At 35.7% G+C, this 72,089-nt stretch overlaps 2 protein-coding genes across 2 annotated transcripts in view; both read left to right on the top strand.

The window, feature by feature from the left end:
• Positions 1–3,472, top strand: part of LOC148950830 (putative gustatory receptor 28b) — a 51,637-nt gene extending 48,165 nt beyond the window's left edge. Inside the window, exon 3 of the mRNA XM_089090031.1 lies at positions 3,333–3,472. Within this exon, the coding sequence (XP_088946157.1) occupies positions 3,333–3,392 (60 nt within the window). The 3' untranslated portion in view covers positions 3,393–3,472. The remainder of the gene's footprint in view (positions 1–3,332) is intronic.
• Positions 3,473–11,859: 8,387 nt separating this feature from the next.
• Positions 11,860–53,567, top strand: LOC148950829 (uncharacterized). Its single transcript, XM_089090030.1, has 3 exons — positions 11,860–12,774; positions 20,032–20,190; positions 53,186–53,567. Exons 1-3 carry the CDS (start codon positions 12,010–12,012, stop codon positions 53,336–53,338), a joined length of 1,077 nt encoding a protein of 358 aa, XP_088946156.1. The 5' UTR covers positions 11,860–12,009; the 3' UTR covers positions 53,339–53,567.
• Positions 53,568–72,089: the final 18,522 nt, after the last annotated feature.

Below are 72,089 nucleotides of genomic sequence, written 5' to 3'. Positions count from 1 at the left end.
AAGTTTCTGATTGGTGGTAGAGTTTCTAAAACCCTACATAAATATTCATTCGGTTTACAGTGTGAAAGCGGACTGGTCCATAATAGTGATACTGGTTGGTTACATTTCTAAGTAACTTTGAGACGTGTGGACCATGTCTACAATCCTGACGTTGGTACGCAGCTGCTCATGGCTGCCTAAAATGGGATACATCTCCTCGCCTGAAACACATCTCAAATGGCTGCATATCAATCTGAAGCCATCTAATTGTAAGGACTGTTTCTTCAAAGCCATCATTTTGTTCCTTCAAGTTGAGGTTCAAAAGATGTATCATACCTGGTGATTTATTGAGTTAGCCCTAATGAACATGTTGCAAGAAAGCTCTGCAAAAATGAGCCTTGTATGTCTTCCATAGTTAGAATAGAGATAATGCCACTTTCTATTTGTTAGTTGTTTTAAATTATTTTCTTTAAAGGTTCTTTTTTTTATTTTAATATAGCTGTTCTCATTGACTCTAAGCAGCAAAGCGTTGTTCTAATTTCTAATGGAAAAAAATATTAAAACTGATAAGCCAATCCATCTACTTTATTTTTTTGTTGACATTCATGTTTTTCCGATTGAGATTCATCAATTGTTTACTAATAAACGATTTAAATCGAACTAGATGATCTAATTACCTTTATTTTGATGAATAAGCTAAACTAGGTTAACCATGCTAGGTTGCAGGGTAAGTCAAGCTCTAATAGAATTTGGTGCAACAAAGTGATGTCACAACACGAATTCGGTCTGACGCATAGGGTTGAAAGAAAAAATTTCTGATTACTTAGCTTCAAGAAGATAAGACTTCTTTGAGCACCCCTTTAAATAGAGATATATTCTATATATATATATATATATATATATATATATATATATATATATATATATATATATATATATATATATATATATATATATACAAGGGCTATTCAGAAACTAGGGAACGTTTCCGTCTGACACCGCTAGACACGCGGCGATCACGTATGTTTTGGTATGCGCGTGCTCGTAGCTTCAGTCGGCATCCAGTCGTGAGAACGAGAACATCTCCGCGCTGCCCGTTTGCCCCATATTCCAATTTAAAAGGTACGCTGCAATTTCAAATCCCGCCTGTTGTGAAGTGCGGTCCGTAATAGGGTTTTTGTTAGCAAAAACCGATAGAAATTCATCTACAACTGTGCGAAGTGTATGCCAATGACGTAGTGAATGAAAGTTCAATGCGAAAATGGTGTATCCGGTTTAAAAATGGCCGAACCAACGTGCATGATGAAGAGAGGAGTGGACGCCCGAGCACTGTGACAGACGATCTTCTCGCCGAAGTTGATGAGAGGATTCGTGAGACTCATTCAAATGGGAGATTTTCCCACATCCACCCTACAGTCCGGACCTAGCACCGAGTGATTTTCACTTGTTCCCGAAGATGAAGAACTGGCTAGCGACACAGCGTTTTGAGGACGACGACGAGCTCCGGTGGCTCCACTGAGTGGCTGAGATCACAGGCGGTGGATTTCTATGAGGAAGGAATTTCGAAGCCTGTACACCACAACGATAAGTTCCTTAATTTGTTTGGTGACTATGTAGAAAAGTAGCATTTTAGTCACTCTTTCAGATGTATATAATAAAATATTTTTCCTGTACCCAGTTTTGTTTTATAACAAAACGTTCCCTAGTTTCTGAATAGCCCTCGTATATATATATATATATATATATATATATATATATATATATATATATATATATATATATATATATATATATATATATATATATATATATATATATATATATATATATATATATATATATATATATATATATATATATATATATATATATATATATATATATATATATATATATATATATATATATATATATATTCAATTTGCACAGATATAGGAAGCTAAGAATATTTTAAACGAGATTAATTTTATTTAGTTTCCCCGGTCGGTGAAGCTTATTTTTGTTTTTGATTCAAAACAGATGCGAACCAAATTTTCACCCTATGGAAACGGTTCTCACTAAAATTGAACTTTCAGTGCCCTGGGTAGCAAGGCCGTAGCCTACCCTCGATTATTTTTCTGGGGGGTGGGGGGGGGGCGGCTACACAAAAAAAACGCATAAAAAATTTGTTTGTATCCATTTTGTTACGTTTTTACAATACAGACAAACATTTTTTGGGGGGAGGGAGGAGGGGGTACGGCCTTGCTGGCTAGTGACGTTTGGAATCCATGATCGAGGTAGCTATTTGCTCATATCAAGATAAAAGAACATCTTAAGCATGAATAATAGGGGGCTAATGTCGGTACCATACTAAAGCTAACAACTAAAACAGGGAATAGTAGCATCTTTCTGAATATAAAGAGATAATAAGCTCCAAGTGCTCCTTAGAAACTGTCTCAGCTAAGTGATTTTGCATCTCCAGCAGGTTTTTTTATTCGATGCCAGGGAACGGGAGAAATATTTCCTGTTTCGTTTGTTTTTTTTTTTGTTTTTTTTTAATTATAACAACCAAGGACACACAAACAAAAATTTTTTTCATTTTTTATTAATTTGTTTTATTTTCTTGGAGGGCAAGGGTGCAGCTAGAATACCATGAAATATTTTTTCCAATGTTTCTTCCATCTAGATTCTGAAGCTTTCCTATTACACCGGGCTTAGCAAGTAATGGCTCCACCAGGGGCGAATCTCCGGCATTTTTATTGGGGGTTGGCAAGAGGGGTCTATATCTAGATGGTCAAAGGCCATGGGATGTATAATATTTTTTTTTCACATTATTGGGGGGCAACTGCCCCCCCCCCTTGTCACCCCGAAACGACGCCCCTGGGCTCCACTACTACCCTTTCCATGTGTATGTAATATGTTGCTACCTAAATAATTCTGTTGACGTCCTTGGGCTCTGAAATTATTAATCAGCATCTCTAACTTTTTTATACCTTTAAATTTCTTGGGTTTCGAAATTAGTAGGTCGCTGCCCTCACTTTATCAAAAAGTCCGTGGTACTGAACTTTAAATACAGAGGGACGTTGCTCAATAGTAACCGAAACTCAAGCGTGATGACCGAAGTTTTGAGGGGGAAGGTGAACCCCCTTCATATACGTAATAATTAGTGTTCATATTAAGTTTTAATGTTCCTTCTCACTTTCAGTTGATTTTTTTTGTAATTAATATAAAGAAAGACAACCCGTGCAACGAATAACTGCCTTTAGTTGTGCCGTATGTGGACACTCCTTTGCTGTCGTAACATCTGGCCCTTGACGTGAAATTTACTCTTGTCATAACCCAGCTTTAGCTCAGATATGCATATTTTTTTTCAGGTTGCATCAATCCTTGCCACCTATGTCATCGTGCTGATGCAATTCAAGAACAGCGACTAGCACTGCAAAACAGACAGTTAAAATATGTTTGATGTGTGGTGCTTATTGTAATAATACAATATGACTATAAATATTATGTCTTTAAACAACCAATAAGTGTGTATACTTGACTTAACTTAAGTTCGTCCGTCCTTGAAGGTCGTCTTTGGGCCTCTTTCTTCGTAATGGCTTCTGTATGCCTCGCGGTCTTCTGCTAGGCAAAGAAGGTCTGAGAGGCGGTGAGGTCTGAAGTTTTCCTTCCGCCTCTTTGGGGAACGACCAGTGGACAAGAGCCGTGAATTTGGCATTCGAAGATCATTTTCGGGAGACGGGATTGACTCATCCGTTGTACGTGACCGAGCCATTGAAGCTGCTGGAGTTTGACTTTCTCACCATTTATCTTTTTTAAACAACAAAAAAACTTTAGCGTAAAGAGCGAGGCGCTGAGGAGGGGACAGCCCCTTTCATATACGGAATAATTTCTGTTCGTTTTCAGTTTTAACATTGTTCCTTACTTTCAGTTAAAAAAACTTGTTTTGTTTTTTTATTATTTAATCATGAAAAGATCTAAAGTATTTAAGGTAGTGTATGAATTTTTTTTTTTGCAAAAAAAAAAAATTAAAATCCAATTACTAACAATAAGTCACTACACCATCAAGCCACCTGAGGTCGAAACTGCTACGTTTTATTAAGAAAATATCTGAAAATGCTTAAAGTATTTATGAGTGGCTTTAAAATAATAATACTATTACTGCAAAAGCTTGATAGCTAGAGTTGAAAGATATTTTTGGCTTACAATGGAACTCTTATTGGAGAATATAACATGCAACATTCAAAACCCTAGTATCTGCTGATACTACTACCATTAGTACTAGCAACTCACTGTACCATCAAGCCACTTGAGGTCGACACATCTACATGTTATAATGAACGTATTGAAAGTGTTTAAGGTATTTTATGAATGCTTGGCAAAAAAAAACCCATAAGAATACAAATACTACTAGCAAGTCACTGCACCATCAAGTCGCCTGAGGTCAAAACTGCTATGTTTTTTCAAGAAAATGCTTAAAGTATTGTATGTGTGGCTTGCAAACAAAAAAAAAACTCGAAAATATTATTACTACAAAAGCTTAATAGCTAGTATCCTAGGGATAGATGGTATCCTAGCCTAGGTAAATTTGGTGTAGGAAAAGAAAACAGTAATGGCTAGAGACTGTTGCAATTTTGTAGGCATAACAGTTTAGTTATGACCAATGTGGTCTTTGGTCATAAAATGGCCCGTAAGCTAACATGGTATTCACGTGACTGTAAGACATCAAACCTCATTGATTATGCTATTGTAAACCGGACTGACAGAATCAATACAGGATACTAGGGTATATACTATGGTGCTATGGTATGTAGGTACTATGGTCTATCCGATACTATGGAACAAGATACTATGGTATATAGCTGTTAATGATGCTAAAAGTAAAGATCATCATCTGGTAGTGTCTAGGAATAATTTAAAGCTGAAATTTTGGAAGGGTAACTACCTCCCGGGAAGTTATGAAGTTGGTAGACTCCTGGATGAGAATTTGAGAGAAACTTTCCAGGAACAGTTAAAAACTAAACTGAAGAGTTTAAAATCTGACAACATGGAAGACGAATGGAATAATTTTAGGAAAACAATTTGTTGAAGTCGGTGAAGGTGTCTTAGGGAAGAAAGGTGATAAGAGTGAGTGTGTTAATACTACTACTACTACTACTAGTAACTCACCGCAGCACCAAGCTGCCTGAGGCCAACACAGCTACGCACGCTCCTCCTCCACCCCAATCTATTCAAAGCCTCCCTTTTTACACCCGCCCACGAAGTTCCCATTTCCTTTAAATCTTTCTTTATGACGTCCTCCCACCCCAGAAACATACTAATTCTAGAAAATTGTCCATTTATCAGACTCCCATTCAAATGTTTTATGGTTTACGAGCCTATGTCTTCAAGGGTCACCAATTCTCGAACAGGACTAGAGCTTACCACAATATCTCCAGCCTGCAGGTGCACCGAAAAGGTTAAGGCAACTTTTTGCAGAGGCCGTTGTTAATAGATCTGGATCTTACGCCCTGCCACAGGTGTCCTCCTATAGAGGATCCTCCCGCGATGGTGTTCTACATCACCATGCAATTTAACCCATTACTGGGAGAAGGTTTGTAACTCATGGGACTTGCGGACAAACCAGTGGACCCTTTTGAGTGTTCATTTGAGGGGCCTTCTTCCTCCTCCGCCTGTATTTATGACCCCAGGCGAGGGTGCCCCAGTTTCAATTATTGACCTCCAGGGACAAGGTCCCCCCCCCTTTGTCCGTGCCTCCTATGGAGGTACCCTACATATCTGTAGAGCGTTCCCCTATCGCCACCTGGGGACACGCTGAATGCCCTGGGGGAGGCCAGGAACATAAAAATGAAATTAATTAAAAATATTATGGTTCCTTTAAACATGGAAAATGGTATAGTATTCTGTATGACTTTTTAAATATCAAATTATTATAGGGAAGTATGAACAAAGTTATACAGAAGACTTTTTGGTTTTCTTATTTAGTATAACTCAACATTAGATTGTAAAACTAACGTCTAGGCAAATTTATTGATTTACTTTATCATTAGCCTGTAAAACTAATGTAAAAACTAATGTAAAACTAATGTGTAGCCTGTTTTATTTATTTACTTCAACATTAGCTTGTATAACTAATGTAAAAAACTAATGTTAAACTAATGTAAAACTAATATAAAGCTAATATCTAGCCTAATTTATTTATTTACTTCAACATTAGCTTGTAAAACTAATGTAGAGCCTAATTTATTGATTTACTTCAACATTGAGGGGCCTTCTTCCTCCTCCGCCTGTATTTATGACCCCGGGCAAGGGTACCCCAGTTTCTATTATGGACCCCCAGGGACAAGGTCCCCCTTGAAGGGGGACAAGGTGCCTCCTATGAAGGTACCCTACATATCTGTAGGGCGTTCACCTATAGCCACCTGGGGACACGCTGACTGGCCAAGGGGGAGGCCAGGAACATAAAAATGAAATTAATTAAAAATGTTAGGTTTCCTTTAAACATGGAAAATGATATAGTCTTCTGTATGACTTTTTAAACATCAAATTATTATAGGGAAGTATGAACAAAGCTATACAGAAGATTTTTGGTTTTCTTATTTAAAATAACTCAACATTAGCTTGTAAAACTAACGTCTAGCCGAACTGGTATCTCTCTAGGTAGCAAATTAATCAGTAATATGATACTTTTTAGACTGAGAGATGATGTAGACAAAGTTTTAAGAGAAGAGCAGTGCGGTTTTAGAAAAGGTAGAGGGTGTGTCGACCATATTTTCATTCTAATTGAGAAGTGCCTAAGTTATCAAACACCTTTGATCCTCAGTTTTATAGATTATGAGTAAGCGCTGGATTATGTTGGTAGAAGAGCTTTAGCAAAGGTCTTATCCTTGTATAGTATACCAGACAAATACATTAAGTGATCTGTGTTATGTACGAAACTAACATTGCTGCGGTTAAGGTAGGACCTGAGGTCAGCAGCTGGTTTCGTATCAAATCAGGATATAAGCAGGGTTGTGTTCTATCCCCTTTTATATGGATCATTTTGATGGGTTTTGTCTTAAGAAGCACAGGAATGGCAATGGGAGACCACGGAATCAAATGGGGAGGGAAAACTGTTCTGGACGTTTAACATCTTAATGCTTCTATATTGTAAATCTAAGTCGTAAATAGGGAGAAACAAGATTTATTCCATATATAAAGCAAAAAAAAACATTCTTATAAGAGTCATCAGAGAGACATTTACTATAAATTGATAAATTGGGGATCTTCCAGAACAATATTTATTTTTTATACGAATCTTCTCTGTCATTTCTCGATGAATGTTAAGAATTTCTTAATCTTAATCGGCTTTTCTTAATCTTTTATTTTGCTCTTCGTGAAGCCTAGAAATAGCGTTCTTTTCAAATAATTTTGTTCTGTTTTGAACTTTCTTTGGGGGGTGGGGGTGGCCTTTCTTCCTTTAGTGTCTTACTTGCCCAATTTAAAACTCTGCTTCCCTCCATTCTCAGTGTTTGTAATGAATTTAGTCCATCTCACACTTACCCCTAATTTATTGGAGAATGTCTGCATTCCCTCTATAATTCACAAGTTCAAAATCTACTGAGACAGTATCTTCAGAATCAGTCGCGTTATGATTATAGACCATTACGGAGGGTAAAATCACAGTAAAAAGATATTTCAATTTCAATATTTTTATCCATTATAGGTTACTTTGAGATTGGCATTGCAATGCCCTGAAACACAAGGACCGTTTAGGAGCCATACAACTTTAAACAACTATAGGCTCTTGCAGGGTGATTTTTTTTTTTTTTTCAAGAAGGTCATAAGATGGTATCCATGGAAAGTTCAGAAAAGAAGCTTTTAATAGGACTTTTTGTTTTGAATTTCGATTTTTTGCATCATATTTATAGAAAATTCTAAGTAAAACACGTTTCTATGATTCAAACATGTGCCACACAGTCATGGATGCCTAGTCTTGGTTAAAAACGGCTGTCCCCATGAAAAGTTCTAAACGGTGCCACGGCCAGCCACATAGTTCCACTATCTTCCCCATTTCATTTGTTTATAGATAAGGCAGTGAGTTCGCCGCCTGTTAGTCCAACCAAATTCAGTCCCAGATTTTGCGCACAAGTCCAGTGGACATTGTCCGTCACGCGACAACCCAAAATCAATGCAATCTTTCATCCCTTAATTCTATGACTATCTACCTTAGTTCTGCCATAGGAATGACCCATGGATGGATGATAGATAGACTTATCAATCAACAAATGAAATTATATCATTTTTATACAATCCTAAAAAGGGCTTATCCCAGTTTTGCCTCTCAATTACTCGGACTATCTGTCTCGGCTTTTTTCTACAATTAACCATGTCTTGATGCCTACTACAAAATACTTGATTTTAATTCAATTGAATTAAAATACTTAATAGCATTATGTATTCAGTTTAATCAGTTTATCAGTTAAAATCAGTTTATACTTAATAGCATTAGCCGATAGTGAGACATTGTACATGCGCCCTTTTTACAACAGGAATGCACATATTTATATTTTGATGAAGTTCAACATGCACGTCAATGTCCTCTTAAAGTTTCAACTTAATACCCTTATTTGTTCCAGAGATATTGCAGACATGCTATTCCGACAACCAGAATGCATATGGTGTCTTTTGATTTAGTTCAACATCCTGGTTGATATTTCTATTGTAGTCACGCCCATTAACAACTGGGATGCACATCAATCCTTTAACTTCAACATCCCCCTCAATATTCTTTGAGTGTTTCAACTTGATATCCATCCCCAACTGTTCTTCAAACATCGAAGATGTGCCGTTTTGACAATCTGGATGCATATAATGTCTTTTAATTTAGTGAAACACCCGCCTCAATATTCCTTTAAATTATCAACTTAACAACTTTAGCCTTCGTGAGATATTATAACTAAGCCCTTTTGATAGCCTGAATGAACTATGCCATTTTGACAAGTAGGATACAGTTAAACTTTTTCAGTTTAGCTTTACAGTTCTACGCATAATAGCCGAAGCTGCCGTTGTATTTGCAGTCGCATTCACAGTCACAGCAGCAGTAGCAGTGCTAATAGTAATAGTCACAGTCACAAGTAGTAGCAGTTGTAGTTACGAGGTGTCGACACCGTAGTCTAAGTTGTTGTACTCACAGTCACAAATAGTCACAGTCACTGATACCAGTAGGCCGCATTACCAGTCGAGTTACACTTTTATATGCGGTCGTGAGCAACTGCCGTTACAGTATTAAGTTGTTGTAGTTTAAATTATTTGCAGTTGCAGGTATTCGCCATCTTAGGAAGCAGCTAGATTCACTGTAGTAGCAGTGAATTTAGCGGGTAGTCATATTCTAAATCAAAAGTAGTCACAGTCGCATTCGAAACCAGTGCAGTTGCCGCCACAGTAGTAGTAGTAGTAGTATTGTCCCCTAAAGTTTCAAATTAATAAACTTATTTTAGAGGCAGACTTGCAGGTAGTCACAAATAGTCATAGTCACTGTCGCAAGTAGTCGTAGTTACAGTCGCAGTAATATTGGCAACAGTGGTTATGAAAGATTCAAGCTCATTCCCTCAGTCGTCCTTAAAATATTGTAAATTCCGCTTTTTGCAAGTACAGATGCACATAGTATACTGTAATACTGCATGAAAACAATGGCAGATTGCATAATTTAAAACCTTTTTCTCGGGTGCTGTTGTGGGCTCTGCGTCCCCAGAGGCCTAGTTTTTAGAACTTTGAACTATTTTGAACAAAATATTTTTTTCAAATTGTGATGAATTTTGAGAGGGAGCATATAAATAGGTCAAATGGGGAAGGGGTTGGCTGCCCTCCAATCGCTTTCGAACATACTTTTAGCATGCTCTGAATACTTTTGACATCCCCCTCAACATTACCTGAAGGTAGTCTCAAGTTGCAAGTAGTCATAGTAACGAATCGTCGCAATCATATGTAATCACAGCTGCAACTAGTTCCAATTCCATTCAAAGTAGTAGCAGCAGCAGTAGTGCCCCCAAAAACTTCAAGTTAATACCCTCAGCCGTCCATAAGGCATTTCAGATACGCCCTATTTCTAGTCTGGGTGCAAAGAGTTCTTTTGATTTAGTCCAGCATCTCTCTCAACATTCTCTGAAGTTTTACCTCAATATCCTTAGTCTCTTTGGAAACAGTCAGAATCAAACATCCCTCCTTGCTGCGGGAGCTGGGGGGGGGGTTATAGTATTTCCGGAGGTATAACTATTAAACCTTTTCACTATTTTGAACAAAATAGCTTAAAAATTTTCTATTAGTGTTGAGGAGGCTATCTAAAAGGATAAGGGGGGGGGGGGCTGTTGCCCTCTGATCACTCTTAAATATTCCCCTCAAAATGCCATGAAAGTTTCAAGTTAATGCCCTCAGCCATGCTTAAGATATTGCAGATACATCTTTTTGATAAATTGTTAAACCTTTTGACAACTTTTCGGGGGTGTTTCCCCCTTTTTCGAAAATCGGTGGTTTTTTTTTCTTTTTTAAATATCAGACGAATTTTCTGAGACTTGTTGTTTTTGGCTAGAGTACCCCCATTCAATGAAGAATGACAGACTGCCAAAGATTGTTCTTTTCGGCCACCAATCTAGGCAAAATGAAAAGTAGGTTGTCCCCAAACGAGGTAAAAGGATGCTGTAAAAAAAATATTTATGGGAAATTGGAACTTCTTGGGAGGGTGTAAAGAGGGAGACTTTGAATACATTGAGATGGAGGAGTAGTGCACTTTGCTTTGGCCTCAAGTGGCTTGGTGCTGCAGTGAGTTGTCAGTAGTGGTAGCAGTAGTTGCTGTTTTTTATGAGAACTTTAAAATCGATTGCTTTTATATTTTTGGAATCAGCATTAAAAGAAGTCAGTTTTTAAATATATTTATGCTCCTTTTTAATAGTATTGATTAGTATTAACCAGTGTCTCTTGCTCTTTATAGCTTGTTACCACGAATTGTTTCATGGTATTCGACTTTTGCTGGGTGGTATGTCCTATTACTAGTTTATGATATGCTGTGGAGGCTTCCAAATATTTGCTTTCCTATGGAGTGAGTTGTGAACAAGAATAGAAGGGTTCACATAGCCGGGCTAAGTACATACAAATGATTTCTGATGGTCATTTGAAGCTAAGAGAAAACGTTCTGGGAACTAAGTTGCTCCTAGCATTAAATTACTCAGAAAGAAATTATAGGTTCTATGTTTAAAGGCCAAGTAACATAGCATTAGCTTGTAAACATGTTTTTTTTTCGAAAGTGACAACAGTAATTCAATGTCAAGAAATTCCTACACCACTTTTGTTGGACAAGCCAACCAAAGGCTGCTGTAACACTTTTGCCCGGGTAGCTTAAATTTAGTACTCTTTAATTTTAGTGCTGAAGAGCATAAGGGCTGCTTCAATCAAAAGCTTTTAAGAAATCTAAAAGAAATCACTGTTATTTTAAAAAAGAAAAGTATCTCATTTTGATTTCAGTTTCAGTTTTTCAGTGACTCTAAACAACTTCCCTAACGAAGCTAAAGGTATATTTGGGTCGAGACATCATTGGGTGTCTATACGAAATTACTCTTCAACAAGAAAGCAGAAAAAAATGTGTAAATAGACATTGTTTTGAAACTACGAATTCGGCAGATGTTCACTAGCTCTTATTTCCTTTTGATAAATATTGTCAATATTGAACTTTTTAGAAATGCCTGCCTGGAAAAAAACGGAAAGAAAACAAAAGAAAAAGTGCGACTAAAAGCTTTCTATTGTATTCTTGTTTCCATTAGAAATAATCAGTGATTTTCCCCTCTAAGAATAAAAAATCAAACGCAATACACCTACTCTAAATTAAGGCGTTGCTGCGATATGACTCAACACCAATGTAACTATACAGCTATCTTTCCACTTGTCTTTTTATGCCGTTGTCTAGGTATTTTAACCATTTCTCATGATGTAGATGGGGATAAGTGCAAAATCTGTGTTAAATATCAAGATATTCGTTTCTGGGGTGTACTTCTTACATTGGTGATTGTAATTGGTATTATGACATTTGCCTCCATATGCCTCTATGCAGAGATACAAACACTACATGATGATATTTACAGATCAGTGCTGATGCTGTTATTTATTGTGAGTTGTTTTGATTTTATCTCCACAGTTGGTACTTCCGTAGTAAATTCCAATCGGATCCATTTATTATTTGAGCAGTTGGATGAAATTGACACTCTGCTGAATAAGGCTATTGATCGTAAGCAGAAGTACCTTAAGGATGTGAATAGAGGTGTGATGCTGGGATGCAGTATTGGTGTGGGTTTTGTTATTGCATCAATTTTCATTGACTTTCCAATACAAGCAATTCTTGAGAGACCTTTAGAGAAAATAGCTGTTTGGTACTTTTTTAAAGTCATCTGGTTTATTGTATCTGACTTAAGGTTGAAGATGTTCTGTGCCTTTTCGGTTCTCATAATGTTGAGGTACAGGATGTTAAATGAAATTATAGATACAGATTTTAAGAATGCGGGTAAGAGGTACAATTTTGAAGAAGTAAGAAGAATTCACTCTGCCATTACGAGCACTCTCCAATCCTTGGACAGAATATTTAATCCTGACATTCTTACTTCCTTGATAGCTGCTATTGTACATACAGTGGTCTTACTATTTTTGTCCTCATCCATGAAAAAAGATAATTTTCAAGAGGCTCATCACCTCGACTGGTTTTTCTGTAAGCTGACATTTACTACACTGGGATCCATAATCCTGTTGAGAACAATTGGTGCTGCCTATGTTGGGGATCAAGTTTCAAAAGCGGTAAGTTTCTCTAAAGGAATATGAATAGTATTTTTCTCGTTAAAAAACAAAATTAAAAATCTGGCCACACTAAATTGGATAATAAATCTCTTTAAAAAGCTAGATTTGGTCAAGTAAAAAACATCTTTTCACTTACTTAAATAAATAGATAAATTATGGGGTAACCTGATAATCCGTTTGCACCATAGGGTCCCCAAAACTCTATGCGATATTGAGTCAAAATTTCAAAATTAATATATTTTCAAAGACAAAATGTGCCTCTAAATAACCAACCTCTACCTCTAATACCTAACCTGTGCCTCCAAAGCCCTGTTAAATTTCTTACCACTAATCTTCAATTTAATTGGCTGAAAACTTGTCTTAGTTGCTGGTGAATTGATGAACTACTATTACGCTTAGAATTGAGACTCTGAGACCCGTGTGAACCGGTAGTTTTTTCCAGGTCTTAGTCGTAGTAGCGACTACGACACTGAATAAGCCCCGCGTCAATGGCCACTTATTTGTATAAAGAAAAACAAATACTAAAACCGTTCTCTTTTTAAAATAACGCTCGTCTTTCGTATTTACAGATTAATTAAGAAGAAAGTTTTGATTGTTTTAATCACCTATATGAAAAATTTAGAAAAATAGTTTGAATCTCTAGATACTTCCAAAATAATAAAAAAAAATCTGCTTGTTAATAAGATGTTTTTTTCCAATATTTATATTTTATGCTGATGGAACTATCACAAAACAAATGTTTAAAAATAATTCTTCTGTTTAGATGAAATGTCCACTAGGGTTTACTTTATACTGCTATAAAACAAAATGGGTAGATCTATCTTTTTCTTTGTTTTTGCTGAGATTTATTAGACAGTTGCATGAGGGTTGAGCTGCACAAGAGTTCAGTTACACGAGGGTTGAGCTGCATGGGGGTTCAGTTAAACGGGGGTTCAGTTGCCCCTAGGGTCAGATACATGGCCTCCAGTTACACGAGGGTTCAGTTCGAATGGAACTCCAAGAAGCTCAAGAAGGGCTAAAGAGATTAAGTTAAAACTTTTAGAAAATGGGGAGGTGAATGTTGAACTACATCCAAACTCACTATATACTTCCAGGTTGTCCAAGAGGGTTATGTGTGATATCTCAGGTCGGACTAAAGGTATCAAATTGAAATTTTCATGAAATGTTGGGGGAACCAAACAGGCGTATGACCAAAACCAAAAGATATTATATGCATCAGAGTTGTCAAAAAGGGCTTATCTACGAAATATCTTATCTTATCTACGATATATCAATATCTCAGAAATATCTAAGGTAATATGTTGGAATTTTCAGGGGAATCTGAACTTAACCAAAAGACACTATGTGCATCATGGTTTTCAAAAAAGTTTAGCTTATGTATCTCAGGTTAAAACTTTCAGAGAATATTGAAGGAGATGTTTAAGTAAATTAAAAGACACTAACTGCATTAAGGTTGTCAAAGGGAAGATCTTTAATATCCAGGAAATATGTACTGGTATCAAGTTGGAACTTTCAAGGTCATGTTGAGAGGGATGTTGAACTGAATCAAAAGTCAGTGTCTAGATGTTCAAGAGGGCGTGCCTGTTATGTCTCACGAAGGACTTAGGGCATTAACCTGAAATTTTCGAGGAATGTCAAAAAGGGATCTTGAATTAAAGCAAAAAACACTATGTGTATCCGGATCGGCAAACTGGCGTATCTGCGAAATCCCAGGAACTGATCAGAATTTTTAGCTGAAACTTTTAGGCTATGTTGAAGGGGATGTTTGATTAAATCAAAACTCAACATGTGCATTCAGGGTGTCAAAGGGGACAATCTGGAATATCTCAGGAATGACTAGGAGTATTAAGTTCAAACTTTTTGGGATTTTTGAAACTAATGTTGAATTAAATAAAAACAATGTGCGTTTCCGTTTTGCCAAAAGGGTATATCTGCAATATCTTGGTATGACTAAGGTTATAATTTAATTTTTTTAGATTCCAATAAGATAATTTTTTACAATGAACTTATACTATTAAGATGAATTGAAGTATATTTACTATTACGGAATCAGTTTCAAGCGGCAATTTTTCTTAAAGACTTTTTTTCTAAACATTATTTTAAACTGTGAGTTACTGTTGTCTGTGGCTGGCTCTTTAGTAGATTAATTAAAAAAAACTTATTCCACAAAATAATTTTTTCAAAAAAAAAGTAAAGAACTCCATTAAACCAAAAATGAGCAAACATAAAAATCAAATAATCAACCAAGCGTGAAACTACCACAAATCAGCTTCGATAAATAAATGAAACCCAAAACGAACAGAAATTACAATAAATAACCCAGTCAAACTCAAAACGAGCAGAAATTAACATAAAAAAACATATGTTTTTACTTTTATAAAAAAAAACATAAAAAATATAAATGTTTTTACTTTTATAACTTTAATAAATCAAATTATATTAACATTTTGATTAATAAATATCAGTATATGCATATTAAACTGACAATGAAATTCATTTGTATTTTTTTCAGTAAAGGGCAAGTTATGTTCTGACTTTGGGAAGGCATAGGGGTTTTGAGCCCTACTCATGATAATTTCTGCTCATTTTGAGTTTGACTCGGCTATTTATTGTAATTTCTGTTCGTTTTGGGTTTCATTTATTTATCGATGCTGATTTGTGGTAGTTTCACGCTTGGTAGATAATTTGATTTTATTTTTGCTAATTCTTGGTTTAATGGAGTTCTTTACTTTTTTTGCAAAACTTATTTTCTGGAAAAAGTTTTTTTTAATTAATTTTTGTTCGTTGTATATTGACATAGTCTTTTCAGGGAAAAAGAAAATAATAGTTTAGATCTTTTCGTTTTTTTAAGACTATAGTTTGGCCTGCTATTTATATGCTGGAGAAAATATTTCAGCAATTTTGAACAACATACACCCTTTTAAAAATCTGGACACAAATTGTAGTGTTTAATTTAGTTTCATACCTCCTATAGTTGACCAAAAATAGAAAACTTGATAACATTCGCAAAAAAATCTGTTTATTTTCTTTGATAGCTTGGATACACTTGCGTTATTTTAATTTGGTTAAATTTTAAGAGCAGAAGTAGCCCCGAAAGTTTGAACATAATACCCTCAGTTGTTCTTGGGATACTGCTGAGAGGCCTTATTGCGAATTAGCAATAATACAGTGCATTTTTTATTTAATCTTAAGGCAACACTTAGTTTTTAAACGTAATGAGCAAATGAGAGGGTGGGCGTTGGAGGGGGATTAGTTGCCCTCCAATCACTTCCAACTATTAAAAACGGCACTAGCCTTTTCTATTTTCAAACGAATAAACCCTTATTGAAGTTCCTACGACAACTCCTTCAATACGAAGTGCCGTGGTCTAAAGAAAAAAAAATAATACATTGTACCCACATCGCTCATTACTATAAAAATGTCAAGCCTTCCAATCACTTTCGACTATTAAAAAAGGCAATAGCCGTTTCAATTTCCAATCGAATGAACCTTTTTTTAATTTCTACGTCAACGCTTTCTATAAATACCTTATATGCCCTCAGGGCATAAATTACAACCCTTGCCCTGACGGCTGTGAGGGGGTTGTAATCCTCAAAGACCTAATTTCCTGAACTTTCAACTACGTTGAACAAAATGGTTATCTCAAAGTTTGATCGGATGTGTTTAGGGAAAGGGTGGGCGTGAGCAGGGTGTTAGTTGCTCTCCAGTCACTTTCAACTATTAAAAAAGGCACTAGCCCTTTCAATTTCCAATCGAATGAGCCCTTTTGAAGTTTCTACGACAACACTTTCTATAAAAACCTTATATGTCCCCAGGGCATAACCTACAACCCTTGCCTTGAGGGCTGGAGAGTGGGGTTATAATCCTCAATGACCTAATTTCCACAACTTTCAACTAAGTTGACCAAAATTCTTATCTCCAAATTTTTTATTGGATGTGTTCGGGGAAATGGTAAGCGTGAGAGGGGGGTTAGTTGCCTTCCAATCACTTTCGAGTATGAAAAAGGGCATTCCTTTCAATTTCGTATCGAATGAGCCTTTTTTGAAGTTTCTATGACAATGCTTTCTATTAAAAAAACCTCATATACCCCCAGGGCATAACTTACAACCCTTGCCCTGACGGGTATGGGGGGAGTGTCATCCCCAAAACATAATTTTCGTACATTTTAACTACTTCGAACAAAATGGCTATCTCAAAATTTTGATTGGATGTGTTTGGGGAAACGATGGATGTGAGATGGGTGTTAGTTATCCTCCAATCACTTTCGACTATTAAAAATGGCATAAGCCCTTCTAATTTCCAATCGAATGAGCCCTTCTTGAAGTTTCTAAAACATCACTATCTATAAAAGCCTTATATTTCCCCAGGGCACCGACCCATAATGATCGAAATCTACATTTCTCTTCATATCACCCTCCTTCTGTGAAAAGAGGAGTAATAATCTTTTTAGTTGACAGAGTTTTAAAAATCTGTTCTCGTAATCATATAAATTCTGAATTAAACTATATCAAAGATATTCTATTCTGCAATGGTTACCAAATAAAACTTATAAAAAATATCATTTGTTACAATCAATGTAAACAAACGTACGATAGATACTAATATAAATAAATAAATTATTCTTAAAACGAGTGAAACTTCAATTGAATATGCAAATCAAGTTTGAAACAAACAAAATCACTACAAACAAGAGTTTGGGTATAGCCTCATTCTTTGACTGTAAAAGTCCAAAACCTACTGTGTCATTGGGGCTTTACAGAAAACGAATTGTATTACAAATATTTTCTTTTGTACTTAATATTGAAAATAAATATTAAAATAACAGTAAAATTTTGAACTGATGAGCTTTCAGCAATTAATATCATTATACATCAAATATTCAGCTTAATTTATTAGTTCTCTCTAGGGATGTTCAATACGAATATAGTTTCACTACAAAAAAAGAGTTTGGATGCTGCCCCCCTTCATTAACTGTAGAAAAATTAGGGCCGACTAAGTCATTGGTGCTTAACTGAATGCGGATTACATTACAAATAATTTCTTTTCCAGTTCTTACAGCATTGAAAATGAGAATAAAATTACAGTGAAATAAAATCTTGAACTGATGGATCCTTCAATAATTAATATCATTAACCATCAAATATTCGATTTGATTTTGTTTATGCTGTCCAATACTGTTCAAAACACATATAGTTTACAGTAAAGCGCCAATGAAGCAGTAGGTTTTAGACTTTTACAGTGAGAGAAGGAGGCTATACCCAAACTCTTGTTTATAGTGATTTTCGTTAGTTTCAAGCTTGATTTGCATATTCAATTTGAGTTTCACTCATTTTAAGATTTATTTATTCATTTATATTAGTATCTATCGTATGTTTGTTTACATTGATTGTTTAATTAATTTATGTTCGTTTTTGGTTTCGTTTATACTTCAATAGCAAAATATTTTTTCTGTTTTAAGCTTAATTTGCATATTTAATTTAAGCATTACTCACTTTAAGATTTATTTATTCATTTATATTATTACTTGTTTTATGTTTTTTTATGATTTTTTATTTAATTTCTGTTCGTTTTGGGTTTCATTTATTCTTTAATAGTAATTTCTGGTAGTTTTGAGTTTGAATCTTAGCAGGTATTTGTATCTACTGATCTTAAGTTTAAAATGGCCTCTACTTTTCTTTGAACAACTTCTTTTTCAGAAAGTTTTTTTTTAAATTAATTTTTGTTCGTTTTGCAAAAAGTTTCAAGTTTTCAAAAATTCCTTATTTCAAAATCAATTTTTTTTTTCAACGTCAAATGTTCATCAAAGTATCAAAACTAGTGTCGTTTTTGGTGCCATATTACCCTTTATGGCGATATTATCAAGAGGAACTTAAAAAAATCACCTAAGTATACCTAAGTTTTTTTTGTTTTTTTCTTCATTTAATTACTATTAAGTGCTAATAATTGTTGTCAACTTATTGTTTTTCCTTTTTCCTTGTTTCTTTGTGGTGTTTAGTATTTTGCTTGTGACATTCAGTTTTTGATATTTTATGCTATATTTTGTAGATTAGATAGTGAATACTCTGTACGGGTTTAATCACTGAATAAAATCATTCATTCATTCATACAAAACATCTTTTAAATGAGAACTTTTGCAGATCTCTATTTTGTACCCCGCTATCGACAAAGAAAAGAAAAACAGAAGAAAAAGAAAGAGGGCATATTAGTGCTACCTATGCATAAAAAGGATTTTCTTTGTTATTGAAGGTCGGGGCTGAAAGTCACCTGTAGTTTTGACAATCTCGATTCGAGTGGTGCACTCACCGTTCTGATCTGACGCCAGGTCTAGGTTTTCACTGAAGATCCCTCAAGGGGTTTTATCGATTCAGGTTGTTTATCAAAATTCCTCTAAACTTGTTTTCAATATTACATTTTACTATTAAAGTTAACCAAGTAATAAATACCATTCCTAAATCTGCTACAAATGAGTGGGGTTCGCTCTTTACTAGGCTATACCTATTGCTGCAACCATGGTTTATACACTCTTCAACTACTGAGTTTTCTGTTGTCTTGGCAAAATGAGTTGTAAAAAGTTTGTATCAACAGTATAGAAAAACCTTAATTGGCTGTTGTTGCAATTATGACAGCAAGAATTTTCTATCTAGAAAAGAACGAATTGCAGCTTATTGAGGTCTTGCGCACAACAAGCAAATAATTAAATTATTAGGTCTCATTAAGGACTGTTGACCACAAATCAATTATGGCAATTGCATGTTGAACGCCAAAAATTACACAAACTAATTGCAATAAGTCAATTGACCGCAGGGGGTAAAAAAAGAGTAAGCTCAAATGAGGAAGCAAAGGAAAATATTGGCGATAACAATTCGACAAAAAAATTATTCAATTATATAAAATATTCCTGAAAAACAAAAATATATAATAGTTATGACACTCGTAAATGATGGTCTAACCCTTAGAGGACAATAGAAAGGGTAGCCCTGTTCTTGTTTGCCGTTATTTTTAATCGCTTTATGTTTGACTTGATTTTTACACCTTTTCTTTTTTTGATTTTCCTCTATTTAATTTGTTTTCAATTTATTCATCCATAGTAGTATCTGTTATTTCTAAGTTTAAATCTATTTTTTGTTACTGACACATCGACAATCTTTGAAATTTCTTTTGTAGAGGTGAACCTTTAATAACCTCAGTTTTCTCAAAGAAAGAAAATCAATGTAACACCAAGTTTAAGAAATATAATCTTTCTTCTCTTTCTTCAAGGCAAAATACCCTCTTAGTCGCATTCATGATATGGATACCAGCAACTACGGTACTTCGACTCAATTTCAGCTGATACTTTTTTGTAATCAAATGCACACGCGACAACTCTGTCCTACTGCAGCTGGATTTTTCAATTTCAACAAACAAATGGTTTGCACTGTAAGTATGTTTTTATAGGATACAGACTCCCAAAGTTTTATAAACTATTTTCTCATATTGCTCTCTCAAATTACCCTGTAAAACTATACACTCTAGCATAACTTAAGAATTTGTCTTAAACTATGTAATCTCACGGAGCAGATCTTGTCAGTAACGTAGGTAGTGCTAAATTGACTCGAGTGCTACTTAAAATTTTAAGCTACATACCTTTATAGAGAAACTGAACTTAATAATAATAAAAATTTATTTATTACCCACTATAAAAAAGAAGCAGAGTGCATCAAGAACAAAAAAAAAGCAACAGCAAAAGGAAATATTGGATATGAGGCAAATAGATTTTGAAAAGAAATTGAAACACTTTCCTAGAAAGCCTTTCACACTCCCTAAAATCGCCTGATATGATAATATCAGGTGATGATCAGGATGCTTTATCGATATTTACATTAATCTAGTACAAAAGGAAATATTTATGTGTAAAAAGTCATACATAACGTAATGTAATTTAACCGCTTAACATAGGAAGTGACGCTGATAGTACGAAATCTGCTTTAACCCAACTATTACTACTATTAACAGTAATTCCTTGCAGCATCATACAGCCTTAGGCTAATATAGCAGTTCAAGCCCATCCTCTATCCCAATCTTCTCCAAGCTGACCCCTTACATAATGGCGGCAGCCAGACCAAAGAGCCAACTTCCTGTATTCCTTTTATTGATGACCAGAGATCAATTGCTGTCTTGCTATATACCACCGCATTGCAAATGACTAAATGAGTTACAAGATCACTGAAAGGTCTTAGCTTCAAAGATCATGATTGCAGCAGTAGCTGCAGCCTAGTAAAGAGCGAACCACAGCCCATAGTAACCAAAAATTTAAAACACACTTTGAAAAATTCAACCTGATGAGAAAAAAATTCCCATCTGACACTGATTCAGGAATAGTAACTATTATTTCGGTTAATTTTAAAAGTAAAAGTTTATTGCAAAAACAAATTTATGGTGATTTTGAAAAAAAAAAGCCTGAAACCCTCGAAAATGGTGTCAGATCTAAACAAAAAGTTGGAATTAGGACGGTCGAAAACCTAAATGCGAGAATTACAGTCTGATATGTCTCCGTTTTTTCACCAGGGCTTGCAGGCTATTATAACATCATAGAGATGTTTGATGGCTCATTTAAAAGCTATTTTTCATATCTACTTGCTTGTTATAAACTCAACCATCCCATACACTCTTTTGACAACCTGCACACAGAAGGCATGTGGTAATTTAGTTCACCTTCCCCTCTCAATATTCCCTGAAAATTTCCCTTTCATACCCTTTGGCATAGTTGTAATAGTAGTCACAGTAATAGTCTAGTACTAGTAGTAATAGCAGGAGTTTTAACAGTAATTGTATTAGATCTAGTAACAGCAGTAGTATTAAAAAATTGCCTTTTGGTCAGTTGAACCCCCTCTTATCAAGTCCTGGAATTATCTATTTAATACAATTAGCCGTTGATATGACATTACCAATATGTCGTCTTGATAACCTCTGTATTCATATACATCCTGAAAATTTTTTCTTAATATTCTTAGCCTTACAATTAGTTGCAATAGAAGTAGTAGCTGTATTAGTAGTAGTAGTAGTAGTATATATACAAATAAAAGTTCAATGGGGACAAATCCTTTTGTTTGACAGTGAAACAAAAAAAATCTCTGAATATTTTGGTCACATATACGGTTGGCCGCCTTCCCCAGATAAACTAAAATAATGCAAATAAAACCGCATGTAGGTTGTCAAAACTTGACACAGCAATACCTCAAAGGCGTGTACCTTTCAGGGTAAATATCTTTATGTGTATATAGATGTGTCTTGAAATCTATATGTGTCTTGAAGAGTCTTGAAAAGTACAAATATATCAAACTGAATGTTTGATATATAATACTATTAATTGTTAAAAGATAATCAGTTCAAGATTTTATTTCGCTGTAATTTTATTTTCATTTTCAATGCTGCAATAGCTGGAAAAGAAAACATTTGCAACATAATTCGTTTTCAGTGAAGCACCAATGAAGTTGTAGGCTTTAGACTTTTGTAGTTAGGGAAGAGGGCAGTATCCAAACTCTTGTTTGTAGTGAAGCTGTATTTGTCTTGAACAGTCTTGGAAAGAACTAGTAAAATTAAACTAAATATTTGATACGTATTAACATTTATTGCTGAAAGCTCATCAGTTCAAAATTGAATTTTATTGTAATTTTAGTTTATTTTCGATGTTGTGGTAAGTACAAAAGAAAATATTCGTAATATAATTCGTTTTCAGTAAAGCGCCAATGGCGCCGTAGGTTTCAGACTTTTACAGTGAAAGACGGAGGCAAAACCCAAAATTTTTTCTCGTTTCAGATTTTTGTTGCTTTCAGGCTGGATTTGCATATTCAATTTAAGTTTCACTCGTTTTAAGATTTATTTACTCATTTATATTAGGAACTATTGTTTGTTTGTTTGCTATGATTATTTATTTAATTTATGTTCGTTTTGGGTTCAATAGAATAATATTTTTGTTCGTTTTAAGGTTGATTTGCATATTCAACTTACACTTTACTCGTTCTGAGATTTATTTATTCATTTATGTTAGTACCTGTTGTATGTTTTTGTTTTTTTTGCTATGATTGTTTATTTAATTTCTGTTCGTTGTGGGTTTCATTTATCCTATAATATTAATTTCTTGCTGTTTTGAGTTTGAGTTATTGTAGGTTTCTATTTCTTCTGATCTAAAGTTTAATATGGCCTTTATTTTTCTTTAGAATACTTTTTTTAGAAAAGTTTTTTAAATTAATTTCTGTTAGTTTTTAATTGCCAAAGTTTCAAGTTTTTTAAAATTCCCTATTTCTGAATATTTTTTTCTATTCTAAAATAAAAAACAACAAAGAGAGGTAAAAATCAATGAAAAGACAACAAACGAGACGTCGGCCAAAAGAGAGAAAATATGAAAGACTAAGACAACGCTGATATTTTGCCCGTATGCAAACTAGGCGTCCTCAGCACAAGAGACACAAAGAAAAAAAAGACTAAAGTAAAAAAAAAATCACCAACAATATTAATACAATTGTCGCATCTGGTCCATCTAGGGAAAAGAAGCTATTAGAGTTACTTCGATGAAAACACCAAGGCAACTGAGGAAAAAGAAAAAAAAATGAAATTAAGTTAATTATTCTGTTGCGAAATAATGCCTAAGTAAAGAACGATGCCTAAGTAAAGAACGATGTGGGCACAATTTTTTTTCGTGGTCTTAGACCAAGGCACTTCGTATCGAAGGAGTTGTCGTAGAAACTTCGAAAAGGGCTTATTTGATTGAAAATTGGAGTGGCTAGTGCCCTTTTTAATAGTCGAAAGTGATTAGAGTAGAGGGTAACTAGCCCCCCCCCCCCAAGCCCATCATTCCCCCAAACACATCCAATTAAAATTTTGAAATAGGCATTTTGTTCAGCGTAGTTGATTTCCAGATAGAAAATATGTTTTTGAGGAAAACACTCCCCCACAACCCTCAGGGCAAGGGTTTTAAGTCATGCCCTGGGGGCATATAAGAACGATGTTGGCACTATGTATTATTCATTATTTTTTTTTTCCTCTAGAGCAGGGCACTTCGTATCGAAGAAGTTGTCGTAGAAACTTCGAAAAGGGCTCATTCAATTGAAAATTTGAGTGGCTTGTGCCCTTTTTAATAGTTGAAAGTGATTGGAAGGCAACTAAAACCCCTTCCACGCCCACGATTTCCCCAAACACATCCAATCAAAATTTTGAGATAGCGATTTTGTTCAGCATAGTTGATTTCCAGATAGAAAATATGTTTTTGAGGAGGACACTCCCCCACAGCCTTTAGGGCAAGGGTTGTAAGTTATGCCCTGGGGGCATATAAGCAGGGCTACTTTTAGGGAGAAATCACTTCTATAAGGGACACTTATTTTGAATCTAGGGACCAAGGGCAATCTGGGGTAAAGTAACGATTTTAAGGGAATTTTTTTTAACAAAAGACTGAAAATTTCTCAAAGATTGCGTATGCTCCGTTTTTAAAAAAAGCTTATGTTGCAACACCGGCTTACCGTGCTGTAATTGCCGAAACTTCAAGAAGCTGAACCCTGGAACATTATTTAGGTAGCCTAGAATTTATTTTATTTTTTATGCAATGACTTTGATTGGTGTAAACTACCGACATTAGGGAGTATTGATAGGCTATGCAGAAATTGTGGGCAAGGTTTATATTAACGGATTATTCAGGTAGCTAAGAAAACCTTTATAGTCAGAATTGCATCCTGAATCAAAGTCTAAAATGCATTTTTGTCGGAAATGAACTTTACCCCCTGAACTTTACCATCACTAAAATGAATTTAGTGATGGATTGGCTGAGGGTCTTACTAACTGCATCAAACAAGCTATTGAAAAAAAAACTCGATTCCCTAGCAAAATATTGTTGAATTTTGTACAAATACTACTAACGTCAGGTTTGGAGTCAATAGATCTGCTTCAACGCTAATGAAAGCCATGGTGTCCCCTATATTAAATGTAAAATTATCATGCCATCTTATTCACTTATGTTCATCCTATGCATGCTTGTCACTTCCCAAGAGACTAGAAGACTTGGCGCGAAATATCTATGCTCACTTTTCCAGAAGCGCTTCCATACGAGATAAGTATGCTGAATTTCAGGAGTTTCTTGCACCTCACATTTCTTGCACCAGGATAAACCCATTGGTTGTTCCTTTAGGCCTGCATAAGGAGGCTTACTAAGCATCGGGTTGATATTACTCAATATTTCATAGAAACCACGTTTGACGACCCAACTGCAACCAATGACTTTATCTTGTCGACATTACAAATCAAGTTGACAAAGCCATACCTTGAATTCATGGGTTACTCTCTTGGCCTCTCCAACGAATTCAACATAGTTTTTCAATCTGAGCTTCCAGTTCCTTACTCCCTAAAGGCAGGTGTCAGCAAACTTGTGAATGATGTTGCGTCTATTTTCATGAAACTGAATATTCGCAGTGTTGCTTTGTTTACCATACTGGATCCTTACCTTTCAAGTGAATACCTGCCTTTAAACCAGACATATGTGGGAATAGCTGCAACCAATTCAATGCAAGGACTCGTAGATGCTCAAGGGCCAGCTGATAATATTGATCTCTTTTACCGGTCTTGTTGAAAATACTATATAGTCCTAATCAAGCACATCCAAAACCCATCCAAGACGCTTTGGTTGAACCAAGAAATACAAGAAATTTGAAACCAAAATCTCTAAGGCCACTGTTTGTGAGATTTCCTGTTCTAAGAGAAAAGTGTTGCCTCCAGAAAATGGACTAAGAATGGAGGTCACAGTCAGTGACTGATGTCACTGAGCTTCATTTGGGAGATGCCCAAGTTGATGACCTGTCAGTTGAGCAGTACTGGATAAAGATATTTAGTCTGGAGACTCGCAGTGGCGAATTCAAGTATCCGGACTTGCGGAAGCGCATATCACTGATTTTGTCTTTACCTTTTAGCAATGTACCAACTGAGCATTTGTTTAGTCCCCTGAAATTCATCAAAAGAGACATCTGAAATAGTCTTGAGAATGTCACACTAGTGTTACCTGTTTGAGTCAATTACTGGTTGAAAAACGAAGATAAAACTTTATCAAATGTCAGCACACCGAAAAATGTCACTGACTTCAAGACGAAGGCAAAATCCAAGTGCGATGAAGTGTTGGAGATGACAATTACTTAAAGTTTCTTATGTGTTCTAGGTAGTGAAAAAAATGTTATATATATATATATATCAATATCTGAAGTAAAAAATAACAATTTATTGCTGCGCTGTGCAGCATCAAATCATGCTATAATGTAGATTGTACGGAAATGTAAAGCAAAATATCCCTTCTTTCTAGGGAGAAAAATAGGGCGAAGTCAGACCTAAACATAGGGAAATTAAGGGGAAATTGATATAAAATAGGGAAAATTGAAATCGAAAAGTGGAAGCACTGCATATTAGGTTTTTATAGAAGGTGTTGTCGTAGAAACTTCAAAAAAGGCTCATTCAATTGGAAATTCAAAGGGCTAGTGCCCTTTTTAATAGTCGAAAGTGATTGGAGAGCAACTAACCCCCCTCTCACGCCAACCTTTTCCCCAAACACGTCCAATTAAAATTTTGAGATACCCATTTTATTGACGTAGTTTTATGTTCTGGAAATTAGATCTTTGAGGATGACATGCCCCCCCCCCCCCACACACACACAGCCCTTAGGGCAAGGGTTGTAAGTTATGCCTTGGGGGAATATAAGGTTTTTGTAGAAAGAGTTGTCGTAGAAACTTCAAAAAGAGCTCATTCGATTGGAAATTGAAAAGGCTAGTGCCCTTTTTAATAGTCAAAAGTGATTGGAAGGCAACTAATACCCCTTCCACGCCAACCATTTCCCCAAACAAATCCAATCAAAATTTTGAGATAACCATTTTGTTCCAAGCAGTTTAAAGTTTAGGAAATTATACCTTTGAGCAGGACACTCCTCCCAGAGTCTTCAAGGCAAGGGTTATAAGTTATGCCCTGGGGGCATATACGTTTTTATTGAAATCTTTGTCGTAGAAACTTTGAAAAGGGCTCATTCGATCGAAAACTCAAAGGTCTGGTGTCCTTTTTAATAGTCGAAAGTTATTTGAGGGCCACTAACCCCCCCTCTCACGCTCACCTTTTCCCCAAACACATCCAAACAAAATTTTTATATAGCCATTTTGTTCAGCGTAGTTGATTTCCAGATAGAAATTATGTTTTTGAGGAGGACACTCCCCCACAGCTCTCAGGGAAGGGGTTGTAAGTTATGCCCTGGGAGCATATAAGGTTTTTATAGAACGCGTTGTCGTAGAAACTTCAAAAAGGGCTCATTCGATTGTAAATTGAAATGGCTAGTGCCCTTTTTAATAGTCGAAAGTGATTGGAAGGCAACTAACACCCCTTTTCGCCCACCATTTCCCCAAACACATCCAATCAAAACTTTGAGATGGTCATTCTGTCCCTCGTAGTTTAAAGTTCAGGAAATTATACCTTTGAGCAGGACACTCCCCCCACAGTCTTCAGGGTCTAAGTTTTTATTGAAATCTTTGTCGTAGAAACTTTGAAAAGGGCTCATTCAATCGGAAATTCAAAGGTGTGGTGTCCTTTTTAATAGTTGAAAGTGATTTGAGGGCAACTACCCCCCCCCCCTCTCACGCTCACCTTTTCCCCAAACACATCCTAACAAAATTTTTATATAGCCATTTTGTTCAGCGTAGTTGATTTCCAGATAGAAATTATGTTTTTGAGGAGGACACTCTCCCACAGCCCTCAGGGAAAGGGTTGTAAGTTATGCCCTGGGTGCATATAAGGTTTTCATAGAACGTGTTGTCGTAGAAACTTCAAAAAGGGCTCATTCGATTGTAAATTGAAATGGCTAGTGCCCTTTCTAATGATCGAAAGTGATTGGAAGGCAACTAACACCCCTTTTACGCCCACCATTTCCCCAAACACATCCAATCAAAATTTTGAGATGGTCATTTTGTCCCTCGCAGTTTAAAGTTCAGGAAATTATACCTTTGAGCAGGACAATCCCACCACAGTCTTCAGGGTAAGGGTTATAAGTTACGCCCTGGGGGCATATAAGTTTTTATTGAAATCATTGTCATAGAAACTTGAAAAAGAGCTCTTGCGATTGGAAATTCAAAGGGCTAGTGCCCGTTTTAATAGTAGAAAGTGATTTGAGGTCAACTAACCCCCTCTCACGGCGACCTTTTCCCCAAACACATCCAACAAAATTTTTAGATAGCCATTTTATTCAAAGTAGTTGAAAGTTTAGGAAATTAAGTCTTTAAGGATGACAAACCATCCTCCCCCCCACAGCCCTCGGGTCAAGGGCTGTAAATTAGGCCCTGGGGGCATGTAAAGTTTCTAAAGAACGCGTTGTCGTAGAAACTTCAAAAATGGCTTATTTGATTGAAAATTGAAATGGCTAGTGCCCTTTTAATAGTCGAAAGTAATTGGAAGGCAACTAACACCCCTTCCACGCCCACCATTACCCCAAACATATCCAATCAAAATTTTTAGATAACCATTTTGTTCCACGCAGTTTAAAGTTTAGGAAATTATACCTTTGAGCAGGACACTCCTCCGACAGTCTTCAGGGCAAGGGTTATAAGTTATGCCCTGGGGGCATATAAGCTTTTATTGAAATCTTTGTCGTAGAAACTTTGAAAAGGGCTCATTCGATCGAAAACTCAAAGGTCTGGTGTCCTTTTTAATAGTCGAAAGTGATGTGAGGGCCACTAACCCCCCCTCTCACGCTCACCTTTTCCCCAAACACATCCAAACAAAATTTTTATATAGCCATTTTGTTCAGCGTAGTTGATTTCCAGATAGAAATTATGTTTTTGAGGAGGACACTCCCCCACAGCCCTCAGGGTAAGGGTTGTAAGTTATGCCCTGGGTGCGTATAAGGTTTTTATAAAAAGCGTTGTCATAGAAACTTCAAAAAGAGCTCATTCGATTGTAAATTGAAATGGCTAGTGCTCTTATTAATAGACGAAAATGATTGGAAGGCAACTAACACCCCTTCTACGTCCACCATTTCCCCAAAAACATCCAATAACAATTTTGAGATAGCCATTTTGTCCCTCGCAGTTTAAAGTTCAGGAAATTATACCTTTGAGCAGGACACTCCCACCACAGTCTTCAGGGTCTAAGTTTTTATTGAAATCTTTGTCGTAGAAACTTTGAAAAGGGCTCATTCAATCGGAAATTCAAAGGTCTGGTGTCCTTTTTAATAGTTGAAAGTGATTTGTGGGCAACTACCCCCCCCCCTCTCACGCTCACCTTTTCCCCAAACACATCCTAACAAAATTTTTATATAGCCATTTTGTTCAGCGTAGTTGATTTCCAGATAGAAATTATGTTTTTGAGGAGGACACTCCCCCAGAGCCCTCAGGGCAAGGGTTGTAAGTTATGCCCTGGGGGCATATAAGGTTTTCATAGAACGTGTTGTCGTAGAAACTTCAAAATGGGCTCATTCGATTGTAAATTGAAATGGCTAGTGCCCTTTCTAATGATCGAAAGTGATTGGAAGGCAACTAAAACCCCTTTTACGCCCACCATTCCCCCAAACACATCCAATCAAAATTTTTAGATGGTTATTTTGTCCCTCGCAGTTTAAAGTTCAGTAAATTATACGTTTGAGCAGGATAATCTCCCCACCGTCTTCAGGGCAAGGGTTATAAGCTATGCTCTGGGGGCATATAAGGTTTTTATTGAAATATGTGTCGTAGAAACTAGAAAGAGAGCTCTTTCGATTGAAAATTCAAAGGGCTAGTGCCCGTTTTAATAGTAGAAAGTGATTTGAGGTCAACTAACCCCCTCTCACGGCGACCTTTTCCCCAAACACATCCAACAAAAATTTTAGATAGCCATTTTATTCAAAGTAGTTGAAAGTTTAGGAAATTAAGTCTTTAAGGATGACAAACCATCCTCCCCCCCCCCCCATCCCTCAGGGTAAGGGTTGTAAGTTATGCCTTGGGGGCATGTAAGGTTTTTATAGAAAGCGATGTTCTAAAAACATAAAAAAGGGCTCATTCAATTGGAAATTGAAAGGGCTAGTGCCCTTTTAATAGTCGAAAGTGATTGAAGGGCAACTATCCCCCCTCTCACGCCCACCATTTCCCCAAACACATCCAATCAAAATTTTGAGATATCCATTTTTTTCAACGTAGTCGAAAGTTCTGGAAGTTAGGTCTTTTAGGATGATAAGCGCCTCAGAGCCCTCAGTGCAAGGGCTGTAAGTTATGCCCTGGGGTATATAAGTTTTATATAGAAAGTTGTTGTAGAAATTTGAAAAAGGGCTCATTTGTTTGGAAATTGAAATTGCCCTTTTTAATAGTCGAAAGTGAGTGGAGAGTCTCACGCCCACCATTTCCCCAAACACATTCAATCAAAGTTTAGAGATAGCCATTTTGTTCAACGTAGTTGAAAATTCTGGAAATTATGTATTTAAGGATGACAAACCCCCCAGAGCCCCCAGGGCGAAGGTTGTAAGTTATTCCCTGGGGGCATATAAGGTTTTTTATAGATAGAGTTGTCGTAAAAACTTCAAAAGGGGCTCGTTCAGTTGGAAATTGAGAGGGCTACTGCCCTTTTTAATAGTCGGAAGGGATTGGAGAGTAACTAACCACCCTCGCACGCACACCATTCCCCCCAACACATCCAATCAAAATTTTCAGATAGCCATTTTGTTCAACATAGTAGAAAACTCTGGAAATTAGGTGTTTGAGGATGACAACCCCCCCCCTCCCCCAGCCTTCAGGGCAAGGGTTGTAAGTTATTCCCTGGGGGCATATAAGGTTTTTATTGAAAGTGTATGCGTAGAAACTTCAAAAGGGCTCACCTGATTGGAAATTGAAAGGGCCAGTGTCTTTTTTAATAGTTGAAAGTGATGGGAGAGCAACTAACCTCCCTCTCACGCCCACCATTTCCCCAAACACATCCAATCAAAATTTTGAGATAGCCATTTTGTTTAACGTAGTTGAAAGTTCTGGAAATTATGTCTTAGAGGATTAAAACCACCCTCAGAGCCCTTAAGGTAAGGGTTGTAATTTATGCCCTAAGGGCATATAATGTGTTTATAAAAGTGATGTCGTAGAAGCTCAAAAAGGGCTCATTCGATTGGAAATCGAAAGGCCTGGTGCCCCTTTTAACAGTCGAAAGTGATTGGAAGGATTTAATTTTTTATAGTAAAGACCGATATGGGTATAATATATGATTTTTGTTGTTGTTGTTGTTGTTTAGACCAGGGAACTTCATATCGAAGGAGTTGTCCTAGGAACTTCAAAAAGGGCTCATTCCATTGAAAACAGAAAGAGCCGATGTCCTTTTTAAAAACCCCTAAAAAATTAAAAACCCCTTAAATAGGGTTTTTTTTTCAAAATCCCTATGCCTTCCCAAGTCCAGAACATAATTTGCACTTTACTTAAAAAATATAAATGTTTTTCTTTTATAGCTTTAATAAATAAAATAATATTAACATTTTGATTACTAAATATCAGTATATGTATATTAAACTGACAATGCACATTCATTTGTATTTTTTCAGTAAAGTGCAAATTATGTTCTGGCCTTGGGAAGGCATAGTGGTTTTGAGCCCAACTTATGTTAATTTCTGCTCGTTTTGAGTTTTACTCGGTTATTTATTCTAATTTCTGTTCGTTTATGATTTCATTTATTTATCGATGCTGATTTGCGGTAGTTTCACACTTGGTAGATTATTTTATTTTATTTCTGCTAATTTTTTGTTTAATGAAGTTATTTACTTTTCTTTGAAAAACTTATTTTGTGGAAAAAATTGGTTTAGTTAATCATTAGAAATAGCCATGGCCTCACCAAATTGTACAAAATGTTCAGGTTGAAAGAAAATATGTTCAGCAAGAGCCGAAACAAAGGTTTCAGGAGGCTTGCTTAATTTTAAGTTTTTTCTATTGAGATACGATGCTCAATAAATTTCTCAAGAAATTGTCTACCAATATAAAACTTCCCACAAGAACAAGGAATTTTACACACCCCGCTAACTAAATTTCCCCGTGTTAAATCCTTCCCAGAATTAAGGAAACTACCTATTGGTCTCACTGATTGGTAACATTTATCAATGTTATGTTTACGGAAAATTCGTTTAAGCATCTCCCCCAAAACAGGTACATAAGGCAAAGAGATGAAACTTTTGGACTGGCGGGGGGTCTATTTTGACAACGAAGTGTTTGCTATCTTATCGGTGGACTATTTAAAACAAACTGGCTATCTCAAAATTTTCATTTGATGCATCTGGGGAAAAGAGTTTGTTTGTGTCGAGGGGGGGGGGGGTAAATGCCTGCACGGTACGTAGGTTCACTTAGCGTGGTGCGCCACCCTAAGTGAAACTAAATGAACCTAACGCCACACTGGGTGATCTTAAATTAGTCTCTCTGACTATGCCCGTGTGTCTGAGAGGGTGTGCTGCCATCTATAACTTGAGGTGAAAAGATAAAAGAAGATGAAGTAGTGAAAAGGTGTCGACATCTATGCTTTTTTAAGTATAAAAAAATCACTGAGAGTTTTTTTCATGTGCCTGACTCCACATTACCCTATGGCTCGTCATCAACACTAGTTTTTAAGACTTTTCTTTGTATTTGGAAGTGTTGGTATCAAGGACATAAAATTAAAATGTTTTTTATCTCTTTGATCCGTGTACCATAGGTTCAATTAAGAGCAAAAGTGATTTTTTTTTTTTACTTTTTAATACTCATGAAATTAATATGTTTTTTTGCCTCTTGGATCCATGTGTCTAAGGTTGAATTAAGACTTTTCTTTATATTTGGAAGTTTTGCTACCATGAACATGAAATTAAAATATTTTTCGTCTCTTGGATACGTGTACCTTAGGTTGAAGTAGTAGCAAAAGTCCTTTTTTATGAATTTTTGATGCTCAATCTTCAATTAATAGATTTTGAAATTACCAAGTACTTGAGTTTGTTCTACGCCAATGTACATTTTTAATACTTTTTGGTACTCGTTCATCAATTAAAAGACTTGAAATTTACCATGCAGTTGAGTTTGTACTATGCAAAAGTATTTTTTTATTAGTTTTTGATACTCAGTCGTCAATCAAAAGACTTGGAATTTACCAAGTAGTTGAGTTTGTTCTATGCATAAGGTTTTTTATTAATTTCTGTTACTCACTCATCAATTGAAAAACTTTGAAAATTACCAAGTAGTTGAGTTTCTTCTATGCAAAAGTGCTTTTGTATTAATTTTTGATACTCAGTAGTCAATCAAAAGACTTGGAGTTTACCAAGTAGTTGAGTTTGTTCTATGCATAAGGTTTTTTTATTAATTTTTGTTACTCACTCGTCAATTAAAAGACTTTGAAATTTACCAAGTAGCTGAGTTTGTTCTATGCATAAGGTTTTTTTATTTATTTTGGAAACTCAGTTATCAATTAAAATACTTGGAATTTACCATGTAGCTGAGTTTGTTCTATGCATAAGATTTTTTATTATTAATTTTTGATACTCACTCATCAATTAAGAGACTTGGAATTTACCAAGTAGCTGAGTTTGTTCTATGCTAAAGTGCTTTTTTTATTAATTTTTGATATTCAGTCACGAATTAAAAGACTTGAAATTTACCATATAGTTGAGTTTGTTCTATCCAAAAGTGTTTTCTTATTAATTTTTGATACTTTGTCATCAACTAAACGACTTGGAATTTATCAATTAGTTGAGTTTGTTCTATGCTAAAGTGCTTTATTATTAATTTTGTTAGTCACTCACCAATTAAAAGACTTGGAATTTACCAAGTAGTTGAGTTTGTTCTATGCCAAAGTGCTTTATTATTAATTTTTGTAACTCACTCACCAATTTAAAACTTGGAATTTACCAACTAGTTGACTTTAATCTAGGCATAATAATTTTTGATACTCTGTCATCAATTAAAAGACATGGCATTTACAAATTAGTTGAGTTTGTTCTATGCTAAAGTACTTTTTTATTAATTTTTGATACTCACTTACCAATTGAAAGAATTGTATTTTACCAAGTAGTTGCGTTTGTTCTATGCAAAAGTGTTTTATTGTTAATTTTTTATAATCAGTCACCAATTAAAGGACTTGGAATTTGCCAAGGAGCCCAGTTTGTTCTATGCAAAAGTGTCTTTCTTATTGATCTTTTATATTCAGTCATCAATTTAAAGATATAGAATTTACCAAGTAGCTGAGTTTGCACTATGCTAAAGTGTTTTTTTATTAAGTTTTGATGCTCACTCATCAATTAAAAGACTTTGAATTTACCAAGTAGCTGAGTTTGTTCAAGGCAAAAGTGTTTTCTTGTTAATTTCTTATTCTCACCCATCAACTAAAAGACATTGAATTTACCAAGTAGCTGAGTTTATTCTGTGCAAAATGTTTTCTTATAAATTTATCATACTCAGTCATCAATTAAAAGGTGTGGAATTTACCAAGTAGGTGAATTTGTTCTATGCAAATTTGTTTTCTGATTAATTTTTGATACTCAATCGCTAATTGAAAGATTTTGAATTTACCAAGTAGTTGAGTTTTCTCTATGGAAAAGTGCTTTTTTATTAATTTTTTGATACTCACTCATCAATTGAATGACTTGGAATTTATCGAGTAGTTGAGTTTGTTCTATGCAAAAGTGCATTTTTATTAATTCTTGATACTCACTTACCAATTAAAAGACATGTAATTCACCAAGTAGGTGAACTTGTTTTATACAAAAAAACCTTTTTTTATTAATGAAACTAAGACAAAATCAGTTAACATAATGTAACCGAAGTGAAAAATCACTTGTGATAATATCAATAACTTTAGTGAAAAATAAAAATGGTACTATATGGACAGGAAAAAAAAAACGACACCTTCTATGACTGCAAATTAATAGATGCCGGTAGTAGGGACTCGAGCAAAGTAATTGATTTCGCGTACAATAATAAAAAATAAACAAATCATCGTCTTATGATACCCTTCCAGGAATATTCACTTCACATAACCATTTGTTAATTGGGTTTATTGACAGCATCTGATGGTAAACTGTCGATGATACTAGCAACATTCCTTGATGCTTTGCTTTTCTTAGAATTGTCATTAAATTCTATGTTGATGTTAATAAACATTCTAAATATTAGATTTGTTAGCGTATCCTAAAATTTAGGGAGTCATAACAAAGTAATGTATGAAATATTTTAATTGAAATAATGACATATACAATGTTAAATGATATTAATATAGTCTTATAAAAAATTTATCGTTTGAATTCGTTTCAAAAAATTGTCCATAATGTTTTCTCGTAACAGGATACTTATTTCATTTTGGTGTCATATACAACATTTAACATGGTTTCAGCTACCCTCGCATCATACATCTTATCATTGATATTATTGTCTTCATTGACAGTGTCTGATGGTAAATTGTCGATGATACTAGCCATCTTCACCGAAGCTTTGCTTTTCTTAAAATTGTCATTAATTTTCATAGAAATATTATCTACCAATATTTTATTTTGCCGGTGATTTCATTGTCTATTACCACATTATTTTTACACAGGTAACAATTCTGACACGGAGACATGATGTGTTTTATGACATTGGTGCAGCAGTATGCCTGTCTTCTCTTTACCTTCCGTTGAATACTAATACCCAAAAGATGGCGATATGATTTATCAATAGATAACGAGTTACCCACCCTACGAGCAAGAAGTTGACCCTCGTTGTCAACTATTACTTTTAGGCATGATTTATCTTTGAGCACTATCATCTCTGAGAATTTTATTCTATTATAACCACCATCAGCAATGTTCAATTTTTTGGATACTTCAAAAAATACAATCTCTCACTGTCATGACAATACACACATAGATTTCCAATGGTGCCACCATTAATGCTTTTTTCATAGTTCAAATATTTGTCCTTGTCAGCATTCAATTCTACAATAACTCTATTATGTGCATACACTTTCTCGAAGTATTTCATTTTCACTTTTTCATCATTGCTATTATTCTATTCAATGATGATATCTGATGGTAAACTAGTACTATTAACGTTCATTGATGCTTTGCTTTTCATTGAATGTCTTTAATTTCCTTGGCGATGTTATATGTTCATGCCCTTGTAATTTTGCTCTCGATTACTCTGTCTATTACCATATAATTTTTACAAATGTTACAGTTCCGACACAAAGACATGATATGATTTATGACATTGATGCTGGAATACGCTTGTCTTGCTTTTACGTTCGGTTGAATGGTAATACCAGAACAATGATGATATGATTTTTCAAAAGGTAATGTGTTACCAGAAGCATAAGCAAGAAGTTGGCCTTAGTCATCAACTATTAGTTTTAGGCTTGAATTATCTTTGAGCAATATCATCTCTGGAAATTTAATTCTGGCATATCCACCATAATCGATGTTAAATTTTTTCGATACTCATATGAAATTCAATCTCTGACTGCTACAACAACTCTTACATACGTTTCCAATGATGCCACCATTAGTGCTTGTTTCGCAATTCAAATATTTGTCCTCGTCAGCATTCAATGCTATGACAACTCTATGATGTAAACACACTTTCTCGACAAAATTCATCTTTACTTTTTTTAAATAAGACTTACATGTTTATCCTTCGCGTGCACAATCAATAATGATCGAAAACATAGAATAAACCAAGTATTATCGACGACCAGCCATAGAGTACCAGGGGGGTGGCCGAAAAAGAAAAAAAAGTGGCCCTGGAAGTGAGGACATGTAGCCCAACCATCAGAAGAAATTGTCTGTCCAGTATGCATCTCAAATTATCGTGGTATGCATATTCTCAGGAGGATGACATAAATGATGGGTCGAAACAGATCACTGTTAACATCTACCAAAAATCCAATTAATAAATCGAATGTGCAAATAACTTGTTACGATATTGTGTCACTTAACATCAGTTGACCAACTTCCCAGAAACAATACATTGAATATATTTCTAAAATCATAATATTTTCAATGGCTTGTTGGCTCAGTCGAGTAACGTTTCATTCTTTTACCTTAAGAGATAATGGGTCTCACGTTCGATTCCAACATCAAACACAAATTTCATAAAATCCATGGGAAGTTGCTTAGAAACTAAAAAACATGTCGTTGGAAAAGAAAACTCAAAATAAAAGCATTCCAACAATACACTTAGGCAATCATTCCGACAAGACACATATGCAATCATTCCGACAAGACACATAGGCAATCATTCCGACAAGATACAAATGCAATCATTCCGACAAGACAAATATCCCACCATACAGCAAGAGCCTTATTACAACAAGAAATGATGGATGGATTTTTATGTGTATTGTGTAGTGTTTATTTAGATGTTTATGTGTATGGATGTTATTGTAGGGAGGGTGTTGTGTATTGATGTACGGTTGGTTATGTGTGTTATTATATGGTTGGTTATGTGTCTTGGTTTATGATTGGTTATGTGTATTGTATGGTGTTTAATCGGATGTTTGAGTGTATGTATGTCTATTGTTTATTGTATTGATGTTTATTTGATGTTTATTGTATGGATGTATGGATGCTAGATTCTATTGTATGGATGGTGTTGTGTATTGATGTATGGTTGGTTATGTGTATTGATGTATGTTTGGCCTGTTGTATGGTGGTCCTCTTGAATGGTGGCTTGTATAGTGGGCCTCTTGTATGGTGGGGGGACTGTCTGCTTGTATGGTGGGGGTACTGTCCGCTTGTATGGTGGGGGGACTGTCTGCTCGGAGATATTACTACATTACGGTGTTTTTATTTTGTTGGCAGTGTGTCTTGTTGTATGGTGGGTATACTGTCTGCTTGTATGGTTTGGGGACTGTCTGCTCGGAGATATTACTACATTACGGTGTGTTATTATATGGTTGGTTATGTGTATTGTTGTATGGTGGGGGTACTGTCTGCTTGTGTGGTGGGGGGACTGTCTGCTCGGAGATATTGCTACATTACTACTCCCCGTACCTTGGGGAGTTGTATCGACACCGGAATTTCGTTATATCATCTTTGGACTATTTTTAACAAAATGGATATCTCGAAATTTTTAAAGGATGCATTTGGGAAAAGAGGGTTTGGGGGGGTAGTTGCCCTCCGATCCCTTTTGTATCTTCAAAAGGGCACTAGAACTTCCGATTTCCAATCGAAAGAGCCCCCTCCGAAGTTTATGTGACGACCCCTTCCATATTAAGTTCCTTTGGGAAAAAAATGAAACATAGGACTATAACTTTGCCTCTGAAAAGTGAACTAGAACTTTCAATTTCCAATCAAATTAGCCCTCTCTAAAGTTTATACGAGTATTCCTTCCATAAGAACCATATATGCCCCAAGGGCATAACATACAATAACAAACCCCGAGCCGTGGGGGGTTGTGTGGACACCAAAGATTTTGTTGTCTAACCTTCTATCTATTTTTAACAAAATGTCTATCTCAAAATTGCTATTTGATGCGTTTGGGGATACAGGGCATGTCGGGGGAGGGGTGCTAGTTGCCCTCCAATCTCTTTTGAATCTTAAAAAGTGAACTAGGACTTTCCCTTTCCAAACAAATGAGCCATCTCTGAAGTTTATACGAGCATCCTTTCCATAAGAACCATATATGCTCCCAGGGCATAACTTGAAACGCTTCCCTCGGCCCTGGGAGATTGTGTTGACACCAGACCTTTCAACCTTTTAACTTTTTATTCAACCTTTTTAACCTTTTATCCAACCTATTAACTAATTTTAAAAAAATTGCTATCTCAAAATTTGTATCTGATACATTTGGGGAAAAAGGGCGTGGACGGAGTGCTAGTTGCCCTTTGATCTCTTTTGACTCTTAAAAAGTCAACTAGTACTTTCACTTTACAAGCGAATGAGCCTTCCCTAAAGTTTATACGAGCACCCCTTTCAAAAGAACCATATATACCCCTAGGGCATAACTTACAACGCCTACCCCCGGGCCCTGGGGGTTTATCCCGTCACTGAAATTTTTTTATCTTACCCTTGAACTATTTTTAACAAAATGGCTATCTCAAAATTTTTACCTGATGTGTTTAAGGGTAAAAAAGTGGGTGGGAGGCTAGCTGCCCTCCGATCACTTTTGACTCTTTAAAGTGAACCACAACTTTCAATTACCAATCAAATGAGCCCTTTCTGAAGTTTATACGAGCATCCGTAGGAACCATATATACCCCCAGGGCATAACTTATAACGCTTGCCTCCGGGCCCTGGGGGGCTTTGTCGACAATGAAGTTTTGTTATTTGACCTTTGAACTATTTTTAACTAAATGTCCATCTCAAAATTTTTATCTGATGCATTTGAGGAAAAAGGGGTAGTGGGGGGGCTAGCTACCCTCCGATCACTTTTGATTCTTAAAAAGTGAGCTAGAACTTTCAATTTCCAATCAAATGAGCCCTCTCTGAAGTTTTTTCAGGCATCCCTTCCATAAGAACCTTATATTCCCCCAGGGTATAACGTATAACGCCTGCTCCCGAGCCCTGCGGGGTCGTGTCGACACCAAAGTTTCTCCATCTTACCTTTGAACTATTTTAAACAAAAGAGCTATCTAAAATTTTTATCTGATGCAATTGGCTAAAAAAAGGTGTGGGATGGGGAGGCTAGTTGCCCTCCGATATCTTTCGACTCTGAAAAAATGAACCAAAACTTTCAATTTCCAATCAAATGTGCCTTCTTTGAACTTTATACAAGCATCCATTTCGTAACAACCATGTATTCCCCCAGGGCATAACTTACAACACCTGCCCCCGGGCCCTGGGTGGTTGTGTCGACACCAGAGTTTTTGTTATATGATCTTTGAACTATTTTAAAAAAAATGGCTATTACAAAATTTTTATCGGTTGTATTTTTTTTTGGGGGGGGGGGGGAAGGGCGTGGAAAAGCGGGGGCAGTTGTCCTCCAATCACTTTTGACTCTGAAAAAGTGAACAAGAACTTTTAATTTCTCATAAAATGAGCCCTCTCTAAAGTTTATTCGCGCATCCCTTCTATAAGAACCCTATTTGACCCCAGGGCATAACTTACAACGCCTGCCCACTGACCCCGGGAGGTTGTGTCGACCCCGGAGTTTTAGTTATATCATCCTTAAACTTTTCTCAATAAAATTGCTAACTCAAAATTTTTATCAGATGTATTTGGGGGGAAATGGGGGGCGTTTGCTGTCCTCCGATCACTTATGACCCCTAAAAAGGGCACTAGAACTCTAGATTTTCAATCGAATGAGCCCCCTTTGAAGTTTATACGACAACTCCGTTCATTTGAAGCGCCTCAGGGGAAAAAATAAATAATCATAATAATCAAACTTTGGAGCCGTATGGCCTTTACTATAGGCAAAAAAGGAAATATGTATCTGTAAAACGCCATACTCAACGTAAGGTAACTTAACCACCTAGCATAGGAAGTGACGTGACGTTGATAGTACGAAATCTGCTTTAACCCAACTATTACTACTACTAATAGTAATTCCTTGCAGTATCAGACAGCCTAAGGCTAATATAGCGGCTCAAGCCCAACCTCTATCCCAATCTTCTCCAAGCTGACCCCTTACATAATGATGGCAGCCAGACCGAAGAGCCAACTTCCTCTATTCCTTTTAGTGACAACCAGAGATCAATTACAGTTTTTCTACATACCTCCGCATTGCAAATGACTAAATGAGTTACAAGATCACTGAAAGGTTTTAGCTTCTAAGATCATGATTGCAGTGGTAGCTGCAACCTAGTAAAGAGCGAACCACAGCCCATAGTAACCAAAAATTTAAAACACACTTTGAAAAATTCAACGGGATGAGAAAAAAATTCCCATCTGACACTGATTCAGGAATAGTAACTATTATTTCGGTTAATTTTAAAAGTAAAAGTTTATTGCAAAAACAAATTTATGGTGATTTTGAAAAAAAAAGCCTGAAACACCCTAAAATGGGGTCAGATCAAAATAAAAGTGTAGAGTTGGAATTAGGATGGTCGAAAACCTTATATAGGACAATTATAGTCCTCCACCTTGAACAACAAGGAAAATTACTTTTTTGCATGGACAGCGCTGATGTGTCTCCTTTTTTTCACCAGGGCTAGCAGGCTATCAGAACATCATAGAGAGATTTTTCATGGCTCATTTAAAAGCTATTTTTCATATCTACCTGCTTGTTTTAAACTCGACCATCTCACTCTTTTAACAACCTGCATACAGAAGGCATGTTGTGATTCAGTTCACCTTTCCCTCTCAATATTTCCTGAAACTTTCACATTCATACCCTTTGGCATAGTTGTAATAGTAGTTGCAGTAGTAGTCTTAGTGCTAGTAGCAATAGCATTAGTATTAACAATAATATTAGTAGTACTAGTAACAACAGTATTATTAAAATATTGCCCTTTGGTCAGTTGAACATCCCCCTCATCAAGTCCTGGAACTATCTATTTAATACAATTAGCCGTTTATAAGGCATTACCGATATGTCTTTTTGATAACCTGTATATTCATATACATCCTGAAATTTTCTTCTTAATACTCTTAGCCTTACAATTAGTTGCAATAGAAGTAGTAGTTGTATTAGTAGTAGTAGTAGTAGTAGTAGTAGTAGTAGTAGTATATACAATTAAAAGTTCAATGGGGACAAATCCTTTTATTTGACAGTGAAACAAAAAAAATCTCTGAATATTTTGGTCACATATACGGTTGGCCACCTTCAGCAGATAAACTAAAGTAATACAAATAAAACAGCATGTAGTTTGTCAAAAACTTGACACAGCAGTACCTCAAGAGTGTTCCACATTGTGAAGTTCAGGGTACTTCAGGGTAAGTTTTGGCGGATACTGAAATGACAGAAAGGCATTATGTGTATATTGTTAATGCTACAGCTACGATCGCTGTAACTAATGACGCTAAGGGTGTTAAGGTGAAACTTTTAAGGACAGTTTAGGGGGAGTTTCAAGCAAAGGAAAAAACTATATGAATACAGGTTTTCAATTTTTCAAACACATCCAATCAAAATTTTACGATATTTTTTTGTTCAGGATAGTTGAATAGTCCAGTAACTATGTCTCTATGGATATTGGTTATGTTAACTCCTCAAAGTTATGCAATTTCATCATTATGCTTGACAATTAAATGTTCCTTTAAAACTAAATCAAAAGGAACTGGGTGTATGCTGCTTACCAGTAAAATATCTTAGCAACATCCCATAAACGACTGAGGGTATTAAGTTGGAACTTTTAGGGCTACTACTATTACTGTTTCTTCTTCTACGATCTAACTAAATGAAAAAGGTGTAAGTGTATCCAGGTTTTCAAAAAGCACAGATACAATGTTTTGGGAGTGGTATTAAGTTTTTTTGTCTGGTCAACTTAAGAAGGTATAAAACCATATTAAACAATACTATTCGTGTCGAGAGTTGCAAAAGGGTGTATGTTGTTAAAATTGTTGAAAAATTTTGTACAACATACAAATAGTAAGTCAAACTATAATTTTTTATAGAATTTTTTTTTGTTTTGACATTACTTTCTTTTTCAATGAAAAGACTTTGTCAATAAAAAACATACAGAAATTAGTTTTAAAAAGTTTTCCCACAAAATAAGATTTTCAAAGAAAAGTAAAGAGCTCCAACCCAGTTTAAAACAAAAATGAGCTGAATAAGTTCAAATAATCTTTTAAACATAAAACTACCACAAATCACCATCAATAAATAAATGAAACCTTAAACGAGCAGAAATAACAACAAATAACCGAGTTGGCACCCCACCCCCCATGGGTGGCAACCCCATGGCTTCTAAGGACCAGAACATAAATTTTCACTTTACTGAAATAAAGAAATAGATGCGGATTGATAGTTTTATATACATAACAGATTCTTGTTTCTTAAACTTTTAATAACTTGATCTATTAAAGTTAAAAAAGGGAAATCATAAAGAAGAAGAAGAAGGATTTATTGAAAAAAAACATATCAACAAAAAAATATTGCTGCCTCCCCTAAAAAGCAAAGCTTGTCCGTGGGGGAGGTAGAGAAAACAAAATCCTTAAAACAAAGAACACTTGGCCACCGACACCACTAATACCATCACACTAAACAATAAATACAAAATATTATCATATATTATACATCCTCTGGGAACATCATATCAACAAAACACCCACAATAAATAAATCAATTAATCAGTCAAAACTCATATTCAGCAAAAAGCAGTTCCTTAATGATTTTTCTAAAAATATTGGGGTCACTAATAGTCTTAATATCACTATTCAAACTATTCCATTTCCGCGTACCTCTATAAAGAACAGAAAAACATGAACGGGAAGATATACCTCTAGGTACACAGAAGTCCGCGCTACCCCTTATATCATGAGAATGAACAGTAGACCTAATGGACAATAAATCACCAAAACAACGAGGCTGAACATCCTGCTGCAGTCCAAAAATAAACCACAATACATAGAATTCACGAAGGCCTGCAGCCGGCAAAATTTTTAAAGTTGGGTAAATTTCTCGAACTAGACATACGTGGAGATATACCGGCTAAAATTCTTACTTCATGATTTTGTAGAACTCTTATTGGTTTTAGGGTAGAAGAAAAAGTAGACAACCAAATACTTGAACAATAAAGTATATACGGGTGTATTAGGGAAACATAAAGATGGCAAAGGACAGACTTGGGAAAACAATGTTGGATTTTCTTCATTATATCAAGATTTCTTGCCAGAATTTTGCTTGTTATAGTTACATGTTCCTTAAAAGATAAAGTTTCATTTATTACAATCCCAAGGTATTTAACAGACGCAGTTCGTTTTAGAACACCATTAGGCAAATCTAAGTCCTTTACCCATTGGTAAAAGTTTGATGATCGCGAGCAAATAATAAAATAAGAATTAGCCTTGTTAATCCTTAATTCATTTACCCTCAGCCATGCTGTAATTCTATTAACTGATTCCTTCATGGAAATCTGCAGCAGCTCCGCTGTCTTAGCTGTGCTAATGACTGTTGTGTCATCAGCAAAAAGTAAAACTGTTTCATTAGTCGGGTTTATCGTTAGTTCATTTATTCTATAGCAAAAATTATTTAGACAATTTGGTAAATCATTAATAAATATCAATAATAAAATAAGACCGAGAACTGATCCTTACGGAACATCTATTTCAATACGCTTTTTTTCGGAAGAAGAATCATTTAGTTGGACATACTGATAACGATTACTTAAAAAACTTCCTAAAAAATGTAATGATTTACACCTCAAACAATATACCTCACACTTCTTGAGTAGAAATGTATGATTCACAGTGTCAAAAGCTTTCATCAGATCTAAAAATATAGCTCCTATTTTGAAACCTTCATCTAATGCATCATTAATAATAGTTGTCAAATAAATCATCACCTGTTCCGTTGTCCTTTTTCTACGGAACCCAAATTGTGTCTCTACCAGTAACTTATGATCCTCCAAAAAACTCATTCTAATACTAAAACACTCCTCTAAAACACAGGAAATGATGGGTAAAACAGATATCGGTCTATAATTTCCTGGGTCATTTTGAATACCACCCTTATGAATTGGGGTTATACGGGCAACTTTAAAACAATCTGGGAATTTTTCTTGACAAAAACAATCATTAATTAACCCACATAAAACATCAGCTATAACAGGATAAAATACATTTAAGTGTTTTTAGAGTAATATGGTCGCTACCAGATGAATTACTACGCGACCCATAAATAATTTTTTAATTTCATCAACTGTTAGAAGTCTAAGGTGAAGAGACACATCACTGGGGTCCCTCAGTAAGGACTCGGACGTCGGATCACCACTATCAAGTACAACTTACATAGCTAAATTCAGACCAATATTCGAAAAATAACTCTGAAATTCATTGCATATGTCCTTTTCAGAATTCAAATTCTTTCCCATTAAGCTAACTAATTCATCAGGTACACTATTTATTTTTAATCCAATTACTTCTTTTATTAGTCCCCAGGTTTTCTTAGGGTATCCTTCGACCTCCTTAAGCTTTTTCTCAAAATATTTCTTTTTTTCATTTCTTAAAATTGTATTCAACCTATTTCGATAAATATTATATAATTGCTTATTTTTTTGTGTCGGGTTAATTATTTGAGCTCTAAACAATTTATCTCTTACATTTATTTGCTTCGAAATCACAAGACTAATCCAAGGTTTTTACTTGAGTGCTTACTCTTAAACGGTTTCAATATGACTACTTGACTTATCAAACTCTGTAACTTTTCATAAAATAACACAAATTTTGAATTAGTGTCCTGAACATCGCCGAGAACATCGTAACAATCCACCTTTTCTACATAATTTTCAAGTTTTACCATCGCACTTTTACTGATCAATGGAATCCTTGATTTTGTGCCTTTAACCCCCTTCGTGACAGTTCTAAAGCTAGCGAAACTCCAAAGTGGTCAGATACATCGTTGATAAGGACCCTGGGAAGACTCAAGGGTACATTAGAAAGGATGTTATCCAGAAGCTTAGCTGATGTTCCCGTAATTCTTGTAGGGATATTTATACAAGGATGAAACCCATTAGATAAACTTCTATTAATAAATTCAGTGCTAGCAGATGACTGATCAGTAAGGTGAATATTAAAGTCCCCCATAATAAAACATGGCATAGAGTTAATTGGAAGTTTCATTAATTGTTCTTCAAATAGGTCCATAAAGTCTTGGAGCAGGCTCTGTGGAGGTTTATATACTACAACAATACAAAAATTCAAATTCTCTCTAGTTATATGTAAAACAAAACACTCGCAAACTTTCTCTCTATATATTGTAAGATCTTCTCTTATTGAAACCTTATAATCAGCCTGAATGTAAGCTGCTAGGCCTCCATGTTGGTAATACTCGCGATTCCTTACATATAAATTATACCCATGGATAGGTAGTAATTGCGAGTTATTATCATTTAACCACGTTTCAGTTAAAGCGATCATCTGAAAGACATTAGTATTTATTAATTCCGAAAAAAAATTATGCGCAGAATTCAATCCCTGACAATTCAAATGAAAAATGTCAAGGCCGAAATGGCCCCTATCACAATACAAGGGTAGTGCCCCTTCTTTAAAAATATACCTTGATGGTTCATTTGTGAAAATCTCAGTGGCATTAATATCTAAATTTCTATTTATCCTTTCATTAAACTGGCTGGAAAAATCAACCCTTCGACTTTCAAGTTGCAGGACATTGCTGTTCCCAGTAGGAAAACGATATCTCTAACCATCATCAATAAAAGTTAATGTATGTGACGGTAGAGGGTGGCGGTGGCAAAAAAATCATTATCTACTAAACATATATCTAGACCTAGATAAATACAAAAAAAAATAACAAAATATATTCCGGCAAAGCGGACATACAATTTAAAATAACACATTATTGCAAGCTTCATGGCACAAGGCAAAACCATTCAAAAAAAGACATCAGCCCGCTACCACCCACTCAAAATAATTTCACATTAACAAACATTTTAAATTATTTATTCAAAAATAAAAATTATCATTAACCCAAACATTTCAAATTCATCACTATCAACTTTTCCATATCTATTTGATTAAACCAAGCGAAAAAGAAAAGATAATTAACCAATAAGTAAACTAAACACATTCAATAAAACACTCATTTTTTAGCACCTCTGGAAGCTGTGGAGGGAGGAGGCTTATGTGCTAGTTCCTCAATCTATTCATCACACGTAAACTTCACTTTCGTACCACCAGGACGTTCAAACTGGAGATGTGGTGGAAAAGTGTTTGATACCCATGAAATGATACCCATCGTTTTAAGACACAATTTTTTTTCATATAGTTTTTTTCTTGCCTCTCTCACAGAAAATGGGGCATCATCACTCACATAAATGTATCACTCATATAAAATGTATTTTGTTTTCAGTAAAGCGTGAATTATGTTTTGGTCCTCAAAAGGCCTGGAGGGAGTCAGAATCAAAAGACATGGGGGGTATAAAACTTCCAATTTCAATAAAATCCTTATATGTCTCTGGGGCACAGTTTCCAACCCTTGCCTCTGGGCTGTGGGGGGATGTCGACCCTAGAGGCATTGTTACACGGTCTTTTGACTGTTTTGAACCAAATAGCTATTTTAAAATTTCAATTGGATGCATTTATCGAAAATAGGGCGTGAGGGGGGGGGGGGCTTAGTTGCCCTCCAATTACTTTAACCTCTTAAAAAGGGAACTATGACTTGCAATTTCCAACCAAATGAACCTCCTCCAAAATTTATGCAACAACCCTTCCATAAAAACCTTATACAGTATGCCTCCGGGGCATAGAATAAAGTAGAATTTAATTTTAAAATTTTTCACAGCATGGCTGCCGAATTTGAATTTCACATGTCACAAATACCAATAGTACATATGTATCGTAACGAAAAGTTTTGTCATCACTGATGTTCACGTCGGGTGAATTTGACCTTCACGTCAAACATAATCCATTGTACAAAGTATATAAATAAAATGAGTCAAAACTTATTAAAAAAAAAAAACGACAAAAAAAAACGTAAAACTAATGTAGGCTGGGAGGGGGCCTACGCCTTCGCTGGTATTGAGAGATCTCTAATGCCACCAGAGTAACCTGGCAGTACCTCAGGGGTCAGGGTAGCTTCCACGCACCACGAATTTCTACGTATCCCGTCTCTGACGGTTTCCACAACCGTCAGGGTTCTGACAAGTGTACTTCCTCCGTGGTATAAAAGTTCCACACTACTTGGTTCCAGGCACCATAAGGATTAAACTCACCAATTCTCTTTGTTTTCCCTACCGGAAAAATATTTCATAGCACAGTGTTCGCCCTGTAAAACCAACTCTCTCTGTAGACGGATAACCTACATCAATCTAGGCTAATTAAACAAGTCAAAAGTAGCAAACAAAATCACACTTCTTTTCCAATCAAGATCTATATAAACTGAAAAAGTAAACTTTTCTTGTCCTTATACAAGGAAAGCCACCTGGGTGCAGCGTACAGAGTCCAGCCAATCCAAGCCCTCACTGGGTGCAACCTTAAGCTCAAATGAATTAAGTGTCAAGCTCAAGTGTGACATCGTCAAGTAGTGTCATAATTAAGCTTTTAATATTTCGTTGACAAACATCAAGTGCAGACAGGCCGTCTACGTGCTTCCATCGATCTGTTTGGTTCATTCATGAGGTTAATAATCATTATAAGGAATAAAATGGGACCCATCAGGGTTCCTTAGGGGACCCCACAAAAGATAGGAAGGGGATCGGAATAAAGATTTTCATATTTAAGCACTTGAGAACAATTTGCTAAAAAAGAGGTAATAATTTTAACTAAATCAGGTCGTATACTTTACGACCTAATGGGTTTCAATAAATGAAACCCAGAACAAACAGAAAATAAAATAAGTCAAACTCAAAACGAGCAGAAATTGATTTGAGTAGGGTTCTAATCCTTATGCTTTCTAAAAGCTAGAATATAATTTGTACTTTACTGAAAAAATTCAAATGAATTTACTAAAAAAATGTGCACTGTCAGTTTAATATACACATGCTGATATTTATTCCTTAAAATCTTAATTAATTTTTGATTTCTTAAAGTTATAAAAGTGAAAACATTTAGAAGAATTTTTTCAGTAAAGTACAAATTATATTAGGCTGCGCAATTGCGCTGCCTAAGTAAGGAACGATGTTGGCACAATGTATTTTTTTTTTCATACCAGGGCACTTCGTATCGAAGGAGTTGTCGTAAAAATTTCGAAAAGGGCTTACTCGATTGGAAATTGGAATGGCTAGTGCCCTTTTTAATAGTGGAAAGTAATTGGAAGGCAGGTAACATCCCTTCCACGCCCACCATTTCACCGAATACATCCAATCAAAATTTTGAGAGAGCCATTTTGTTCAGCGTAGTTGATTTCTAGATAGAAATTATGTTTTCGAGGAGGACACTCCCCCCACAGCCCGCAGGGCAAGGGTTGTAAGTTACCCCCTGGGGGCATATAAGGTTTTTGTAGAAAGCTTTGTCGTAGAAACTTCAAAATACAAATGAATGTGCATTGTCAGTTTAATATACATATACTGATATTTAGTAACAAAATGTTAATATTATTGATTTATTAAAGTTATAAAAGTAAAAACGTTTATATTTTTTTTAGTAAAATGCAAATTTATGTTCTGGCCTTGGGAAGCCATAGGGGTTTTTAGCCAAACTTATGTTAATTTCTGCTCGTTTAGAGTTTGACTGGATATTTATTGCAATTTCTGTTCGTTTTAGGTTTCATTTATTTATCGATGCTGATTTGATGTAGTTTCACGCTTGGTAGATTATTTGATTTTATTTTTGCTCATTTTTTGTTTAATGAAGTTCTTTACTTTTCTTTGAAAAAATAATTTTGTGGAAAAAGTTTATTCAATTAATGAAAATTAAGACTACGCTCGTTTGCGTCTCCTGCTATAAAAATGCCAGCCTTTGGGTACTTTTTCGTCACAAAGTCAAGACTCGCCTGTAGCCTATCATGAAAATTACAACGAGAACAAGAATTCGGTCCGGGTGAACATTAAATGAGCAAATGATTAAACTACTGTAAGACCGAGGCAGGCATTTCAGATTAGTAGATATCCAAGTGATTTCATCGCAATCACCTAGTCCTGCCACATGGATAAGAAAAGGAGATAGAAATCCTTTGCCAAAATCATTACTCCTACCCCTTTTTTCCCCAATGGGTGGTCAGCCAGGCGTAAATTCAAAAACTTCGGAAAACCAGTCATTTTAAGGAGATCTAGATTTTGTGCCTGAACTTCAGTAACTGCAATTACATCAATATGGTTTAATTTTGCTGTTGCTACTAACTCAACTAAATATTCAAAATTCCACATTTTAGCGTTCGTAAGCAGGAAAACTGGGAAATAATAGTGTTTTTTATCAAAATCTTTAACAACAGATTTCTTTAAAAAAAACTTTATGCTGAGACAACTTTGGCGGGGTTTAAGTATAAAGGGTAATGCTGGGAGTGGGGAAAAAATCACCTAAAAGTGAAACTATCATTCGGACTATTATAGGAAGGTTTTTATTAGGCTCAAACTTGCCACTCTTGACAGAGGGACTACTAACCCGGTTTTGAAGTGGAAGGGGAAGATGTTTGCTTTTAAAATCTGGGGGTAAATTGAAAGAGCTGTGGGTAAAATTTTCTTCTTTTATAAAATTTTTCTTTATTAAAGAGAGGGAAAGTACATCTTATATCTGAATATTCACGGGTAATCTGTGAAGCTTTAACTGGTTTATTAAACCATCCTTACATTATTAGAGTGAAACTAGGGAGAGGTGGGAATGGAATGTGTGGAGTAGCTGGAGGGCAGACAGGGGCTGGTATGCAATGGCATTCCATGCAATAGGCCTGGCTTAGTGCAAGCTCCAACTTTGGCCCCGGAACCGACCCAGGGAGTGACCTAAGAGGTAGCATAACTTACAAATCTTGCCCTCGGACTCTATGAGGTTGTTTCAACCCCGGAATATTGTTATACGATCTTTGGACTATTTTGAACAAAATGACTATGTTAAAATTTCAATCGGATGAATATGGAGAAAAGAAGGCCTGCGGGGACAGGGTTTAGTTGCCTCCTATCACTTTTAACTCTAAATAAGGAACTAGAAGTTTCAACTTCCAGTCAAATGAGCCGCCCCCAAAGCTTTTGCAACCACTCCTTACGGTTATAAGCATGAATACTAACGAAGCAAAGTTCTCTCCATTTTGAACAAAATGGCTATCTCAAAAGATCGATCGGATGCATATGGAGAAAAGAGGTCATGCGGGTGGGGGGGCTGGGGCTAATTGTCCTTCAATCATTTTTGGTTTTAAAAAAGGGAAATAGAACTTTCAACTTCAAGAATATGTTTGAAAACTATTGGTAGGAAGGCTAAGTCGCTACGACTAGGAATAAGTGAAGGTGATGCTGGGTAACGAGAACGCCGATCAGATGGACAGCTTCACTTACCTAGGTAGTATCAAACAGTTCGAAGCCTCACTCTTTACGCTAAGGTTTGACTCTGTCTCACAACTTTTTTTGAAACAATAAAAGACTTTAGCGTAAAGAGCGAGGCGTTGAGGAGGAGGCAGCCCCTTTCATATACGGGATAATTTCTGTTCGTTTTAAGTTTTAATGTCGCTCCTTGCTCTCAGTTAAAAAAAAAACTTGTTTTTTTATTTAATTACTAGTGAAGATGGAAGGCACAATGAAGATACTAAAAGTAGAATAGCCAAGGCCAGGGGTGTTTTTTTCACAGTTGAAAAAAGTTTGGAAGAATAAAATGTAAGTCTGCGAACCAAGATTAGATTACTGGAAGCTGCAGTGAGACAATTGTCAATGTTTCCGAAGTGTGCTCGCTTTGAATGACGGAGCATATTTGCTCTTGGTCAGGCTACGCAACTCAGCGGACCGGTTATATAAATGTGTTTCAGCGTTTACGCAAAACATATGATGCAATTATTAATGAAAAAGGGTAATCCGTATAAGGGTCCGTATAACTGGGTCTACTGTCGTGCGTGTAATGGCCTCACTACTGTTATGTAAAGCCCAGCCATTACTAATTGGAGGCGAATAAATTTTCTTATTAACAACTAACCTGCATCCAGAATAATTGAATTGTACCGATTCATGTTTTGTCATGTTTCATACTAATTAAATAGCTGTACAGTACTTCCTGATTGGCGTATACAACTTTTTAACTACGACCATTCCTTTTTTACTTCTAATTCTATAACTGAGTTTACTCCGAGATTCTTTTCTCCTTTTTATGCCTCTTACTGTTCTGCTTGCAGAAAGCAGCCTAGGGCACAATTCCTCCATTCTGTGAGCACTAACGAAACTGTCCCCTTATCAATATACCTTTTTTGGTCCCAAAATGAGCAATGGCGAAGAAGAATCTGACTTAATGTTCCAAAAGTTTTTCTTTATTTTAAATTATGTTTGATTAAATCCCTCTTACACCAGAGAGTGCGCACATTTTCAGAGTATCAGCTTTGCCGGTGCCCAGGGTTTAATGCTCTCTTTTTCTCTTCCTTTCGGTGGGCTTGTATAGTCGGTAGCCTTTGTTCAAAAACTAATTATTTTATCACTTTATTATATGTTTCTTATGCTTTTTAATTAATCTTTAAATTTCTTCCTCAATATCCTCCTTCGAATTAAATATTAAAATATAAATTATTTGCTTACTTTGTATTTACAAAATTTTTCTAATTTATTCAAATGAAATAAAAACCATGTTTAATTAAATACGTTTCATATTATTTATGTATTCAAAAATGTTATCCCTATGCTTAGTCAGTTTTAAGGGATTCAAACCTTGTGAACAGTATAGACACTTTACTCTAAAATTTGTCCTGTTCATACCGTATGTTATATAAATATAGATATATCACCTTTATTGATTTTTGGTTCCATTGATTGAAGTCAATGAAACATCTTGGGAAAAACAGGGCAAGAAATACTGGAAACAATTGGTGTAAGGATGTTAACATGACTGCTTATTAGTCGAAGAGTATTATACGTTATAATATTTTTGGATCAATGTAAGGAACCCACTTAGACCTGGATCTCTACGTCGTCTTAAATTTGCTCTTCTCCTCCCAAGGGGAGACTTTGGCGTCAATTGCTATAGTCTTCAACGCCCAAACAACTAATAAAAGTTTTTTTTTCTTGAAGATCATATGGTTGATTTTTTTTCTTTCAGATTGTTAGTCTCCAACGGCCAAACATCACAATGACTAACAAAAGTAATTTTTTTTCTTGAAGATCATATGGTTTATTTTTTTTTATTTCGGATCGTTAGCATATTGTTGACATACATCGTGATGCTAGTCCAACTTAGAGGATGCATAACCCATGCAAACTTATATGAAACTCAAAGGGCTGACTTTTTTTCTTTTAGATTGTTAGCATATTGTTGACATACATCGTGATGCTGGTCCAACTTAGAGAATGCATAACTCAACTCATACAAACTTATATGAAACTCAAATAGCTGACTTTTTTTTCTTTTAGATTGTTAGCATATTGTTAACATACATAGTGATACTGGTCCAACTTAGAGGATGCATAATCCATGCAAACTTATATGAAACTCAAATGGCTGACTGTCTTTTCTTTTAGATTGTTAGCATATTGTTGACATACATCGTGATGCTGGTCCAACTTAGAGAATGTATAACTCATACAAACTTATATGAAACTCAAATGGCTGACTTTTTTTCTTTTAGATTGTTAGCATATTGTTGACATACATAGTGATACTGGTCCAACTTAGAGGATGCATAATCCATGCAAACTTATATGAAACTCAAATGGCTGACTGTTTTTTCTTTTAGATTGTTAGCATATTGTTGACATACATCGTGATGCTGGTCCAACTTAGAGAATGTATAACTCATACAAACTTATATGAAACTCAAATGGCTGACTTTTTTTCTTTTAGATTGTTAGCATATTGTTGACATACATCGTGATACTGGTCCAACTTAGAGGAAGCATAGCCCACACAAACTTATATGAAGAAGCAACAAGAATTGCCAATAATTTAACGCGAACTATTCAAAATATGGCAAACGATTCTCAAATTTCATTCTAAAACTATTTCAATTTTGTTTGTAATGATTGTGATTGTTATGAGTTGATTGTTATGATTGTCATAGTTGTCATTTTTTGTCTATTATTATATTATGACAAATTGTCAATTTTGTCCATTATTATCAACTTTACGTGTGCTTCCATGGCGGAAAACAGAATACTACTGAAAGTATTACCCAATTACTATGTTTTCAAGCACCAGCAGAGATTCGATCATATTTTTGTCTCTAATAACTGTCAGTAAGAGCTGCCGATTTTTTTTGGGGGGAGGGGAGGGGTCTTTAGTCTGGGATTCAAAATCAAAAATTTCCAGGATTTCTGAAGCATTAAACCCCTTAAATGTCTTAGTTTGACAGGCGATTCTAGCCAGATTTGGCATCTGCAATTTCTATTTGTAGTTTTATCCATTGATATTTTGATCCGTTAAATGTCGCTTTAAATATTTTTAATGCTACCACCAAAGGAAAGTTCTTGGGCAGTTTTATTTCAACTTCCCCGCCAAATTAGTGCAAATTCAAGTTTCTAATTCAGAGCTAGAATGTTGCCTCTGTTTTAATTGAGACTGAAACGATTCATTAATTAAATATTTCCCAGGAATCAATTGCAAAATAATACAATGAAAACACGCAACAGTTGGGTAGAGCTGCTAGATTGAATCCTGGAAGAGCCTACATACATATTTGATGTAATAGCGTGACGGATTCTTGTACGGTTTATAGTCTTTTTTAACAAAACTGTTAGATTTCCAATGTATTTAGCTCTGGTTCTCAATAAAGAATGTTTTCTTTCACGTGTATTTTAGGGAATAGGAAATGGATAGTTTTACAGGCTTTTTTCTACTTTTTTCTTGTAATCAGAAACTTTAATTTGACTAGAAATTCCAAAAAATTGTTTTTTAAGGAGCAGTAGCAAAATATCATTTGTTGTATTCAGTTTCACAAACCCTTATCTTAGTGTGGAGCTTTCAATTGCAATAAAACATATTAAAAATTGCACCTCAGGGAACGCAAAATCTGGTTGAACAAACCCTCTTTTAATAGCATTTGATTGGTTATTGATTTGCTGTTGAAGCTTTAATCTGTTCCAATGGCTCCTAAATTGTTGCTGATTAATTTTTCATAGGATGCAAGGATTCACTAGAGGCTGGGAGAGTTGTTTAAAATCATTCTTTGTGATAAAACCATATTTAGTCAGAGAGCAACACAATAAAAATGTTGATATTCAAGGTTTTGGGTTATTAGCAAGCAGTATATATTTTGAGAAAGCAGTCTGTTGTAATCTACCATGCTGAATACGAAAATTGATGTTATATAGTCGAAAAATGGGTGCAACACCCCCATTTCTTCGAATTCCCTAAAAATCTATCTCCACCGACAAAATTCCCTTAAAATGAATAAAAAATTCAAAACCGCTCCAAAATTGCTTAGGTATAGCTCAAATCAAAGGAAATTGAATAATGCTCAATATTCAAATTTTCAAAACTGTTTTATCTTTTGCCGTTCAGTTTTAATCCCTAAAAATCGACGAAAAAGATAACATAATTTATAGCGTTTTTGGAATAATCTTGATCCATCTTGGAAATTGCCTGCATAATGTACATTTTTTATTAATGGATTCTGTAGGAAATTTATTTTTCTACAAAATGAGTGATCTGGAAATTCTCTAACTCTTTTTGTCTTTGAACTATTGGCGAAGAAGCGGAGTGACCCAATTTTTAGCTCGGATAAGCATAGGCATCTATCCAACACGAATGCGCCTGTCCCGGCGGTAGATTTCCGTGACTTAGCTCAATAGAAAAACTCCATCGAAGCGATAGAATCTGGCTAGAATTATAAGATAGAAAATACTTATACATATAGAAATCGTTCAGAGCCTGCAGCTGTTTCCTTCTCGTACAAACTTGCTGCTTGTTTTGCTATAAAACAGGGAGTGGTAAAAAAGCCTCTCTTAAGCTTATCAATGTTGAAACCTTTTCTCGCAATGAAGCTATTGTCCTGAAAGCAAATCTCCTTCAGAGCACACTGCCAGAAGTATTCAGAAGAGTTAGTAGGATTGATCTAATGTCAGCTGAGGCAAAGTACCACAAAAAGTGCATTGACAAATTTATGGCTACAAAGCCAAAATGTCATGATGTGCCTGATTTGAATAAAATACTATTCAACCATTTCCTAGAGGGGATTGAGTCCAGGTTCAGGGAAGGGAGAATCTACCACATTTCAGATTTGAATGAAAAGCTCAGAAAGGTTTTAATTGAAAATGAACTTGTTTGGCAAAAGCATAGACTGCTTTGGCTTAAGAGAAATTTGGACAGACAATTTGGAAGCCAGCTTATCAAGTTTGTTGATCCTCAAAAAGGCACATTTTACCATCTAAAAGGAACACTTTCTCCTGGTGCTATGGCTGTACAAGTGAAGGTAATGATTAAAGAATTCGAATACAGTGCTATTCACATTGATTCAGATGATGCTGATAGTGACTGCTCAGATTCAACTGTGATAAGAGGCGGAGGTGCATACTAGAAGAGGCGGATACTAGAGTTGTGTTGCACACGTTGGACTGTTTGAAGAGGGGTATCGATATTGTGTATGTCGATGCGAATGACACAGATATTGCTGTCCTATTGCTGTTTCATTATAAGCTATTCCTTGGATACCACTCAAATTCTGAAAAGCGGAAAGTTTTTGTGTGATTCCGTGAATATTCAGTGCCTATACACCAACTTTGCAGGAACTTGCCAAACCATCTAGTTTTGTCAATCTGCCTTCTTCATACGCTTTCGGCCTGTGATAAAGTTGGTTTTATGTTCTCTAAAGGAAAAAGAGTGGTGGCTAAGGCTGTCGAGAAATGGCGACTGCAGGAACAGATTGCTTTGCTTGTGAAAGAGATAGAGAGGTCAAAGATCGATCCTTCTGTGCAAGAAAGTTTTCTTTGTATTTCCAAAAAAGTCATCGTCGCCGCATACGGTAAAGATCCACACCTCTTTACCCTCTTGATGACTTGCGAGTACATTTATACCCTCGAAAGCGTGAGATTTAATATTTGCCACCATCTGACGCTCCCTTTGAGCGCCATGCTAAGCGTGTTTACCTCCAGTTGGACATTTTTTTAAAAGCGAACCAACCAAAGCCGCAGTTTCTAGATCCCCTACAGTTTGGCTGGACATTTCAGGATGGTGAGGTTAGGCCAGTTGTGTCCCCCCTTAAGGTATTCCCAGATGTTGCAACACCTGAGTAATACTCGTACAAGGGCTGTACAAAAATAGTCCATGTGCGGAAAATAGACCTTGTGATTTACTTTGTGGCTGTCGTGGGAAATGTTTGAATGCTTCTTCTATGCTCTACACTTATTTCTTCTAGTTCTATAATTTTAAAAGTTTCTTCTATCTATAATTCAGAATGAGATGGAAAAATTTAATATGCTGAGCTAGAATCTTTTAAAATTTTCTTGTTAATAAGTACATTACATGAAATAGTTAGCTGTTGCTATTAGAAGAGCATTCGTGTATTTTTTGTTCATATTATTTGTAATTTCACTTAGGCATTAGCTTCAAGGTCATGTAAGTAAATATTTCATTTGCGGGAAATAGACCATGCGACTTACGTTTTGGGTATGGGGGGGGGGAATGTATGAATGTTTCTTCTAGCTATAATTCGAACTCAGATGGATAAGTTTCATATGCTGAGCTATTATCTTATAAAGTTTTTTTGCTAATAAGTGCATTCCACGAAATAGTTAGCAGTTGTTGTCAGAAGAGCATGCCAGTCTTTTTTGTTCATGTTATTAGTAATTTCACTTAGGCATGAAAAGATATCTATCTTCAAGGTCATGTGTGTAAATTCCTGAGTTCATGTATGTACTAATGAGTATACTGTGCAGTTTCAAAGTATAACTATCCGTTACTCGCCAAATGCTTGAATATTAGAGGTTTTTTTTGTTTTTGTTTTTTTGACGAATGAAAACAATAAAATTGGAAGTTTCAAGGTCATCAGCGATGAACCCAACTGTATAGCGATGGCACTCATAATCAGCGGCATTAATTATGATAGGCTGTGTGACCATTGTTGAAATTTTTTGCGAAGCATATTTTTTAACAGCAAAAAAAAACATGATTTTTTCGAATTTCGAAGACTAGCACCCCCTGGCCGGGTATATAACGCCCATATTCGTAATCAGCACTATCGATTACCCCATATTCCGCTGGCAAACCTTCTGCTGCTCACTGATCACCCTGTGTCACATTTTTGGTGAGTGGCTCCCTGACTAATTGTAATGCAAATACAGCTTCCTACTTTGGCAAAAAACCAGCACAATTTCCGTTGTAAAAAACAGTGGTGGAGCAATTTTCTTATCCTGAAAGGTCCTTAGGATTTAAAGTACTTAAGAATAAGTAGTGATAAAAAGATAGGCAAGGTTATAAAGTTGGAAAAACGAAGTATTTTTAAACTAAAAGCCGGTGTGATAATTAAATACCTTTGTGTTTCACGCCAGCTTTTAACCTGGGAATTACCCACAATAAATCTCATTTTTAATGTTTTTACGGTGAAATTTTTAAATTTTAGAGTATGCCTCAACAAAAGACCACAAGACCACACTATTGTAGAATATTTCCCAAAAAACACTGACTTTTAAAGAAAAAACGTATTTATTGTTCACACATTTACGCTCATAAGACGGTGGAAGAAAACACTACGTGTTTTCTAGCCTTTAGTTTTTAAAATATGTTGCAATGGCAAAGTAAGATATTTTAAGCAGAAATTAAAATTATCTTTCTATACTCTGGTGTCCAGCCGATTTCCTTTAAGAATCCCCCTCCCCCGAGAAAATTATCCCACCCTGGAAAGTTTTCCCTTACAAAAATATCCCCTTTACCACCCCCCCCCCCCCCCGAAAAAAACTGCACATTTAAAATTTTTCAGCCGAAGGGAAAGTAAAACTGACAAAAGAATGAAGAAAAAAGGGATTTTAGAATGTTCTACCAAAATTCTAAAATATAGGTAGAATCAGGGCCGTCATGCACGGGGGGGGGGGGATTCATCCCAATGTTTTTGGTCACTCTTTAAAAAGATGAACCGGTAAAATCGTGGCACGAAGCGCCAGGATTTTTCCGACGGCACTAAAAAATTTTATTCAATCAATCAATCATTCAATTTATTCGGTGCCACAATTTTCCCTTCGGTTAAATAAAGCGCATGAAAATACTGACAGGACATATACCGAAATCTCAGTCTCGGTCTGTAAATGCAGTGGCTTTACTGAGTCAAGCAGTGATTTTACGGATGATGCCACAATTTTCCATACGGTTAAATAAGGAACATTAAAATACTGATGTAGCGATATAAGATTTTTATGTGGCGATAGAAATTTCTCCAATAGCGCCGCTTATAGCGCTGGAGATTGTGTCAACTAGGCTAGCGCCGCTCTCAATTAATGAGAGAAAATTGAATATGTAGACATACAAATGTGGCTTCTTCTTTCTTGAGCTATCTGGAGATCAGATTCCTTTGGGAGCATTTACCTTGGAGACTTGCGAACTCATTACCTATTATCGGACTAGACGCAGACATATAAATGAAATAAACACATATAAAAAGACAATAGATTTATTAAACTTACATGCTTAGTTGTACAGCAATGGGTCACTTCAATGACAATAATGGTGACCGAGATTATTTGTGGTACGAACCGTTTTAGATCTAACTTAGTATTCAAATTAAAAAGCACATGGACCACACTCCCAAACGCAGTTATTTCGTCCTGCGCTCTAGGGACTGCTTGCCCTTGGCTCACGTGGACAAAGGACAGAACTCCTCGTCCAATAATTTCTTAAAGATTTTTCAGCTGATTCAGGCGTTCACACAGTTTTTTTTTGCCGTTTAAACTTCCTTAGAAATATCGTACGTAGCAATTTTTTGCTACTAATTATGTTAGCGAAATTCGAACGACTACGTCGTTGTTTGACTGAAGATAGAACGCAGTTTCTCTTTTTGCTGATTAAAAATTTAGACTCTTGGAAGCGGTATTTGAACTCAATTAGGGGACGTTTAATTTCTGCCCGAATCATCTTTAGAAGGAAAGAATCTTGTATTTTAAATATATGGTATTCTACTGCTGGTGCACTGACTTGACGTGTACCGTAATCTAAATTTCGGTCGTTAAATGTAGCAGTTACACGGGCTAGTGCAGTGATTTTATGAACAGCACCATAAGTTTCCGTTCGATTAAATAAAGAACATGAAAATAATGACATGACATCTACCAAAATCTAAATCTAGGTCGTTACATGCAGCGGTTTTACCAATTCGTATCGTGACGTTACGGGTGGTCCCAAAAATTTTCATTCGTTTAAATAAAGAACATAAGATACTGATCTCAATTGGCGAATCCAGCGGTTTTACTGACTAGAAATCATGGGTGAAAACTTTCGGTTAAATAAAGAACATAAAAATAATTGCATGGCGTGTACTGTAATCTCGATCGTTAAATGCAGTCATTGCCGAATCGTTCACTGATTTTATGGACAGGGCCACAATTTTCCATTCGGTTAAACAAAACACATGAAAATAATGACATGATATTTACCAAAAGCTTAATCTTGGTCGGTAAATGCAGCGGTTTTTACCAATACATGCCCTCTTTTTACAGATGGCGGCGAAAATTTTTCATTCGGCTAAATAAGAACATGAAAATACTGACCTTGGGGGACAAATCCAGCGGTTTTGTTTACTGGGAAGAATGGGCGAAAGCTGCATTTGGTAGCAACTAGTACCAGTTATTTGCAAGTGGGCAAGATCACAGTCACGTTTTATAACAGGTTAGGTGGTCAGTAGATTATGAGCTGTGGGTGGTAAAGAGAGCGATGCCCATCCAAGGGATCCACATGTCAGTTTCAAACTTCACAAATTACGTAAGACGGATGATCGATCTCAAGTGCAAAGGAATATATTAATGAAAGTAATTAGTTAGGTCGAATTTAAAAATTAATTGGATAAAAAAAAAGTGTTAGGGTTCAAGAATACATTCGACAAAGTCTATCGTAAACGGATCAATGCCATTTTTCACAAAAACATCATGCCTAAACAGATTTTAGCTGCTAAGCAGGTTGTTCGCAATCCTTTTTCCACACATGCAACCAAAAGAATCAAATTGGCCGTGCATTACAGCCAAAAAGTAACCAAAGGTCTTAGAAAAGAAAGGCGCTAGTAGAGAGGTATTTATATTTTAAAAATACGATTATGCAAGCAATATTGTTTGGTGTTCGACAGGGTGTCCAGGTCCAGGAACACATATGAGCCGAACTGGGAAGATAAGTACGCTAAACTCGATCCATGGCTCATAGAGGAAATTCCATCGTGGGACACAACTGCTGAACAGTTGAGAGTGCTGAATCGACTCCGAAGCTTAAGAATCTATCAATAACAAGATGGACGTCCACGTGAGAGAGTTTGATGGTGACGAAGGTTCTTGCAGAACAGCTTCAGACTGAGCAGCTTGATTCGGTGATTACAAACACAAAACTCAGGGTGACACGCAACATCTATATGCTCCCGTCCGAGACTGATCAGGTAAAGAGGGAAATTGAGGCATCAAAAGCAGCAGCGGAAAAAAGTGGGTTCACTAGCCAAAGACAAGTTTCAACTAAAACAACATCCTAAGCATCCACCTGCTCATTATTCAGAGGCAATTTTTAAACCTGGAGCTGACCCGCTGGATGACTGAAAATAGTTCTATGCTAAGGAACTCTGCGGCGTCGAATCAAAACGTTTTACTTTTTTACTGAAGTTTTGTAGTTTTTTCTTATTCTGTATTTAATCCGTATATTTTAGTTGAAATTTTCAATTTTCGCTTCCAGGTTATGTTTGCATATAAAAGAATTATCGCTCTTTTTGCTGTTGTATTACTCCTTTCTCCACTAGACCATCAACTAGTTGTACGCATGCTTTTACGAGAAACTGAACTAAGGTGGTATTCTTCTTTAGGCTATACGATTCTTTTGGCTGAACTGTGCTCTCAAGTGTCGTATTTGAAACAGATATTATGTTAATTATTGGTAAAAAAAACAGTGGGTAAAAAAATGATCAGCCAGTCGGTAAAATCCCCCCCCCCCCCAAGCATTTTGGCTAGTAACGCCCTTAGGTAGAATATATAGTGAAGAGTATCCTATAGTATTTATTTTTACATTTTCTCCCTTTTAATTATTTGTTGTTTTTGGAGAGTTAAGCTATCAATATGGGCACAATAGGGTACGACAAAGGTTAAATAACTTAATTTGGAAATATGGAATTAGTTGCAACTCTGGAAGGGCTGTCCAAGTATGAAAGTGTACTGAGATATCCGCTGAGACTAAAAAGTACGACTAAGTAAGTGGTAGTATTCCTTCACCTTGGTCCTTGTGTAAAATTGGGTATGTGAAATTTGATTGGACATTAATTGCTTGAAAAATAAACGAGGTGACATTCTAGAATAACTAAAAATTTTCTTGATTGTTAATGTCATCCATCACCCCGTTCAAATCCGGCCCACCTAAGAGTTGACAACTTTAGTTGACGACCTCAGGAACTCTCAAAGCAAAATAAACACACTATTTCAACGATGCTCCGATATATGTAAATTGTATATGGAAAGTGTTTAATGTACCTGATGGAATCCATACAAGTAGTCGCCAATAGCTTGACTCCAGATACTGACCAATTGCATAGAAGAAACACTTTCATAAATTTTCCAAACGTAGGAGAGGGGGCTAATATGCATATTTGAGCCCATGCTTGTTGGATTGGCATGATGTTGGTGTAGGAATGCAGTGAGGGGATTCCCATGTGTATTGATATGTTTCCAAGCCTTAACAGAGCCGGAAGATCTATGGCAAAGGTCCAGCTAATTTGGCACTGCATGACTTAATGGCAAAATTAGATATAATGTCAGAACCTGTGTATTTGGCCATATCAAGACGCTGCAGAAAGTGAAGCTCTTTTGGAGCGGAATAATTCACACGACCAAGGACAATTTTATGTCGATCAGGAAAATCAAGGATAACGATATCACCCAGATTCAAGAATTTTATACAGACCTTAGCAAGAGCTCCAGTCTTTGCCTGTGGATCTTTCATGACAGTGCATTCGTTGATTTTTAAGGAAGGAATTAAATTTCCCTTGGACGATATAAAGTATCTTTGAAAATTCTCAACCAGCTCTTTGAAGAAGCATGTTGAAGCTCGGTATCAAGTTTCACTCCTTACTGGTCCCAAGATTGCTGAATAACATGAACTGCGTCATTACGGGTTTTAATGAAATCAAGTCGTTTTCGCTCTTTGAGTGTATCAATCGCGTGTGTGCCTTTTGTGTTACCTTGATAGCAATTGTGCAGCGGTTGTTGAACCAAGGTGTGTCCCTGCTTGCCCCTTGATCCATTTTGATAGGGTATTGTTCGTCATAGAGTCAACTATGGCCTGCTGGTTCTTTTTTGCAGCTTTCTTTAGAGAGAAAGGAAGGCTCAAAGAGGAAGGCTCTCCGTTACTAAGAAGCAAGTGCATTTCTTAAGGCATCCTTTTCTCCTATTTTGTATTGCTAGGTTAGTCTCTCGTGTTTATTGGGAAAGGAAAACTATAGAAGCATTAGGCTGGTCTCTGTAGGTAGTAAATTACTTAGTATGATGATATTTTTCAGACTGAGCGATGCTGTAGACAAGGCTTTAAGAGAAAAATAGTGCGATTTTAGGAAGGGTAGAGGATGTGTCAACCAAGTTTTCACTCTTAGGTTGATAGGTTAGAAGTACCTGAGTCATCAAACACCTTTTTCTTTTTTTATTTACAAACCCACTATAAAAACACAAAGGAAGGAATGGAATACATAAGAAATAAGAAAAAAAATTAGACAATAGAAATCACTTAAAACACTATTCACAAAAAGAGGCACGAGGCGTGACTTTGCTGATGCTGAGTTTGCTGACGCTTAGCACGGAGCTCAATACTATCTAAATGATGGAAAGAATCCCGGACATGGAAATTAGGAATCATTTTTGAATTGCTGTGCCTAGAAGGAACATATAAGAAGTATTTACGAAACTTAATAGTAATTTTTTCTAAGACGCGACATGTCTCTTCCTGTCAGGAGGAGGAGCACTCCCGACAAATACGTAACGTGGGGCGTAATACAAGACGAAAAAATCTTTCCGAGATCTTTTCGGCAAAATCTGCCCCAATTTAGTACAATCAGACCATAACTAGACCGGAAACTTTCCACTATTTGACAACATATTGCCTCTCTTTTCTGACGTAACGTACAAGCAAACCGTCCTCCTAGACAAAGAAATGAATCAACGCAAGAAACGGCAGAAGTACCGATAGAAAAAAAAAATGGATAACTACAGTTCAACGGTAAAAATTCACAAACTATTCATAACTATTCTTTTGCAGACAAATACTAGAAAAGCCATGCAAGAAACTATCAAGATTCGTTTGGAGAGCTTCACGCATTTTACTAATCAGCAATACATCTTCAGCATATCAGCATACACTTCTTAGTTTGTAGATTATGGGCAAGCGTTTGATTCAGCTGATTGAAGAGCTTGTGCGACGGTCTTATGCTTGTATGGTATACCAGAGAAACACATTAAAGTGATTAGTGCTATGTACGAGAAAAACACTGCTGTGATTAAGGTAGGAAATGATGTTAGCAGTTAGCTTTGTTTTAGATCAGGAGTTGAGTTGGGTTGTGTTCTATCCCCATTTATATAGATCATTTTGTTGGACTTTGTCTTAAGGAGCACAGAAAAGGCAATGTGAGAGCACGGAATCCAATGGGGAAGAAAAATTTTCCTGGACATAGATTATGCTGGTGATTTAAGCATTGTGATTTAAGAAGTGGTGATTGAAGCATGTGGCCAAAATGAATGAACCTATAGAGGTTTTGCGAATTCAGGGTGCTAGTATAGACATAAAAATTAATGTTAAAAGGACTAAGTCGTTGAGGCTAAGAATAAATGAATATGAGAAGGTGAGTCGGGTAACAAAGAGATTGATCAAGTGAACAGCTTCACTTACCTTGGTAGCATTATCAGTAAAGACAGGGGGAGCAGTGAAGATGTTAAAAGTAGAATAACCAAGGCTCAGTATTTTTTTCACAGCTGAAAAATGTTTGGAAGAAAAGGAAGATAAGTCTGCGAACCAGGGTTAGAATATGGGAATCTACAGTGATGATAGTGGTCAAATATGGTTTTAAAGCATGGGCGCTTCAAAAACCAGAGGAAGATTTGCTACATATTTTCCAGAGAAATCAGCTACGGAATGATTTGGGTACCCGGCCGACTGACCGTATTTCAAACAGTAATCTGTACGAAACGCGTGGTTCAATCCCACTTTCTAGAGCTATAATGAGAGAAAGGCTGAGATGGCTAGGGCACATTCTGCGGATGAAGGACGACAAATTGCATTGGAAACCTTGGCGAATTGCCAAAGATTCGGCCAACCGTCTAGGGCTAAACGGAAAGCACGTTATCCCCAGTTGGGGCTGGAGGATGTTGTAAAGAAACATTTAAGCGAAACGGGAAATTCCTGGGAAGGTGTAAGGAGGGAGGCTTTGAATAGATTAGAATGTAGGTGGAGCATATGTAGCTATTTGGCCTTAGGCGGCTTGGTGCTGCGATGAATTGCTAGTAGTAGTATTAGCGGTAGCAGTTGCGTAAAGATTCTTATGCGCAACGATGGCAACGTGGTCACTTGATGAGCGTCAGTCTCAAAGGTGTCTGGTTGATCTATAATCAAGATGAGATGATCTTTTTAGGGTTATTGTGAGTATCGAGACTATCGAGCTGTACAAGTCCATTCTAGAGAAATAAATCATACAGATCTAAACCCTCCTTATCAGTATTTCCTCTACGAAGTCATAATCTATAATGGACGCTACAGTCTTCCTGAGGGATATTGGCAAACTTAGCATATATACCCCAAGTGAATTCGAAGGCGGTTGAAAAGTATTTAGTAATAGGAAGGGTGGGAGAGTTAAGTATAGTCCCAATGTTCACGAAATTGTTTGGGAAGATCGTCGGAGCTTCTTCGTCCGCTGAGTTTGGGAGATTAGGAAATGAACATATGCTATATTGTTCTGCATGTAGAGGCTTCCTTCCCGATAAACTGCGCCATCGTTATCTTGTTTGAGGAGTGTGCACTCCTGTATGACAATCTAACTGTTCTATATCTCGTGATTGAGATTGGTCTTGACTATGTGCATTATATATGGTTAGACAGAGTAAACCAAAGATATTAAACGATCAAATTTAGCTCTGAAACTTCATGGAATTCAGTATTATACCATATAAATATCTGTTTGGATGCTCCATGGTGTACCAAAGATCTCTATGGGAGGTCAGTTTGATCTGAGGCTTATTTGAGTGAATTGTAATCAGGCAAAAGACGCCTTGTCGGGAAGGTAGCTGAACATAGGCCAAAGGAGCCTATGATCGGCGCACTCATAGAATAAAGAATAGAATTGAAGCACCTTATACGCATTCCACCTCAGCATGGGAGCACACCAGTATAGGTTTCAGTTATGCCGGGTTTGGAGCAGCACATTTTCTTGGCACTTCCCATTTAGTGGACTACGATTGGCAGAAGCAGGGGCATCAAGGGTTAGATACAAGATCAGGATACAAATTATTTTAAAAGGTGGAAAGCTCACAATTTTCAAAATAATGAGAAATTGAGACCTTATCGCATGCTATAATGATGTCAGAAATTTATGAAATGTCTGCTTACTTTGACTGTTGCAGTCATCTATATCTACATTCGCCATCTATATAATATACCAAACTCGTACTACTTGTATAGAATGTAACTTCAAACGAATTTCTTTCATTCACAATTTCTATTGACCTAAGATAGTAGCCTGGATTTTATTCTCTAAAAGTACATTGAAATTTCTATAATAATAAGTATAACTTCTTTATTAAATCAATAGATCTTGTTAGAGAACAAAACGGTAAGCTTGGAGAATAGTGGCTCTCAAGAAGGAGACAAGCTAGAACACACAGAGAGGCATGTTTAGCCTGTTAATTGTATGCTTATTGTCATGGTGTGCTCACGTTTTTGCAATTTATTCCACTGCTCATATATAGCCATAAGTAGTATACAAACAATACCATTAGATTCCTTATTTTATGCTCTTATTCAACATAGGATAATGGTCAATAGGCCTACCCTGACAATGTACCACCCCCTCTCTGATGGAAACATATATTCTATAGGCCTAATCATAGGGGTAAAGTTCTACAAAATCATATTATTGAGTTAGGACTAAAGTGAATACACCATTCGATGCCTTTTTTTATGCTGATTACAAATATAATAAGCATTTCTATCAGAAATGAATTTCATCCCCCCCCTATATAGGCTATTCCTAACCTAAGCCTGAATTGGCATATATAGGGGGGGGCTGAAATTCATTTCCAATAGAAATGCTTAATATATTTGTAATCAGCATAAAAAAGGCATCGAATGGTGTGTTCACTTTAGTCCTAACTCAATAATATGATTTTGTAGAACTTTACCATCATAGGCAACACAATAGCACTGTCTCAGTAATGAACAATGTGGGCACAATATATTTTTTTTTTCTTTTTTTGGTTTCTTGGTCTTTGACCAGGGTCTTTGTATTGAAGGAGTTGTCATAGAAACTTTTAAAAGGGCTCATTCAATTGGAAACTGGAGTGGCTTGTGCCCTTTTTAATAGTCAAAGGTGATTGGAAGGCAACTGAAACCCCTTCTATGCCCATCATTTTCCTAAACACATCCAATCAAAATTTTGAGATAGCCATTTTGTTCTGTGTATTTGATTTCTGCATAGAAATTATGTTGGACAAAGTTTATATTACCACATTAATCAGATAAAAAAAAAAACATTACCTTAAAATTACCTTAAATCACACTTGCTAGCGATAGGACAAATCCTGTGTAACATACCACTAGCATCAGAATTTCATCCTAAATCCAAATATGACACTCATTTCTGTTGCAAATTATTTTCAAAATTACTTCTAAGCTTCTTTAAGTTTCTTCAATTTTCTTTTTTTATTTTTATACAAATGTCATGGCAGCAATTTGATTTGAAAAACATGATACAAAAATTTTGCTGAAAGCTCTGAATTGAATTGAAATATACTAAATTTTGTTGAGAGGTGATTTGATATGAAAAATACTAAATCAAAATTTAGTATTTTTCAAATTGAATCACTGCAATGACATTTCTGTAAACCCCCCCCCCCCCAAAAAAAAACAAACAAGAAAATTGAAGAAACTTAATAATAATATATTTATTACCCATTATAAAAAAGAAGCAGAGTACATAAAAAAAAAAACTCACACACTTAACAATTATTTAATAAGATGACGTAAATTATGGTGTGCAGTAAGACCTGCAGACAACAACAGCTTTCCCGCAAGCACAGTCACTTTTTCCCGTAAATCAGGGAGGCCGAATTACGATATTAGATGCCAGTTCTGGAACTTAAAGAATCTAAGAAGTAATTTTGAAAATATTTGGCAACAGAAATGAGTTGCATATTTGGATTTAGGATGAAATTCTGATGCTAGTGGTATGTTTTTTTTATCTATCTGATTACGGTAGTGTATTAATATAAACCTTATCCATTATGTTTTTGAGGAGGACACTACCCTACAGCCCTCAGGGCAAGGGTTGTAAGTTATGCCCTGGGGCATTTAAGGTTTTTACAAAAAGTATTGTTGTAGGAATCTCAAAAAAAGCTCATTTGATTGGAAATATCTAAAAAAAGGCTCATTTGGTGAAAAATTCAAAGGGCTAGTGCCCTTTTTAATAGGCAAAAGTGATTGGGGCAACTAACCCCTCTCTCATGCCCACCTTTTGCCCAAACACAATCAAAATTTTGAGATAGCCATTTTGTTCAACACAGTTGAAAGTTCTGGAAATTAGGTCTTTGAGAATGACAACCCCCTACAGCCCTCTAGGCAAGGGTTGTAAGTTATGCCCTGGGGCATATAAGGTGTTTATAGAAAGTGTTGTTATAGAAACTTTAAAAAGGGTACGTTTGATTAGATATTGAAATGCCTAGTGCCCTTTTTAATGGTCAAAAGTGATTGTAAGGCAACTAACACCCCTTCCACGTCCACCATTTATCCAAACATATGCAATCAATATTTTTAGATATCCATTTTATTCAAATTAGTTGTAAGGTCTGGACATTTTATTAATGAGGATGACACTCCCCCACAGCCCTTAAAGTAAGGGATTTAGATCATGCCCTGGTGGCACGTGAGGTTTTTATTGAAAAATTTGTTGTAGAAACTTGAAAGAGGGCTCATTCAGTTGGAAATTCAAAGGGCTTAGTGCTCTTTTTAATATTCAAAAGGGATTTGAGGGCAACTGACCCCCCTCTCACACCCACCTTTTCCCCAAACACATCCAATCAAAATTTTTAGATAGCCATTTTGTTCAATGTAGTTAAAAATTAGGTTATTGAGGATGATAACCCCATCAGAGCCCTTGGGGCAAGGGTTATAAGTTATGCCCTGGGGACATATAATGTTTTTGTAAATAATGATGTAGAAACTTCAAAAAGGACTGATTCAATTGGAAATTAGAAGGGCTTTTGCCCTTTTTAATAGTCAAAAATGATTGGAGGATAACTAACACCCCTAAGGTTAATATAGAAAGCATTGTCAAAGAAATGGGCTCATTTGATTGGAAATTGAAACGGATAGTGCCCTTTTTAATAGTTGAAAGTGATTGGAGGGCAACTAACCCCCCTCTCACACCCACCATTTCCCCAAACACATCCAATCAAAATTTTGAGATAGCAATTTTCTTAAACGTAGTTGAAAGTTCTGGAAATTAGGTCTTTGAGGATGACAGTCCCCCCCCTTCAGCCTCAGGGAAAGGGTAGTAAGCTATGCCCTGGGGGCATATAAGGTTTTTATAGAAAGTGTTGTCGTAGAAACATCAAAAGGGCTCATTCGATTGCAAATTGAAAAGGCTAGTACCATTTATAATAGTTGAAAGTTATTGGAGAGCAACTAAAGCCCCCCTCCCCTCATGCCCACCATTTCCCCAAACACATTCAATCAAAATTTTGAGATAGCCATTTTGTTTAACATAGTTGAAAGTTCTGGAAATTAGGTCTTTGAGAGAGTATTACAACCCCCTCACAGCCCTCAGGGCAAGGGTTGTAATTTAAGCCCTGGGGCCATATAAGGTTTTTATAGAAAGTATTGTTGTAGAAACTCAAAAAGGGCTCATTTGATTGGAAATTGAAAAGGTTAGTACCCTTTTTAATAGTCAAGAGTGATAGGAAGGCTTGACATTTTTATAGTAAAGAGTGATGTGGGTACAATGTATTATTTTGTTGTGTTTAGACCAGGGCACTTCATATCAAAGTTGTTGTAGAAACTTCGAAAAAGGTTCATTCTATTGAAAATAGAAAGGGCTAGTACCCTTTTTAATAGTTGAAAGTGATTGGAGGGCAACTAATCCCCCTTCCATGCCCACCCTCCCATTTGCCCATTATGTTTTAAAACTAAATATTGCCTTAAGATTAAATCAAAATGCACTGTGTTAATGCTAATTCTCAATAAGGCATCTCAGCAGTATTCCAAGTACAACTGAGGGTATTATGTTCAAATTTTTGGGACTGCTTCTACTCTTAAAATTTAACCAAATAAAAATAACATAAGTGTATCCAAGCTATCAAAGAAAGTAAACAAATTTTTTTGTGAATGGTATCAAGTTTTCTATTTCAGGTCAACTAGAGGAGGTATGAAACTAAATTAAACACTACTATTTGTGTCCAGACTTTTAAAAGGGTGTATGTTGCTAAAAATTGCTGAAAATTTCTCTCCAGCATACAAACAGCAGGACGAACTATAAAGTCTAAAAAAAAACGAAATGATTTAAAGAATTATTTTCTTTTTCCCTGAAAAGACTTTGTCAATATAAAACAAACAGAAATTAATTAAAAAAACTTTTTCAACAAAATAAGTTTTTCAAAGAAAAGTAAAGAACTCCATCAAACCAAAAATGAGCAAAAATAAAACCAAATAATCTACCAAGGGTGAAACTACCACAAATCAGCATTGGTAAATAAATGAAACCCAAAACAAACAGATATTACAATAAATAACCATGTCAAACTTAAAAGAAACAGAAATTAACATGAGTAAGTCTCAAAACCCCTATGCCTTCCCAAGGCCAGAACATAATTTGCACTTTACTGAAAAAAATAAAACTGACTGTGCATTGTCAGTTTAATATACATATACTGATATTTAGTAATCAAAATGTTAATATTATTTGATTTATGAAAGTTATAAAAGTAAAAACATTTATGTTTTTTTAGCTTAATTGACATCTAATCAATTCTAATAACGTATCTTTGCTGTCACTTACATTGGTGATCTACTCAATAAAATAGCTTTGTGTAATTAGTATGATTGTAATAAGTATACTGTAATTAAAGTGATGTGGGAAAATCATTGCATTGATAAGTGCCTGATCTCAGTTTTTGAAAAAAACACAATTGCAAAGTTTGAAAAAAATGTTAATAAGTTTGAAAAATAAATGCTCAGGAAATAAAGGATTGTCACAAAAAGAAACCAAAGAAAGCCTAGCCTTGCCTAGTTTCAACCAGCAAAATCAAAGAGCTAATTTTAAAACTGACTATAAGTGTCAAACGTTTTTCTTTATCTCCCTTTTTCCTTTTTCTATAAAGTGGCAGAATAGGTATATTTGTGCACATTTTTTTTATAGTCTAGGTTCTTTATACTGTCACAGCCCAAATTATTATATTCCCTAGAAAATACATTAAAAACAAAAATTAGGAATAGTTACCAAGTTTTTTTCAATATATTTATTTCATCTAAAATTTTGTCCAAAAGTTTTTTATTGTTTTAAAAATAGAGGTGTGAGAATGAGTCTAACTTTAGCATAAAGAGCAAGGCATTGAGGAGGGGACAGCCCCTTTCATATACAGAATAATTTCTGTTTGTTTTAAGTTTTAATGTCACTCCTTACTTTCAGTTAAAAAAACTTTTTTTTTAAATTTAATTTTAGAACCTTTTTGAATTAATTAAGCTTTGATTTCGGCTCACTGTACATGAATAATTAAAACGAAATTTGTATATTAATTTTCTTTTTTTGGCTAAATGGCTGTGTTGAAATTTTGTTGTGACATAACTTACAAATTAACTTGTGTAACGAAATTTTATATTTGTATGTTTTTATTATGTACATTAGGGAGTTTGACCCCTTGTCAATACCTCACTCTTTATGCTAAAGTTCATATTTTGTTTGAATCACAAACCCCTGAATCACACAGGCCTGTTAATTAGAATAGATAGCTCTTTATAAAGTACTAAACAAAACTTTAGCATAAAGAGCGCGGTATTGACTAGGGGGAGAACCCCCTCATATACGTAATAATTTCTTTTTGTTTTAAGTTTTAATGTTGATCCTTACTTTCAGTTGAAAAAACTTATTTTATATCTGATCGTTTTTTAAATAATGCTGAGAAATCTGGTGCCCCCTTTGTAGAAATGTCCCTTCCCCCAAGGAAAAATACTCCATGGAAAGATCCTCCCCCGTAACCCCTCACTCTGACCCCCCCCCCCACCAGAAAAAAATCCATCCTGAAAACGTCTGTATACTTCCCAATAACCAATGCTTTTTTGTAAACAATGGGAAAAATTCATAACTTGCAGCACTTCCCCCAGGAAGTGGGGGGGGATTAAGTCATCC

The sequence above is a fragment of the Artemia sp. Qi Xiang Cuo genome, chromosome 6 (genome assembly GCF_049724085.1).
Source record: "Artemia sp. Qi Xiang Cuo chromosome 6, ASM4972408v1, whole genome shotgun sequence".
Taxonomy (NCBI): Eukaryota; Metazoa; Arthropoda; class Branchiopoda; order Anostraca; family Artemiidae; genus Artemia; species Artemia sp. Qi Xiang Cuo.
Note: the sequence above shows the minus strand (reverse complement) of the source record. Positions and strands in the feature narration are given on the sequence as shown.

What these genes read in the sequence shown, in the direction of transcription:
- LOC148950829 (XM_089090030.1), top strand. Translation starts at nt 12,010, where the DNA reads ATGACATTTGCCTCCATATGCCTCTATGCAGAGATACAAACACTACAT. An exon ending in GGGATCAAGTTTCAAAAGCG is followed by an intron (nt 12,775 to 20,031) that starts GTAAGTTTCTCT and finishes TCTTTCTTCAAG; the next exon opens with GCAAAATACCCTCTTAGTCG. An exon ending in ACAAACAAATGGTTTGCACT is followed by an intron (nt 20,191 to 53,185) that starts GTAAGTATGTTT and finishes TTTTTCTTTTAG; the next exon opens with ATTGTTAGCATATTGTTGAC.